The sequence below is a fragment of the Rattus norvegicus genome, chromosome 1 (assembly GCF_021556685.1).
Source record: "Rattus norvegicus strain SHRSP/BbbUtx chromosome 1, alternate assembly SHRSP_T2T, whole genome shotgun sequence".
NCBI classification, from domain to species: domain Eukaryota; kingdom Metazoa; phylum Chordata; class Mammalia; order Rodentia; family Muridae; genus Rattus; species Rattus norvegicus.
Genome location: NC_141534.1, coordinates 114,204,375 through 114,276,463, shown reverse-complemented (window position 1 = coordinate 114,276,463; position 72,089 = coordinate 114,204,375). Strand labels below are relative to the sequence as shown.

Here is a 72,089-nt window from a genome sequence, read left to right as displayed (position 1 = left end):
TTTTATTTACCTTCTCCTCCCTAATCCCCAATTATGCCATTAGTCTTATAAACTCCTGAGAGGGCTTTAGAGACCTTTGAGTAAAGAAAAACATTTGATTTTGAGGTGGAATAACTTTTGTTCTCCTTTTCAAAGCACTAAAGAACCTCTAAATTTCAAGGCTTATGATGAATTCCTCTCGTGGCTGGAACCAAATCAAGAAAAGCTCACAATAGACATTGAATAAATCCCTCACTTCTAAACAATTCAGACTTCAAAGAGAAGAGGGAAACCAAGCACATAAACATAAGCCAATTCTTTTGTTATTGTTGTTCTGAACTGACCCAGTGTCCATTTGACCCACAATCAAATTCTTTGCCTTCTACTGAATGTGAAACACCAGAGCGATTGTCAGTTTTTGTTTTGTTTTTGCTTTTTTTTTTTTTTTTTTTTTTTTTTTTTTTTTTTTTTTTTAGTTTTTCCCACTGTTATTGTGTTGGGACATTCTACTGAGGAGTATCAGGACAATTTTGTGATAAAGATTCCATTTATTATGCTTTATTTCCAGCTTGGTAGCCATAAGAATTCTTTCCTTGGAAGCTGACAGGTAAGGAAGAGGACAGTTAGGTAAAGCTCAGGCTGATCACTAGGGATGATCTTCCTTTCGCAGCATGTAAGTTGCCAACATGCCTGTGATGGAAGCCTAAGGGGTGGCACACTGAAAGAAGGCAATGGATGATATGTAGAGGCTGGAAGCCAGCACACTGTGAGAAAGAAGAGCACATGGGGCAAAGTTATACTCTTGGGCAAGATGAGTGAGAGGAGGTGGCTTAATCTCGGTGGTCATTCTGACAGTCAAGAACATTAGATTAACTGGGGTGTGATTCTAGGCAGAGTCACCAGGATTTACTAATGGGTTGGGAGGGAGACAGAGAAGCAATGCAAGGAAAGAATTATGCTTCACTCTTAGAAATAGGATTTGCCAACTAGGTGAACAAAGATGTTCTTTGTTGACAAACCAAAAACAGACCCAGAGTCAACTTTAAATAACACAGAGGCCACTCTTAGAAATTATGCTGGCAAATTAGAAAGTCACTCAGTTAACTAGTTTCAAATCATATGATGTACTGCCCTGTAGTCTGTGTCTTCTCAGCACCCTATATGAGGATTTTAAATATCTTAGGAATAGCCAAAGGCATCCTTCTCCCCCATCTTCACTGCCTATTTCTGTGATCCTCTATTAACTCTTAATCTTCCCATTCTTTATTTTCTTCACTCATAGGTATATAGAATATACTTCCTTGGGTTACATAAATGATGCAATATATAAATCTCCAGATTCATCCCTGCCAGCATACCCTCGAAATATTATTATCATTTTTAAAAAAAATTCCACACTTGGTTCTCTGTGCATTGTCACAGACTGCATAAGAAACAGTGATGTGGGGCTGGAGAGATGGCTCAATGGATAAGAGTACTAACTGTTCTTCCAGAGTTCTCAAGTTCAATTCTCAGCAACCAGGTGGTGGCTCACAACCATCTGTAATGGAATCCGATGCCCTCTTCTGGGTGTCTGAAGACAGCTACAGTATACTCATACATGAAATAAATTTCTAAAAAAACAACAAGAACAACAACAACTAAAGAAACAATGATGTGATACCTTATTCTACTTTGTTCAGATGATTGCAGCTAAGCTCTCATTCTCCTACAGCAGACTTCCTGTGGCTACCTCCTCTATACAGCATTCTCATTTAATTATAAGCAGAGCTGGTATTGAACAGTATTTTTCCCTGCTCCCCATGTGAGGAATAAATGTTTATAAATTATTACCATCATTAATTTAGCTTTTCTCATTAATCCCACCAAAACTGGTTTTATAATCCCTGTTGTGATACAAAATTATGTCAAATACAAATACAGCCATTAGATAACAAGAGACTGCTTAGAATTCTGAATTAATTGAGTACAAAATTCTTATTTAGCTACTGTGTGTGTTCAGCCACAGTTGCTTTGGAACCTCATGCCTCACAAAGCAGTCTAGCATTACAGCAGTCCTGAGGGAGAGTCAGTTGGATTTGGTTCTTCTATTCTAACAGCAATTCCTCTTTCTGAGATCTCTCTCCACAGTTACTGACTACACAGCTGTTGTTCTCTCAGGTACCTTACTCTTCTCTGACATTTCTGCAATTCCTTTGACAGATTAACTTTCTTTGTCACCTGTCCTTTTCTCCATGAGGGACCAAACAGATGCCTATACTCTGGGTCTTTTCCACACATCACAGCTATGGGATGAGCATATAAGACTTTGGATTTTTTGACTGCAGGTTCTTCAAGCTCTATTAGAGCTAATTAAGCACAAACCACAAAGTCACTAAAATTAGTTTGTTCTATGAGGGGAAACTGAGGTCACAGGAAGCTATTTCCTGCAGTTAGACATGCATCTGGGATGGGTGTCTTCCATTGCTTTGCTCTTTGCTTCATTTTTTGTAACTTTTTAATAGGATATGGCAAGTCAATTTCAATGAAACCACAGGAATCAACTTGCCTAACTGTTTATTTTCTTATAGGAGAAAACTGTGTTCATCAGGGTTTGAATGCTGGCTCTTTAATGTCCTATTTCTCTTTCTCTTCTCTTTCTTCATGTATACACAAGTAATTGATAAAGTGATTTTTCCACCTGCATTCAGAACCCTGAAAAAAATTACAGAAATAAAGTAGCCTCTTTTAAAAGAAGAGTGTTTGAAATCTGTAAAACTTTGAAAGGCACTGTCATATGAAGAGCTGGCATGGAATACAGGGTTGAAAGATGCAGAGCGGACTTCAGAGATGTGAGAATGAAGTGAGTGGCAGGGCAACTGTTTAAAAAGTGAACCCATGAAAAGGATTTCCTAAAAAACAGAGAAAGCCTGAGAAAGAATGATGGTGGGAATTCTGAGCTGCTGGGAAGGTGGGATGTGCAATTTAAAATTATTTCATAACATTAAAATATCATGTTATATGTAGAAAAATTACCTACATCCCCAATTTCACATATGAGACGTCAGAGCACTGGGAAATCGTGGCCACTGACAGATGATTTAAGGGAAAGTTAAGCAATGTTATTTTAGAAAAATCAATGTGCTTGGCTGAGTAAATAGATATGTAAGAAAAAGTTTTGGTTTAAAGTTACCACAGAGAACATTTTTGCTGATCATAGCAGAAAAATGTATAAATTGCTAAGTAGTGCACCTTGGATAAGTTATGAAAGAAATCAAGAATAAAAGAATAAACTTTTCTTATATCTGCACCTATGCTGATGCACTTAGACTGGTAGATGGTGGCTGATTATCTGAAAAACGTCAATTAAATAGGAGAGAAGGCAATCATATCAAATGCACACGCTTTCAATATCTCTGCTAGGTAATAGTTGCATATTAAGGTGATTTCTGCCATTATTAGACAATCTAAAAGCTCAGCTGTCCTTCTGACTTTAAGACTAGAGATGCAAAACACAAATGACCTTAGTGCTTGATATGAAATCACAATTCCAGTACTGTACATTGCCTGTTCTGTAATATAGGTGATGTCAAGGTACCTTTTAGCTATTATTTCCTTACTTGTGTTTTGTGACATGACTGCACACACAGACAAACTGGTTGCAAAGGTCAATGATTAAATGTGTCTACAACACTTGCCCTGTACAGTTATCAACAGAGTTCCCTGTGAGGGACTGCGGACCATCCAGCTGGTATTCCTCCTTCAGTCACACTTTATTTATTCCAGTGTCTTACTTTATTTATTTATTTATTTATTTATTTATTTATTTATTTACTTATTTATTTATTCTAGAGACCACTTGGGGCTTGAAGAGGGACACAACTGCAAGAACAGATACCACCGCAGGAAGATGACCCTCTCCTCCCCTGCCCCCAACTCTGGAGACAAGTGCCCTGTCCTTTCCTGCTGTGCTTTCAGTAAGTGCATTGTGTAGATTTAGACAAGCTGAAGGGGCAATTGAGGCCTCCTGGCCAGAGCTATTCTCTGGTGTTGGCTGAAAGTCCCTCTAGCCCTGTCCTAATCCAGATAGTGTGCAACAAGCATTAGCAAAGACTCTCTAACTTCTTCTTTTTTTGTAGTAAATTATTTTTTATTTATTTTTTATTTTATTTTTTTTATTAACTTGAGTATTTCTTATATACATTTCGAGTGTTATTCCCTTTCCCGGTTTCCGGGCAAACATCACCCTCCCCCCTCCCTTTCTTTATGGATGTTCCCCTCCCCGTCCTCCCCCCATTGCCACCCTCCCCCCAACAATCTAGTTCACTGGGGGTTCAGTCTTAGCAGGACCCAGGGCTTCCCCTTCCACTGGTGCTCTTACTAGGATATTCATTGCTACCTATGAGGTCAGAGTCCAGGGTCAGTCCATGTATAGTCTTTAGGTAGTGGCTTAGTCCCTGGAAGCTCTGGTTGCTTGGCATTGTTGTACATATGGGGCCTCGAGCCCCTTCAAGCTCTTCCAGTTCTTTCTCTGATTCCTTCAACGGGGGTCCTATTCTCAGTTCAGTGCTTTGCTGCTGGCATTCGCCTCTAACTTCTTCTTAAAACAAAAAGAAAACTTGGTAACACAGCAGTCACTTAAAAGCCACAGGGCAGCAGCCAGTTCTGCTGGAAGGTTTAGCATTTTGAACCTCGTGGAATCCTGCAAAGCCTATAGACCAAGGGAACTTTCCCACTGGACAAAACATTTCTCCACTTTTCTGTCATGGCCAACTCATCATCGCATAAAAAATTTACCCAGGGCAGGGAGATATGTTCCCTACTAAAATCCCCCAGAGTAAAAATAGCCAAAAAAACCCAAGTCTCCTTGTTTTGGGAGGAAGTCCTTCAAATAGTGCCATGCATGGCCAGTGACAATATTTACAGCCCGAGTAGCTTCTCTCATCACAAACAAATATACCCAAGAAAGCAAAACACCCTTCCGTGATTTTTTTTCCTGAACTTAGCAGTAATTCAGCAATACATAGAGCCATCTAAAATAGGACAACACAGTTCCTGAGCCCCCTCAGTCAGATGAGCCCAAAGATCAAGGTCCTAAAAGCTACCCTATTTCAGCCCTTACCCAACTAAAGAGGGAAATAAAATCCATCTACCCACCCCTGCCTCAGTATGCTTCAGAGGAGACAATAAATAAACTGTCTGCTCCTCCTGACCCTCCCTCTTCCACCCAAGGGCAGGGCCCCATTAAAATACAAAAGGAGTTTCTACCTGCCTCTTCTCTTACTCCACCTCCCCATATCCAACCAGAGAGAGGCACCTCCTCTTCTCCTTCTCTGAGCCACAAAAGAGAAAGACCTACAAAACTGGTAGACAAAACCTCACCAAACTCCTTAGTCCCTTATCTCCAACCATCTACCACCCAACATCTTTGTAACTTTCAGGATTCCCTTGCAAAAACAAACCCTGCCTCCCATATTACTCAGGAGTCTGATATGGAACTAGAATCCCCAAGTGCTCGAGCATCCCATGTTAATATCAACACCAGTCCAACTAAATCACTCAACTGGTACTCATTGCAAGCCTCAGACTTAAAAGAATGCAGGTTGGAAGTGAAGGAAGATGGCGTCCATGCACCCAGGACAAAATCACTCCTACAAAGTCATATTTCCAACCTAAACAACCCCAAAGATTGGAGAGATATTTGCCTGCTTGCCTGCTAGGCCCAATGTTTTTGGAGTGCAAAGCCTTATTTTGAGATGAACAGAGTCAACAAGTTAACGCAAAATAGGGACCTAGGCAACATCCTCTGGGGTTTTAATGAACTCTTTGGCCAGGAAGACTTTTCTACTGGAGCACAGCAGGCACCTCAGCTGGCAGGGTATTATAAACAGATCTGCCTCTGTGCAACCCACGCTTGGGATAGGCTTACACCACCCTCAGGTTCACAAGACTACCTCCTCCCTGCTGTCTCTCCATCAAAAACCTGGAGAAATCCTATCTGATTTTATTCTAGGAACTAAAATGAGCCTAGAGAGAAAAATTCCCAACCCCACAGCCAGAGACCTCGTTCTTAAAACCATTGTATGGGAAGGCACAACTTTTGAATCCAAACTAGCTTGTCAATGTCAGGTGGATCGTGGCAACCCGAGATATAGGAACCATGTCACAACAGGTTACATCCATGGCTCAGGCATTTGTAGCAGCAGTAAAAACAGAAGGAATCTCCTTCAAATGTGAAGAGACAGGACATTGGAGGAATGAATGCCCACAAAACCCTCTCCCCATAACAGATCCTAATCCCCCTAAGACAATTTGTCCCCGCTGTAGAAAAAGGTTTCCATTGGAAGTGACACTGTACTGCTATACATGCTAAGGATGGTAAGCCACTGCAGCCTTTAAACTTCAGCCCCAACAGTAAGAGGGACAACTACTCCCATAGAACTCTTATGGGTGTTCAGCATCTCAGAAGGTTCCTACCCAAAATTAACTAATAAAATAGATAATAAACCCTTCAAGGGTCTTATTGATACTGGAGCAGACAGGACAATTTTAAGACAGCAAGAGATCCCATGTGACTGGTAACTAATACCTGGGCCCTAGCTCCTAGGCATAGGGGGTGCCTTTCACACATTCATCCCCATACAGGCCTATAGGTGGTTAGATTGGATGGAGCTACTGGTATCATACACCTCCTGGTTGCTCAAGTTGCCACCAATCTTCTTCTTCTTCTTCTTCTTCTTCTTCTTCTTCTTCTTCTTCTTCTTCTTCTTCTTCTTCTTCTTCTTCTTCTTCTTCTTCTTCTTCTTCCTCCTCCTCCTCCTCCTCCTCCTCCTCCTCCTCCTCCTCCTCCTCCTCCTCCTCTCTTCTTCTTCTTCTTCTTCTTCTTCTTCTTCTTCTTCTTCTTCTTCTTCTTCTTCTTCTTCTTCTTCTTCTTCTTCTTCTTTTTCTTCTTCTTCTTCTTCTTCTTCTTCTTCTTCTTCTTCTTCTTCTTCTTCTTCTTCTTCTTCTTCTTCTTCTTCTTCTTCTTCTTCTTCTTCTTCTTCTTCTTCTTCATCTCCTTCTCCTTCTCCTTCTCCTACTTCTCTTTCTCTTTCTCCTTCTCCTCCTCCTCCTCCTTCTTCTTTTATTGGATATTTTTATTTACATTTCAAATGTTAATCCCTTTCCTGGTTTCCAGACTATAAGTCCCCTATCCCATTCCCCTCCCCTTCATCTATAAGGGAGTTCTCCCTCCCCAACCACGCTTCCTTCCCACCTCCCCTCCCTGACATTTCCCTACACTGGGGGATCCAGCTTTGACAGGACCAAGGGTTTCTCCTCCCATTGGTGCCCAACAAAGCCATTGTCTGCTACATATGCAGCCGGAGCCATGGGTCTGTCTATGTGTAGACTTTGGATAGTGGTTTAGTACCTGAGAGTTCTGGTTAGTTGGTATTGTTGTTCTTATGGGGTTGCAAGCCCCTTCCGTTCCTTCAATCCACCACTGCCAACTTTCTAGGTAGAGATGTCTCACAAGCCTTAGAGGTATTTCCTACCACCCAACCAGAAAGAGACTGCATTAAGATACAAGGCTTTACCTATAAAGTAAATAATGCCCAAGGGTTACCCTAAAAACCCTCCCCCAAATCACCGCCAATTCTAGGGTCCATTGTTAGATTTAATATCCCTGCCTTGATTGGCTCTCCAATGAAGCCATTTGGGTTGCACAGTGACTGCTATGAAGAGTGAAGCTTAGAGCCCTCACACAGCTAGTAGAAGAACAACTTCTACTATACAACACATCTGTCCATCCTTCAGTCCATGGAATACCCCTGTATTCGGTATAAGAAAAGCTAAGAAGGATGGAGACTATTACAAGAATTGAGGGCAATTAACAAAACCATGTGAGTCTGGGGCTCTCCACAAAGAGGACTAGCCCACAACTCAGCTATTTGTCACTATAGATACATACTCACATTTCCCATGGGCTACAGCCCAAACAGGTGACAACTCACAAAGGTTAATTCACCAAATGCTCTCCACCTTTGCCATCATGGGCATTCCTCACCAGATAAAAACTGATAATGTCCCTGCTTTCACTAGCTCTCAATTCAAAACATTCTGCACTCATTGGGAGATTGCTCACCACACAGGGATTGCCCACAACCCTCAGGGCCAAGGAATACTAGAAAGAACACATCAAACCCTAAAAGTCCAACTCCTAAAACAAAAGACAACCACCTAGCCCCCTAATGTACAATTAATGATGGCTCTGACTACAATAAACACATTTAACATACAAAACCTCCAAGAAAATGGCCTACCTCTTGCTGGTAGGACAAGGATAGAAGAAGAAGAGGAGGTAGAGGAAAAGCCACACCCAGAGGAACAGCAAGATCTCCTGGAAGGCCATGCATGACCTAGTGATGGCTCCCCAGGCCATGTGCCCTCCACAAGCCCTCCTCTCCTCTGTTCTTATGCCTGTTTTCATCATTCTTCATGGTAACTCTGCCACTGCCCAGCCTCTCCCTAACATTCCCAATATATACCACTAAAGAATCTATACTAGGGACAACTACGATGGACACAACATAGTTATAGGAACCCAGGACTGTCTACTTGAAGGATGTTGGACCAGGACTGAGATCCCCCTACACCCAGATTCCATCTCCACTATCCCCAGCCCTTTCCTCTGCTTTCCTTACTGAAACATACGTGAATGTCTCCAGGAGGTCTCCACATATGGAGGTTGAAGATATTGGAGCTGCACAATGGAATCCACCATACTGGCCAACCTTAAAACTCATTTTCAGCTTTCATCAGTGATCCATTGGATGAAGTTTAGCGAACTGGAGTCATGGGTAAACTTTACCTCAATGGCTATGCCAAATACCCTGTAGCTGACCTGCACATCTCTGGTGAGCTTGTTTCTGCCTCCAAATCAGTCTTTCCTCATGCTATCCAACTGGATATTACCCAACTGGAAAATCAGTCTCACAAGGAACTCCAAGCCACCCTCTCCTGGCTACAGTATATCCAATATGCAGTGACCTCCTTCCCTCAACAGCCTATCCCAACAACTCCTCCCAATTTCTTTTTTTGTGCTTCTCTCTCCTGACCACTATTAGAAGTTGTTCCCATTAACATTTCCCTTCACAACTTCCATGGACCCCCTACCCAGGAGGAAATCATAGAACATTCCTCTCTTTGATCTATAACCCCCCTTTGCCTTTGTCCTCCTTAAAACCCTATCCTACAAGTCTTACTGACATCGCCATCACCAAATAAGTATGTTTTAACCCTCCTGCCCTCCTCTGGTGCAAAGGAACTACAGGTACCTATACTAAACCTTTTTGCAAAGTTCCTGAACCCCTGTGATAATTGTCCCCCAGGTTTATCTCTATGAACCTGAAAAACTTACTTACAGATGGGAAGACGTCAGAAGAAAGAGATCTTCATCCCTCTCCTTATTGGACTAGGCCTTGCCATCTCATTGAGTGTGACAGGAACCACTGGAGCAGTCCTGGTCCAAACACAGCATTTGGCCAGCAACTTCCAAGACAACCTTGACCTAGCAATGGCTTCTACTACAGACAGCCTTCAGTCTCTTCAATTCAAGATAACCTACTCAGGAGGAATTGCTTTCCAAAAACAGAGAGCCATGGATTTACTGACTTCTGAACAGGGAGGGGCTTGCATTTTGCTGGGGGTAGGAATATTGCTTTTATGTCAATGAATCTGGGCTGGTAAAACATCATATACAAATGCTCAAAAAACTCCAGGGAAATCTCTGGGCACTCAATACTCCCAACACCCCTTCCCCTTGATACTCTAACCCCTTAGTAGTTTGGATTCTTCCCAGTCTTAGTCCTATACTAGCCATTGGAGCCTTGTTTCTCTTGGCACCCTCTCTCTTTCAGTTCTAAAACAGCAGATGAGCAGCATTGCAAAGATCACTACCAATCCAGTCTTGGTTCAGTATCAAACTGTTCCCAACATAGAAGACTCTATTGACACTTCTCCCTTATAAAAAGAAAAGGGGGAGTTGGGGGCAGTGGACTGTAAAAGGTTCCTTTTTGAGCTGAGGTTTGAAACTCTAGTGACCCTAAGGGACAGTAGGCATTTCTCTAAACTTCCAGGAAACCAAACCCCTGTCACATAGCTTCAGCCCCACCCCACCCTCTGTAGAGAGGTTTGTGACCATCAGTTACATAGGAGCAGCACTCCAAGCCCTCCCACATATAGAAAAGGTATCCCCAAGCTCTCAGACCAAGCCAATAGGAAGTATCTACTGTCAGAACCTGACCCACCCCAAAACTGTATGTAAGAGTCCCATCCAGAAAGAATAAAGTTGTGCAAGAATTACTCCATTATCTGAGAGCTTCTGTCATAAGAGCTGTAACATGGCTGCTTGGGGAAGAGATTTGCTCTCTGGAAATTGCTGCCAGAAGCTCCCCTGCACCCCTTGCTGGATAGTCAGCCTCCTCATGGCTCAGTCTGGCCCGATGTCTTGGAGCAACTGAAAAGACAGTGAAGGAGACAGAGGTGAAGCATCACCATCAGTGGAGGTGGTGGAGGCGATTCCCCCTCCTGCTGGAGTTCTCTCCCCTTCACTTGAACCCTCATACCTGGCCCAGTCCGAGATCTCCATGGAAAGCCTCCTATACACTGGCTCACATTTTGTTCCTCCATGATCGCTGTTGTACTTTGAGTCCATTCTACTCAAATGCACAGATCTTGAATTATTAATGCACTGGTAACTAATTGTGTAAGAATATTGAAATAACCTAATTTTTTGCCTTTGTTTTTCTGTGTGTGGAGGATCTTTTAAAATAAAAATGGAGTTTGAATTTCTGTTCAATCCCTGCATTATTTCTCTTCTTTCACTCCTTCTCCTTGGATGTTGTTGCTGTAATAGTAACGACTGCTCAATATTTAATATTAGAAAAGATCCGCAGTTTCGCAGACAGCCAATATGTCTTGACAAATATTTGATGTTTGCTTCATGAAGTAATATGGTTTTGAGTAATCAAATACAGTAAAAAATACTTATATCTAATATGGATGAGATCATAACCAAGAAAAAACACAAGAAGAAGTGAACTGGGAATACTTACAAGTCTGGGTTGAACTAAATAATCACAATGTGTTTGACCAGAAGTCTTTCAGACATTTTTAGTGACACAATTTCAGCTGTATTTTGAAAATGTGTCTTTTGTTAAAAATCTGAATTGCAAATACTTTTCTCCCTATAATGTCATTCTTTTTCTTCATATTCAACTTGGATGTGAAGCTTCTAATATTTAGTGAATTCCTTTTCATCAATTTCAGCCATCTTCAAAAGTATGTCATTGCAGGTCTGAGAAGTTCTATTTGACAAGCATAAACTTACATAAATGTTACTCTTTACTTAAAATGCTCAGTCACAGCATTTTTGCATATTTCTATGACTGCTGTTGGTGAGACTGTTCAATGCTCATGCTTACAGCTAATTTTAAAAAACAGTTTTGAAGGACTCTCTTTTCCCTCTTTAGATAACTTTGGAATTTCTGGAAATCCTTAGACTTTCTATGCTACTATGTGTTGTGATATGATAATGGAAAGTTTTATAAGGATATTTATTTAAATCACTGTCCATTCACAGAAAAGGGAAAGTAATGCATAGAAACTCCATCTATCATCCTTTCTCTTTCTCCATTCCGCCTATACGGTAACAATGATACCTATGTTTAGGAAAAATTAAAGAAAGAGTAGAGTTCCATATTAGTACCAAAACCAACAAATACGAAGAGCATTTTCAATATTTATTACATTTAACTATTTGTGAGGGACCTCACTTTCAAGTTGCAAATTACAGGTTGTAATTGGCAAATGTTGTGACCCATGACTTGTTTTATTTACTTAAAACAGCTTCCAAAATAGCTTCCATTTTATCAAGAATAGGACACTGGGTTTAGTTAATTACAGAAGCACACATCATCGTATGCAGTAGGTTTGTCTGATGCTGCTTATATGCTATTGCTAAATACTGATTCTTAAAGATGTGATTTAAGATATGATTCCCCAGAGGAGCAGATCCTCACCTACTCAAAGTGATGCTATGTGAACCTTCTCCCCAATTTTACTGGTGAATAAAAGGCTTGGGTTGCTCCATGTGTACCTTTTGGTTGGTGGTTAAGTCCCTGGGAGCTCTGGAGGACAGGAGGGTGTCTAGTTGCTGATATTTTTCTTCTTCCTATTGGATTGCAAACCCCTTCAGCTCCTTCAGTCTTTTCTCTAAGTCCTCCAGGAGGGACCCAGTTCTCAGTCCAATGGTTGGCTATGAGGATTCGTCTGTGTATTTGTTAGTCTCTGGCAGAGACTCTCAGGAGACAGCTATATCAGCTTCCTGTCAGCATGCACTTCTTGGCATCTGCAATAGCATCTGTGTTTGTTGACTATATATGGGTTGGATTTCTCTGGATAGCCTTTCCTTCAGTGAAGGATTGATGCCCCAGTATACAGGGAATGCCAGGCCAGGGAGGCAGGAAGGAGTGGGTGGGTGGGTAGGGAGCATCCTCATAGAAGCAGAGGGAGAGGGGATGGGATGGGGGTTTCTGGAGGGAAAATGGGAAAGGGATGACATTTGAAATTTAAATAAAAAATAATTAATAAAGGAAAAAAAGGCTAGAGCCTGTTATGTGACAATGGAGGGAGAAAAGTGAAACTGCAGGTTCTACAAAGGGGTTTTAGGAAGAGAGACAGGGAGAAAACAGGAGGATGGAGGAGAAAGGAACCACTATGGACCAGAACTGGCTGGACAGGAGAAACAGCAAGTAACAAGTAAATTTAGTAGAGCCCTAGATCTGCCAAAATCTAGGTTTATATATTCTAAATAAAATACATCGATTGTGTGTCTCTTTTATGGGCTTGTTAGGAAAATAAATTCCTATTACAATAATACATTATCAATTTATAAGTATCTCTTATTGAAAGTCTTATTGTGCTGACATACATAAAAATATATGCCTAAAATTGAAAACTCCCTATGCAACTATTTACTTGAAAATTCATTGTAAGCTTTGTATTTCTTGATAATTTTATTGTTCCACTAGGAAAGCAGGTGATTCTGACATAATCTGTCTATATTTCACTTGTTGTACACATGCAGGGGAAATGAATTCTCCATATTTGTACTCAATACTGTAAACAGACCCCTGTGCCCCATTTATTTTCTAGTGATAACAGAAACATGACAAGAGGTGTCAACTGGAAGCCAGAATCTTAACATTCATTCTTGAACAAAGGTATCTTCGAAAGTTTCTTTGTGATCATTATTATTATTTCCTTTGGACTTTAAACAAACAGGAACATCAAATCCTTATGGTCTGGTTCTTCTACTGGGCACTCAGAACATTACATTCTTCTATGGCCTATAAAGTGCTTTTTAAAATTAATACATTAATTAATTTAGTCACTTTAAATGCCAATATCAGCTGCCATTCTTTCATATCCTCACATAGATCCTCTCTCTCTGCCCATCACCCCTCTCCTTTTCTACTGAGAAGAGGGACACTTTATGAACACATCAACACATTTCAGGACTAGATGCCTCCTCTCCCCTGAGATCATCAGACAAGGTGTCCCAGCTAGAGGAACAGGTTTCACAGACAATTAACAGATTCAGGGGCAGCCCCAGATTCAGTTATTCATGAATCTGCATGAAATGCCAACTTCACTTCTGCTACATATGTGCAGAGGACCTAGGTCCAGCCAATGCTCCCTCTTTTGTTGATCGCTGCATCTCTGAGAACCCCTTGGGTCCAGGTTACTATTCTCTGTTGGTGTTTCTGTCAACACTTTCTCCTCCTCAGATCCTTCAGTTCTTCCTTCAACTCTTCCATAAGACCCTCTGAACTCCATCTAATGTTTGTGTGTGGGTTTTTGTATCTGGTTACATTGGCTGTTGAGTAGAGTCTCTCAGAGGAAAGTTATAATAGGCTTCTGTCTGTAAGCATAACACAGTATCTTTAATAGAGTCAGAGATTGGTTCTTGCTTATGGGTTGGATCTCATCTTGAGCCAGTCATTGTTTGGTCATTTCCTCTGTCTCTGGTCTTTCTTTGTCCCTGCACATCTTGTGGAAAAGATACATTTTGGGTAGCGGATTTTGTGTGTGGGTTGCTGTCCTTATCCCTTCTCTGGAAGTCTTGCCTGGATACAGGAAGTGGCCTTTTCAGAATACATATCCTCACTAATAACTGTCTCAGCTAGAGTCTCCCCGATAGTACTATGGTGCCTCCCCGCACCATCCTATATCTCTGATGCATAAAGTTCTTTTTTTATATATCAAGGATCCTAAATGGATGAAAAACTAAGGGTTTTAAAGGGAGGAACTGGGTGCTGAGTGTGGCCTGCACAGGCCAGGAGCTTCAAATCAGGACAGAAGAAGGCCAAATGAGCAAACTCTGTAGAGTCTAATCCTTGAGAAAGTTTTTCTACTATAGTACTATAGTGTGTTAAAAATGAACTAAATTTGTGGAAATTATTTTTAACACCTGTTTTGCTTATTCATTAAAATATTAATTATACAGAAACTATATTAGCTTCATCCATATCACCATGGGTGTGGTAGGGTAACCTCTCAGTTATTGCTTCAAGTGAAATAGAGTTTCAAGTAACAAGGAGTCTTTATTTGGCTAGAAAAAGAGACGGACTAAGGAAATACGTTAGAGAAGGAAAGAAAGAGGAAGAAAGGGCTATTTGCGAAAAGAAACCTGAGAGAGAGGGAAGAAGGAAGAATGAGAAAGTAAAAGGAAAAAATAAGACTCAAAGAGAATGAGAAAGTAATTTAAGTCACTATATGCAGTAGTGTCTAAGACACAGCCATGTGTTTCCCAACTGTCATTTGTGAACACGTTCTGAAATAGAGCTGTCAAGGAGTGTGGTATGAATCTACTGGGTTCACATTGGTGAATTTTGGGTTAAATCGTGTAGATGTCACAAAACCCGGGGATAAATAGACATTGTGATGTCTGGGCATCTAGAGGTAACTCTAGGTCCAGCAACCACTAGATCTAGAGCTTGTCGCTCACAGCAGCATGGAGAACCAAAAGATATCTGAGCCTCAAAGTTGCAATCATTACTAGAAAGCCCAGAATTAACTAAAATGCATATTTATGAATATATTAATAGCAAGAAAACATAATTTAAGAAACTTACATAAGCAATGTTTTAGGTTTGATTATGCTAGTACCTCAACTCCCCTTATATAATGTTTTTATTTAAAAACAGGATTCTTATTGATCCTTTGAGGACAGCTCAACAAATCCCTACCCACCCACCCAAATTGGCAGGGGTTCTTACTGCATTCATTTTTGTCCATCTTCCTTTGGGCACTTGTTTATCAAGGCTAGCAGTGACAAACACAGGTGACAACAGTGTCTTCATATGTTGTATCATTGTGGTAATGCTTTTACCAATAAAGAGGCATTGAAGCCTCCAAATGTGTCCCTGTGAATGCATTGTGGAGTCACAGTAGAAGTTGTTTCCTCCATCCACACACAGACCTCCATGGAGACAAGGCTAACTGGCACATTCTTCAAAGTTGAGTTCAAAGTGGTCTCCAAGGGATCCAGTTGCATATTCATTGGAGTAAGTCCCAAGAGCATCCTGCCTTCATCCTTCAACTACCATGGAGCCTTAGGCTATGTTTTATCAATCAGCCTGGATTCACAGACAGAAGTCTGACATGACTGTCCGCTGAGAGATTCTTCCCTAACTAAAGCTGACTGGATATATGAAGAGACCCTCAGCCAAACACTAGATCAAGTTCAGGAAATCTTGTGGAATATTTGGGGGAAGGACTGAGGAACTTGGAAGGGATAGGGACTCACCAGTAAGACCAACAGGGTCACCTAACCTGGACACTTGAGGGCTAAACCAAAGAGCATACAAGGGGTGGAACTAGGCCAACTTCAAATATGTAGCAAATGTGTAGCTTGGTCTTCATGCAGGTCCCCCAACTGCTGGAGCAGGGGCTTATCCTGACTTTATTGCTTGCCTATGGGTCCTTTTCCCCTAACTGGGCTGTTTTGTCTAACCTCAGTGGGAAAGTATGTTCCTAGTAATGTGTAGTAACTTGAGGTTTCAGGATGGTTTAGTATGGATTGGGGGTGTATGCTCATCATTCTCAAAGGTAAAGGGGAGGAGTGATAAAGGGGAGCGTGTGATAAATGAATGAATGAATGAATAAATAAATAAATAAATAAATAACGGTCCCCAGCTCCGAAAAAAAGAACCAAAAATAAATAAATAAATAAATAAATAAATAAATAAATAAATGGACAAAAAAAAGCAGTTAGGGAGGCAGGCACACTTCCCAGCTTCTATTTTACTCTCTTATAAGAGGAAACCACAGGAAAAACAAAACACAAATGTTAAGCATTTTGAAAGAGTAAGCAGGGGGCAGTCATCTGCCATTTTAGTTGGTGATATACAAAATGATATCTAGTTTTGTCCATTTTCATTTATACTAAGTTGTCTTCTTCCCTTAATAAACATACATTTTTAAGACCACAGTTGCTCTTTTCTGAAATCTCAGGAGGTAACTCATGCAGGGCAGTAAGAAAATGAGTGTCTGGTAGATGCCACAGGCCCCATAACAGAGATGGTGGAAGCAGATGTACAGGCAGGAAAGTTGCTTACATCAGAAGAATGAAAACATAGTCCCAATTCTGATTCTTAGAATTAGTAGTTTATATTGTAATATTAATTCATTTTTACATCTCTAATTTATAAAACAATAACAATATTTATACCTGAAAGAATTAGGGATGGAATAAAATTATACATGAGAATTCTTGCAAAGAAAGTTCTATAGAATAAATGTTCAATAAATTAGAGAACTATCAGGGGAATATTGAGTTGTAAAATGTTCCTGGATATGGATCAAAGGATCAAGGTGAGATGACACTTGGAAATATTTGTGTGAAGTACTTCCCAGTTTGTCTTTCCAATGTCATTTTTATTTTAACTAGTCACATATGATTATTGCCCAATTCAGTAGTTGAATAAAGCCTAAAATAGTCTCAAAAGAGAAGGCACATGAAGATCAGGCATTCAATCAATTCTCTCTCTCTCTCTCTCTCTCTCTCTCTCTCTCTCTCTCTCTCTCTCTCTCTCTCCTTCTCTCTGTGTATATGTGAATAATAAAATTTCAGGGAATGTAGTGACAGCTACCACTGATTATTCTGAGCAATGCTCACAACTCCTTGGCCTTTGTTCCTTACTACTGATACTTGATATGAAACTTTCCCACTTAGTACCTGTAGAGATGGATGAAGCTAACCACAGCATAATACTGATTGCTATTCACCTAGCAAGTCACAAGACCAGATGGAACTAAAGGATCATCTGTGTATATACCTTAACTCTACTTTCTCACTGGAGGGAAAGCATTCATTCCCCCAGTAACAACATTAGTGGGCCTTTCCATCTAATACTCCACCAAATCCCATATCATAATGCTAGGTTCTCAATGAGAGATGGATCATGAAGAAAAGAGTTCACAAAATACAATGTACTGAAATAATTATTTAACTCAGATTTTGAGGGCATTGAATTCTCAAAGTATAATTACTTAAAAATGGGAATATGATTTCAGAGGCACTAATAAAAGTAGTAAAATATTTACCATAGCTAATTGCTTATATGCAAATTAACAGAGTATTGGGCAGCTCAACTGTTTTACAATCAGAATGTATTACATGTAATTATTGTAGTTAATGTATTACATGTCCTTTAATGTAATACAATGAAGCTTCTCCTAGAGTGTAAAGAAGAAAATAAAAGGGCTCATCATTTGAAAATTATAATGTTTACAACTCAATTCAAATGAGACAAACTGAGTAATCAGTAGGTAAAACAATTTTTTTCCACACTGTTCTTCATCATGCTATGCAGGTCAGGACAGCAGGGGATGGAGGAGGAGGTCACATTATGTTGTCAGCAGTCAAAGGAGAGCAGGGAATGCTTACTTGTCTCCTAAAGCTACATTCTCCATTTTCTGTAGGTCCTGATTTCCTGCTCAGGGAACAGTTCCACTCACATTAGGATGGGTGGATCTACATCAATTAGCAAAATCTAAATAACTAACTTCCCCACAGGTATGCCTGGAACTAAGCCAGTTTAGACACCTTCTGAGATGTGTGCCTGCTAGCCTTACCAAGGCGAGTTTAGATCCCAATACACTGGCAATACCACTTTGCCTTTCAAAGGAGATGAGATGGTTGTACATGGTGGAGCTTATCTCTTAAGTTATAGAATTAAATTTATTATAATAATATGTACATTGTATTATATAAACAAATTTATATTAATAGTCTCAGATAATGCAAAATCCTGTCCTCTCTAATGATCCTCTTAGGTTTTACTGATGACACTTCCCAACTTAACATTGCTAACAAGGTCTATGAGAATATTTAGAGATGAATTACACTAATTATCTGAGACTCAGTTTGTTTCTTGGAGATTTTAAAGAGAAATTATTTGCTCAGCTTTCTGACCAAAAGGTAAACTTTGGTCAAAGAGATCAAAGACTTTGAAAGAGTTGGGAGTGGGTCTTAGCTACAAAAATTCACATCACATTACATGAAAAGTCTGCTCAAGGCACAGACAGGAAAGGGCTCTCCCAAGTGACTGTATCTAGATAAAGAATCATGATACATCCAAGCATGCAGACAGATATGGTGCTAGAGAGATAGCCGAGTGTTTTCCACCTGAATTCGCAGCCAGCAAGAAGTGAATGGGGCACACTGTCTCCCACAAGGCTATACCAAGTCCAACAAGACAATACCTCCAAATACGGCCACTCTCTATAGGCCTAAGGAGGCCATTTTCCCTCAAACTACCATATTCCACTCCATAATTTCCATACGTTTATAGGTATATAATGTTGCAAAATGCATTTAGCTCAATGTCAAATGTCCACATAGTCTTTAACAATCTCAAACTTGTGTAAGAGTCCAAAATTAAAAGTCTCTTCTGTGACTTATTCAATCTCTTAACTACAATCTCCTGTAAAACCAAAATGGAAATGCTGATCACATATTTCCAACTTATAATAGTACAGAACACACATTACAATTCCAAAGGGAAGCATCATGAGGAAATACTAGAGGAAAGCAAGACTGAAAACCAGCTGGGAACATTCCACACTCTGCATCCCTATGTCTAATTTCAAAGTGCTCTTCGGATCTCCTACTCCTTTCTCTCTTATTGATTAGAACACACTTCTGTCATAGTGGCTGGTTCCATTTCCACTTATCAGCTTTCCTTGACAGGTTTCAGATGGCTTTGACATCTGTAACATCTTGGAGTCTTCTAGGCTGTACCTTAATACCTTCATACAAGAGCATCCCTAGAGAAAAACGGCCGGAGCTATGCCTGGCTTCAGTGGCTTTTCTTAGCCAGTGAGGGAAATTCCATAACCCCCTTTCTTCTACCCTTGACTATAAAACTAGAACCAGTTGGTCAAAGCTGCCAACTTCTGTGGCTTGCTGGGACTAGAGCATGATACCCAAATTCAAAGACATCTTCACCCCTTTCTGTTTTCACTGATTTCCTTTACTGCCTAAGCTTGGTTGTCCTGGAATTTACTTTGTAAATATCAAATTTAGAGATCCATCCACTAGCCTTTGCCTCCACAGTGCTGTAAGAAAAGGCTTAGAGCACCACACCTGGAACTAAGCTTTTCTTTAATTCTTTTTCACAAGTTGAAAACTTTGCTGGCTGGGATCGTGCCCTTGGGCCACCATTCCCTTTATTCCATCTAATGTCAGGCTTTCCTTTAATATTTTTATCTCCGTAGACAAAGGATTTAGATCCATTCCACTTCCCGGTGTCCCTTTCTTCTGAACTGTACATACATTTTGTATTATTCCTTGACCATCTGGTTCCTTTATATAAAGATCTTCCTAAGAGTGAAATATAATAACCAGGTGACAGAGTCATATACTAAGCTCTTTAGAAATTTCTCCCGCCAATGCAAGTAATTTGAAATTCTTCAATTTATCCTTTAACAGAATTTCTGGACAAGGGCAAATTAAGCAACTACATTTTTCTCCAAGATATCACAAGAACGATCAATCTCTAGGCCACATATAAATGTTATTCTCTTCTGAAACCTCTTGAGCCAGGCTTTCACAGTTCAAATCACTCTCAGTACCACCCTTTTACCTGCTCTTACTTGTATGAACTATTAAATCCCACTAAAGGCATTCACATGCTTTTCTCATCCAAAATCCTAAAGTCATCATGCTTTCAAACAGAAGCTTAGTCAGGTCTATCACAGCAGAATCCTACTTCTGTTACCAACTTCTATCTTAGCTATGGTTTCTATTGCCATGAAGAAACACTATGATCACAGTGAGTTTTTTTTAAAGGAAAGCATTTAAGTGGGACTAGCTTACAGTTTAGAAGTTAGTTAATATTATCAATGGTCGAAATCACAGTAGCATTCAGCCAGATAATACAGAGGTAGCTGAGAGTTCTACATCTAGATCCACAGGCAGCAGAAAGTGAATGGGACACAGTTTCTCCAACAAAGCTATATCTACTCCAAAAAGCCATACACCTGCTAGTACAACAGTCCTTATGTAGCTATGGGGATTATCTTTAATCTCATTACAACATCTTTCTGTTCCAGTTCAGCCTCCACAGCACAGACTGTCCTAGAACTCAATATATAACCTAGAGTTGCCTCACAATCACAACAATCATTTTGACTCAGCTGTGTACCCAAAAGTGCTGAGATTACTGGTGTGAGTTATCCGGTTCCAGTCTTTGTTTTTTAATTCCTTTTTTCCCTTTCATAATCTCTTTTTCTTTCTCATAATTTGTTGTATATTTAAGTTTTTTAAATCAGTTTATGATAATGGGTACAATGAAAACTATTCTCTTTATTAATTCACAGTACATTCTTTTCAGCCAAATGTTTCTCTTGTGTAGGTAAGTAGATTTTTAAGTGCTCTGTTTGCGGGGGAGACAAAGTAAAAGCAAGCCACACATTTCAAAGAACATCCTTTGGGGAGGGATATCAACAATGCATTTTCATTCTTAGTACATGTTTACTAAATTCAACCTATAATTTAAAGTAGGAACACTGAGATATTTTTCACAAATCCATAGAATTACCTGTAACTACTGCAACTCTCATTTTACCCAAATAAGTAAGTTTAATTTTAACAATAAAGTCTGAGACCTATGATTCACAATGCTTTTACCATTATTAAATGACTCTTTTTCTGAATTATAGAAGTCTGTATTCCTAAATGTCTTACACGATACTTTCAGCTAACAAATACACACACCTCTTCCCACACTTGGGTCTGACTATTCAGAAATCCTGGGATCATACTGCCATGAATGTCTGTTGACAAAAGTCATTCTTAGTGAGCAAGATTGCTTGTCAAACTCACAGCTAGGGATGCCAGATACACACCACCCTCTGTAGCAGGTCATTTGCGAGTTTGTTATTTTCATCAAATCTGTTAGAATGCAATGCTATAAACTTCCTAAGTACTCTGTCCTTTTATTGCCTAATTGCTGAGCAGTCTCAGAGTGAGTGGCAGCCACAGAACATACACATAGACAAGATTTAATTTACCTTTAGGGCTATGATACTATTAAAGTTAAAATATAAACATGTTTTTGAGAAAGCTCTTCTGTGAATTTTCCTGCTCTTCCTGCTTTCAGGAGTGATTAAGGCAGTGCTGTAGATAGTGGTTTAACTCACAGACATAAGCAACAGCAGATACATTTCTGCCCTCTACTTCTTGAGACTCACATAGTACTGCAGTCAATAAGTTACTTCCTGAGTCTCTGATAAAAGCATGAATGCAGAGCCAACATGCTTGCTCACAGGTTTTGACTAAAAGAGAAGGCTACACTCCCATAAACAGAGTAGTTGCCACTGGTCACCAAAGTACCAAGAGTACAGGGAGAGTTTCATTGAAGTTCAGATGTGGAGAAGCTTAAGTAAAAGAAAGAAGAGGGATATTAGCCTGATTGGTAATAAAACAAAACAAAAATGAAAATAGAGGAAAATACAGGAAGGCCCCAGGGTAAGAAACTGAACTGATATGGAGTCACGACAAGTGGAACTGTAGTAGGGGTTTATTGACTTAGCAAAGCTTTCAATTACTATGGCAAAACAATGACCAAAACCAAATTGGAAAGGAATTATCTTCTTCTCCTTCTCTTCTTCTCCTTCTCCTTCTCCTTCCCCTTCCCCTCCTCCTCCTCCTCCTCTTCCTCCTCCTCCTCCTCTCCTTCTTCTCCTTCTCCTTCTCCTCCTCCTCTCCTTCTTCTCCTTCTCCTTCTCCTTCTCCTTCTCCTTCTCCTTCTCCTCCTTCTCCTTCTCCTTCTCCTTCTCCTTCCTTCTCCTTCTCCTTCTCCTTCTCCTTCTTCTTTCTTCTTCTTCTCCTTCTTCTTCTTCTTCTACTTCTTCTTCTTCTTCTTCTTCTTCTTCTTCTTCTTCTTCTTCTTCTTCTTCTTCCTTCTTCTTCTTCTTCTTCTTCTTCTTCTTCTTCTTCTTCTTCTTCTTCTTCTTCTTCTTCTTCTTCTCCTCCATTTTGTTATAGTTGTATTTGCTGTTTTTAATCTTGTATCTTAAAGGCAATCATTGAGAGAGACTGAGACAGAAAGGAATTCAAGGCAGAAGCCACAGAGAAATACTGTGTACTAACTGGATCTTCATGTCTGGTTCAGCCTGTTTTCTTCTAAAACAAAGGACCATACCAGGAGTTGAACCATTCCCCCTATGGGATAGGCTCACTAATATTAATCATTAATCAAGAATATACTCCACAGGGTTGGCTACAGGATAATCTCAATGAGGCATTTTCCAGTTATTCTTCCTCACGGATCCTATATCAAGTTGATATTAAAACTAACCAACACAGAACTGTATAGTGCTCTGAACACACACACACACACACACACACACACACACACACCACAGAGTTTTCCTTAAATATTTGGCTCCTGGTTAGTCAACCATCCTGCAGTAGATAGTCCCATAGCAGGAGTAGCATGAATTGGAGTTGATAACATTATTTTTTTCAAAAGAAGAAGAAACAAAGTTGGGAGGTAGTGAGGTAGGAGTGGATCTGAGGAGAGTCATAGGGAAGACTATGTTAACATGAGGGAAATGTTTGTATGAAATCTCAAAGAATTAATACAAATGTTTAAAAGTGGGAGAGCTAAAAAGAGAAATGAACACAAGCACATCAACACATCACACACACATGCAGAGAGAGAGAGAGAGAGAGAGAGAGAGAGAGAGAGAGAGAGAGAGAACAAAATGACTTGACTTTACTCTCAAATGGAATTTATATGTCTTCATCAGCTTCAAATTTGACTGCATTCTTAAAGGCCTAGACCTTCTTGGCCTTTAAGAGAAAGTTGAATGTTATGGGTCAGTAAACAGCTTTACTGATGAGAAAGATGGGAAAAGATCACTAAAGTAGAGAACAAGGATGATCAGAATAATTGTTGATTTCAGATTAGCAAGGAGATTTCAACCCACCCTTATCTCTTCCTTGTAACTAGAGAATAAAGGCTTTGTGGCATGTGTACTGGGTGTTCTCAACCAACTCTCAACAAATGTGACCAGAGGTCTTGGCTCAGGGAAATTCACAGAGGTTGAGAACGCTGATAACATTGAACCACAGTTAAGAAACAGAGAGAAATTAAAGCCACTGTTCAAGACCCTTTCTCAATCTGAACAGCTCAGGATTCCACTTAAATATCGTCTCCCATAGTAGTCAGGTCTGCCCACGTCAATTAAAGTAATCAATATAATTTCCCACTAGCTCACTCATCATCGAGTGATTCTAAACTCTTTCAAGTTAAAACACTATCACAAGAGCCATTTAATTTGTCTAAGAACATCTCATAGTTTACAAGTTTATTCCTTTGCAAAAACATGTCTCATGGTCTACTTTGGACCAGCCTCATTTTTAAGCAGTATTTCTAGTGTTGAAATAAATATTCCTGCATCTCTATCTCCTCTGGTTTTTCCTGTCTTCCATACCAAGTCATCCATCAATCTGGTATTAATCCCAAATAGACTTCTAAGAGTTCCCTGTCTTTTGTTAATTTTGTATTCTTGAAAATAACATACCCTTGACAGTGTCTTTAACTTCAGTGCCCAGTTAGCTTCCACTGAGAATTCTTACTGAGGATGGAATGGATGTCACACTCAATCACTAGTAAGAAAATATTACGGCATCTAGCAATAGAGTTGTTTTTTCTTTTTCCTTTTTTTTTTTTTTGGAAGTAGATGATGCTTGCTCACTTGTTCTGGGGTAAGGCCTTGCTCTGAAGCCCTATCTGGATGTAAATTCACCGTGTATTACATGTTCACTTCAGGTGTGTAGCTCTCCTGACTCAGCCTCCTGAATGTTGGGATTAAAAGCATGTGCTACTATGTCTGGCTCCACATTATGGAACAGACTGACCTCTTCAGTACTTTCTGCATGTGTCCCACTATCCTCTCTCCAAGCCCACTGCACTCACCTTCACTAATGTATGAACTTATCCACAAGAAAGAGAATAGCAGATGTGTTCACATAAATATGTCAAATGCAATGCTTCATTTATAGCTATTGAATTGACTTTGGTACAATATCAGAATCTCAATGGGTGAAATTTCAAACTACAGAAACAAGCAGTAGGCTTGTTAAGCACAGCGGCACTCATTTTTCATTATTAAATTCATTGCAAATATTGGCTGACTCCTGCATTACTGTGAATGAACTGGATACAAGACTACAGAAAAGAGCAAAGAGTACTGTGGAAGTATTCTGAAGAACAAACGCTTTCACTGTCTTCACCTGGATGTCTCCAAGTAAGGCTGGATTTCCAGGAAGCTATGGAGATGTTAAGAAAGCATATAAATTTTAAAATTTTAATATAAAATATGAAAATAGAGATAAGAAAGATTCTAAATAGGCATGACTTGTTGAGGCTCAAAGTATTTTGCATATAAGAGATTTGTTTAACATTGTTAGTCGCTCAAGGAATGGAAGAGTAATTTAGGGGATCTGTGTCTTCTTCTAACCTCCAAGTGCCCTAGACACAAACATAGTGGAGAGACAAGAAAGCCAGCAAAACACTTCCTCTCATAAAATCAAATAACTAATTCAAAATTATAAATTATGAAAGGATGATCACATTGGATCCTTTAATTTAGTAATTTTAATTAGGGAGAGTTGTGAGGCACTTGTGGCTGCTGGGAATCACTGTCTGTCCTCTGCAAGAGCAGCCATTGTTCTTAACAACTGAGCAATCTTTTCAGTTCTAAGAAAGTTTTATGTGAACTCACAGCTTTAGAGCCCTAAAACAATATCCCATGCTGTGGGCATGACATATCATGGCTGTGAGAGCCTAGAAAGAGAAAACTGCCAGGGATAAGACTTATTTAAACTGTAATTACCTATTTCCTTACTTCCTACAACAAGCCTCACTCCCTAAACTTTCACCACCTTCCTCAGAGCTGAGAACTAAGCATTAATGGGAGCCTTCCAGACACATTGTAGATTAGAACAAAAATAAATATAAAGGTATTTTAGTAATGTGAAGATAAGATACATAAAGGACACAATTATTTTAAAGAGATACACAGGCTGTTACATGTTGTTACACATAATGTGGATTTTAACTCTCCCCCCCCCAAGCTTCTGATCAGCTATATATTAAGTTTTTGGGGTTTTAGTGTCCTTTCCCCCAAAGAAAAGAAGATAAAAAGCCTGGTGTGAAAGCAGGAGACTACTTCCTGTCTTACATTTAACATCACAAAAATGCTGCTTAGCTGTTTGCTCAGCGACTCTTCCTTTACAGGTCAGGCCCAGCTGTGTAAGGATGGCACTGTCCACAGTGGGCTGGGTCTACTTTTATTAATTAGCAATCAAGAAAATGTCACAGGCACATGCCCATGGGCCAAGATCAGGAAGAAAGTTTCTCAGCTGAGATTTCCTCTTCCCGGGTATGTCAAATCGAAAACCAAGGCTACTTTGATAAGTTACAGTGATTAGCTTTGAAAGTTAATTTTTCCACATACACTATCCTACTCACTCTCACAAACTGGCATGTGTTCTTATCTTTTAATATGAAGATGTTAATTCTATGGAATTATAATAGTTAAACCCGTGTTAACTGCCATGTGTCTTACCTAGTGAGACCCAAGATGGGAAAGGTTGGTTGTCTGCCTTCTGAAATTAAAACCTGCATCTTAATTGTTTTGCATCTCTCTTTCTCTCTTCCTCTCCCCCTCCCCTTCCCCCACCCTTTCCCCTCCCCTCCCCCTCCTCCTCCTCTTCCTCCTTCTCTCTCTCTCTCTCTCTCTCTCTCTCTCTCTCTCTCTCTCTCTGACTTCCCAATTTTATTCCATTTTCTAGAACACTTGGGATTATGACTGGCATTGTGACCTGCATAGGTCAAGTAAATCCTGAGGGGTTACTAAGGACAGTGCTGAGGCATTCTCTTGTGTGCATCCCCACATCTGAGTAAGGGATTCTGTTGTTCAGTGATCAAGAAGTAAACTGTTGGAATGCATAGATAGCTCAACATTTAATAATTCACTTCCTGGCAATTCATAGCTTTCTTTTCAGTTCCAGATCCAGGAGAAATAGCACCGCCTTATGGCCCCACAATTACCTGCATATATACATGTACACACACACACACACACACATACACACACACACATACACACACACACACACAATCTTAATTTTTTAAAAATAGAATCAGAAATTTTATGAGTTATAGATATGTGGATCATCCACTTAATCCCAATGCTTTGCAGAATAAACAGCTTAATTACAAATTGTGTATAAAATGTTACTTAACGTTTAACTAATATCAAGCTTGAATTACTTCACAATTTCAAATATTGCCTCATAATAATCTAATTTTTTCTCATTATGCATAATTGTAACACTACACTTCTCAAATCTCAAAAGAAAATAAGTCAAAGTGAATAAATGATTCAAATTGTCTTTGGTTTTAAAATCAATACAAAGTAAGCCAACTGATTATATTTCTGCTGAGATAAAAGACATGGGGACAATTACTCTTTAACACTTTTATTGGATATTTTATGTATTTCCATTTCAAATGTTATCCCTTTTCCCTGCTCTCCCATGCCCCCCTCCCCCGGCTTCTATCTTGAGATGTGATTTAAAACCCAAACCTTGCTTTTTCTGGTGTGTTGGGATATCCAGTACTTGCTGTGGTGGGACATCTTGGTTCTGACAATGCCAAATAGTTTTGATTTCTGTTGTGTAGGTCCTTTTGCTTGCCTCTTGCCATCTGGTTATCTCTAATGTTAGTTAGTCTTGCTGTCTTTGACTGGACCTTGTCTCTCCAGTGGCCCTGTGACCCTGTGATCTTAGAAGTGAGAGCACTCCTAGGAGACCAGCTCTCTATTGGCAGGCTTTGTATTCAGAGAGCTGTGGGATAGCCTTAGCTTTGTACACAGGTGAATACCAGAAGTATCCTGTCTCAGGCTTTTAGTGGTTTCTGTGCCCTGTGTGCTCCTGGAGGGTCCTTCTTTGGCTAGTCAGTGGAGCAAAAGTTGGGTCCCACCTACGGGCTTAGATGTGAGAGCGATCCTGGGAGGCCAGTTCTCTCTGGTCAGGTTTTTGGTCCAGAGGTCTGTCAGACAGCCTTAACTCTGGGTGCAGATGGAGACCAGAAGATAGGAGTGTTCCTCTTTCTCCACATGCTGTCCAGCATCTGCTGCCACCTGAGTTGTGATCTTAGCCATTCTGAGTGGTGTGAGGTGGAATTACTTGCAGGTAAGATTCCTGTGGTGCTTGCTTTACATTAAATTTTTAAATGAATTATTCCTTCATAAAACTTTCTCTCCAGAGACCTTCCTCATGTATAACCACCTGTGAAAAAGAGTGATCCAGATAACTTACTTCAAATTAAAGAGGTGATAATGCTTATTAAACTATGCAAAATTCAGTAATTTTCCTGAGATATTAATTAAGCTTTAGGATTGGTGTGGAATTGATTTCCAGTCTCCAGAGGCTCATGGGAGCAGAGGTCAGTCACCATGACACAAACTCCATCACCATTGCATCCTCATGCCACACTTTGGTTCCACTGTGCATGGCTTTCAGGCAGTTACTCATATTCCTCAGTTATGTGACGACAGCCTCCTGCATCAGTTCTTTGCTAATCACGAATGACCTTGAGGGGCCCTCTGAGACCTCTCATAGCTTTTGCATGTGTGCCTTCTACTTAATCACAATGCTTGGCAGAATGGCTATTTTACCTGAAAAAGTGTATAAAATGTTACTTATGTTTAATTAATGAACCAGCAAGCTGGGGAGGACATAAAGAACAAAAGATCCCTGTGACCCCCTCAACACTAAACAGCCAGCTTTAGTGCTTGTTGGCATTAACTCAGTCATTGAAATTATGAGTGACTCCCCAAATCTCATATTTTGTTCTGTAATACCATTTTGTGATTAAACTTAACTCATTACATGGAACAATAACTCTAACAATTATTTTAGGGAGAGTTTCAGAATAAAATGGGATATAAGCTTTGGACACACTGTTAAGTCTAACTTCTTAGTTTATTTTTGAAAACCCTTCCCTATCCTGTTTTATGTGTATGGGTATGTGGCCTTCATGTGTGTTTGTGCATCAAATACCTGCTTGGTGTCCACCAAAGTCAGAAGAGGGCATCAGATCCCCTGAAACTGAAATTAAGGATGGGTAAATCACCCCATGGGTGCTCAGAATAGAACTTGAATCCTATAGAAGAGTAGTCGAAGCTCTTAGCTACTTGGCAATCATTCTAGCTTCTGATAAACCTGTTTTTATAGATGCCTGGCCTTTCTTGTTTAGAGTCCTTATTATTAACTTGCCCCAGATCATAAGCTCCCATTTGTTCAATAAATTGAAGTGGAAGTTCAGGCCTCTGTCTTCTTTGAAGGAACACAGTCCTGTGGCTAGAAATCTTTAAAGATTCTCTTCTTTCTCTCTGCCTTCAAATGTGATGAAGCCATGATGTCTCAACTCCTGGAGGATCCATGGAGACTTCTTTAAAACTTACCTTGTACTGGCACCTGTCATCCCATTAAGCATTCTTCTTCTCTTCAGATCCCAAAAGCTTCCTTTTTCTTTCTCCCCACATTTCATATGTTTAATACTATTATGTTCTTTGTCCTATTTAAGAGTTTTGTAGAGGAAACATAAGAAAAACTGCAATGTAATGTGCCAACTTTATTCTGATTCTGACCAATAAGAACTTCCTTTCATATGACAAACTTTTTCATCATTGAAAAATCTAGTTCCTTATCCTAAACTCTAGCTATGTATACAGTTATGAAATGAGCAGTTTATTTGACCTGAATATAACACTGTGAGTATCAATATACCTTTGATAAAAGAGGTTTGTGTGTGTTTGCATGTGTGTGTTTGTGTGTGTGTGTGTGGGTGCGCACGCGCGCGCGCGTGTGTGTGTGTGCGTGTGTGTGTATGTGTGTGTGTATTTGCATGCGTGTGCATGTGCACTAGCTAGGCTATGACAATTTAATTGATATGGAGAAAAGCTAAAATAAATCTAACTTTTATAGAGTTAATATTAATTGCATTCAAACAGAGATCAGAAGCACATGTAATCTCGCTGTGTTGTTTATGTCAGTGAATCAGAAAATAAGAGGTAGTCATGCATCACATTTTTTTTCTGCAGTTTAATGAGTTCAGGAGAGGTCAGGAGATCAGAAAATTTGTTTTACCATACATTTTCAGGTTAAGAATTTGTTTGCATGCTAATACAGTATTAAGCTATGAACATATAAACATAAGTAATAGTTGAGCCAATATTTTTATAATGTAGAAACAAATTGTTCATTTAATAAAAGTATCAGGTAAGACAAGTACTGTGGCCATTCAGAGCCAAGAATACATTAGTGTCTTCATTTTTATATTTGGTTTTCTCCTAATTTTGTATTATACTGCATAGGGCGGTACTCCTTCAAAGAACAGTAAATAGTAGTGACTACCCAGGAATCCTCCATGCCATCAACATTTAGACCTTGACTGGTGACTTGCTTAATCAGCTGTCCCATCTTGGATACAGTAGTTCAACCCAGTTTGGGATCAGAGTGAGATTTTACCCCAAACCAAAATACAATCCTTATTAATAAAAACGTCAGCATCAAAGCATGTTATCCATTCTAAGACTTTAGACCTCACACCCCTCCCTGTACCTCTCACACACCAAAGCGATACACCCTCCGTTCCAGAAGCCCCCAGGACCAGGTTCCAGGCAACTGCAGACTCTCTATGAGGCTTTCAGGTGAGTTCTACACTGTTCACTCTGCTGAGACTTGTCTTCTGCAGAAACCCTACTACATTCCCTGATTGCAAAGTTTTCTGTATTACATATTCCACAACAACATTTTGCCGTGACATCCTCGCATTCTCAGGAAGCATCCGAGAATATCAGGTTTTCTCAGAGAAGATGGGGCTTTCCAGGCCCAGAGTTGCTTGAACTATCATCCAGGGTCAAGTAATCAGAAGCAGCAGGAGTTATAGTAAGTCTCTACCACCTCCCCCGACTGCCGGAAATCTATGTTTCTTCTAAGGACTTGGGCTTGTATGTTACAGAAACTTAACTTTACAAACTATGCTCTTTTATTTCTCTAGTCACCAAAGTCAAATCCACAACTTTCCTTCAGGATAGGAGTGTGTAAACTTTTTCTGTGAACAATAAGATAAGAAGTATCTTGGCTTCTCATATTTACAACCTCTCTTTCAATTACTCAGTTCCACTCTAGAGAAAAGATGGCTGTAGACAACATAGAAATCATCAAGCTGCCTTCCTGAAAAACAATCCACACAACATATGTGCGGCTGGCTAACTTTGTTCATCAGTGTGAAGTATGATGCCAGATTTTTACAGAAATTTAAGTTCTACTTTTTGACAATCTACTCCCATGTACTTATGTATAATACTCACATGTTTATACAAGTGACTAAGTCCTCTCATTCCCTTCATTATAATGATTATTGACCAACAGTTTGCAATTTTACTTGCATAGCTGCTTATCTTATTCTTTTCTTATACGTCCAAATATTTTGTTTCTATACATAAAATTATATACCTTTGATAAGCCATAAAACACATTTAAATGCTATAGGAGCAGACATTCTTTAGATTTGACACAATAGAAAAGATGTTATGTTAACATTTATTTAAAACAGAAGTTAACATTTTAAAACTTCTAATAAACAAATAACCAAGATTTTACATAGGCAATACACTCTAGGGATTTGGCAACATTGATGAGATTTTTTTCTGAAGCATTTTGGATACTGAAAGATCATATTTTTATATGTAACAATGGAAATCTATAATGCACACTTTTGTGTCTAAAGTGCTATAAGAAAGTATAGATAGAAATGGTCCTCAAGAGGCACCAAAAAGCTAATTCTACTCCAGCTCCACCATACAATGCAGCATGTGCTCAGAGGGAAGCAGGTTTGCATGCTTTAGTCATCACAAAATTCTTGAGCATATCCTGAAATAGTGGGACTCCTAGATCACATGCTGATGGACTAAACATGGGACCAAATATCTTTATTACCACATGGAAATATTTCAGCCATGGTAGTTCTTAACTCAAACAAAAAAGGGTATTCAATGATAAACATAATGAGATATATCTGAATCATATCTATAGAGTCTATTCACTTTGTGGGTGTTGTGGGTTTGGGAATATATCCATAGATGACCATTCATGCCTATGTGGAGGTCTGAGAAAATATCTGATGTCTGGCTTTACCATTCTCCTCCTCAGTGGTTTTGAGACATAGTCTCTGACTGAACCTGGAGCTTACATTTCAGCTACAATTTATCAAAAAGGCTCCAGATTTTCTTTCTCTCCCTGAAAATACAGACTGTCCCAGTGACTGAAGCTTAGTGAATGGGCTTGAAGGTCACTATGCATAGTTTTGAAATGTTAAAAACCATCAGTTTCTAACATCTAACACCTTGTTAATATTAAAATAGTATGTTACCTCTTCTCTATATGTAAAATATTTCTTATGATTTATAAAGTTGGCCAGCAGATTAAAGGGTTAATAAAACAAACTAATTATATAGATATGTTTTCTTTGGGAAAAAGTGATAGCGTCACATTTTGGTTCCTCAGTCAACAGTTCAGGTGATAGTGCTGGTGGATACACTGTTCCTGATTGCTCCTCAGCTAAAAGAAGGTGCAAAACAGGAGACAAAATTTGTTCTCATTTTTCACACTATCTCACAAGTTCTGAGGAAAAGAGTCCCGGGCCTCCTTCTCTGTCCTCCAACCTTCACACTTACAATCATCTACTCTTCTGAGGAACTCTAGTTTTTTTTTTCATATACATTGACATCAGGAAATCAATCTTTAAGGTTAAAGTTACTGGTTACTATAGGAGTGGCCATTTTCTGGATACTTTAGTTTTAGATTAAGAGATACTAGTTCCTTACATATCTGTTTCATTTTTAGGATGTAATCTTAATTTGCTTTCTTCTGCTATGATAAAACATTCTGGTCAAAAGCAACTTGAGAAAGAAAATCATTTATTTTAAGAGTACAGATCACAGTCCTTAACTTGGGGAAGCCATAGCAAGAATATAAGTCAGGAGACTGGAGGCAGGAACTGAGGCTTACATTGTGAAGGGGTGGTATTTACTGACTTGCTCTTTGTAGTTTGTTCAAGTAGTTTTTTTTTACATCATATCAAATCAAATCAAATTAAATTTATATAGCATATGTGCAAGTTGGCCATCATGTGGATCCTAAACGACTGTAGTAGGGTGCTATTTCCAGAGCTGTTGCTTGTTCACGATCTTCCTTACTGTAGTCTATCACAGTGAATTCTGAGCCCAGCGATGACCAGGGAAGGCTGTTGTGAAAGGAATGTGTTATGTTCTTGATAACAGAAATATAGACTGAACTTCAAGCATTCTTCACAATCAACCATGACCTTCTGAAAACCACTTGGGTACCTGTGTCTTTCCCTCCTACACTCCAGATACTCACTGCACTTCTGCAGAGTTCAGGGCTCTTTGACTAGAGGATCTAAAGATAAATTGTTACAAGCTATGTGTTGTGAACTCAGTCACTCAGCCTCAAGGATGCTCAAAGCCTCCTGCAACCAACTCCTCTAATTATCCATCTGGTGTTTGCATGGAAAGGGAGAGGGGGGGGGGATTAGACACAAAACAACTCATTGAGTGGTTTTTTTTCAGATCAGAACATAAAACAATTCATAGCTTTAAAGGATAGGAAAAATAATTAGATAAGATGGGGTCATTGATTCCTTAAGTTGATGGGTCTCAGATAAGGGCAAGCATACTGGAGATCTAAGGGACTGGAAGGAAATTTTCTGAGATGATTCCTCCTTACAGAACACTTCTGTATGTCCACATTCCTTACTTATAGGACTGATCCTCCAAATCCCATCAGCTCCCAGTATCCATCTCCTCTGCACATAAAATGATATCTAAGCTGGAATTTGTGGCTCCATCAGCAACGAGTTCATGTATGTCCTTTATACATAAAACAGTGACCCTGCCCACTAATTGTTTTGTTTACTTAGTTTTTGTTTGTTTGGGAGTTTCAAAGTTTATATAACAAATTTTTGTTTCTATCACCATTGCCCTCTCTATTACCTCTTGCTTTCTCTTGCTGAAACCACTGTCCACTCCTACCTTCATGTCTTCTGAAGCGTGTGAATTGCTGAGTTAGGATTTCTTCCCAAGTGACATTTGATTAAAATGGACATATTTATTCTAGAAGCAAGTTTTAGAACAAATGTGCAACATTTGGCTTTAATAGAAAGCATCGCTGTGTCAATACATATCATGTGACACTTAATACCTGCTGATCTGAGATGCCTAATATAACTATGGACAGTGTTTTTTGATTTGGAAAGAAAATGTTGATTAAAATTTAATTTAGTCCTAATCATGAATCAGTTGATAGCCACTGATTGACCACATCATAATCTATGTGTGGAAAAAGATGAGGAGAATGTAATTGCAATTAGAACCTATGTTTGAGCCTTAACTTGCAAAATATTCAATGTTCTCAGTGTATTTGCAACTTACATTCGTACTGGGTGATACCAGATCAGTTTTATAAAATGTATCTTTTATTCTATAAAATTATTGCTTCTTTGTAATAAGTTAAAATGATTTACACAGAGCCTACAAGAATTGTACTAGCATATAGTTTCTGGGGAATGAATTCTGTATTTGTAAGTGGACACAAGCTACCCAAACACAACTCCCTTCTAGCCAAGTGTAATAAAAACCAGTATTTACTAGTGTTAATATTTTGAATGACTGAAGATAGACGATGTAACAAGGAATGAAGTATTTATGTCTCAGGGTAAGGAAATATTAAACATTCCCATAAGTATTTCCATTTCCATTTCCAGAAGTGGTCATCTTTTTAGTCATACATACATACTTCGAGCTATTCTCTTGTGTGGCAGCTTTCTGGACAGACTCTCTAAACTCAGGGAGCTCAGTCTCCCGTGCAGGGAGGATCAGTTAGAAACCAACTCATCTCTATGCTTACCGATCACTTGTTGCCATACAATATTCTAACTGGCTTGCAACACTTACTTATTCAGCTGTACCTAGACCTTTGGTGCTCTGTTTTAATTATACAAAACAGTCGAGAGAATTTTCATTACACCCTTGCCTATGTATTTGCATTGGAGATCACAGACGAAGAAATGGAAATTTGGGGGTCTAATGTCTGAACGTCAACTTGAGTAAAAAATGATAAATTCTGCAGTGTGCTTAGCGCAGTCACACTCCCCTGCCCCTAGCCACATTTCAGCCTCTATCTCTCCAGCAAGATTCAGATTCAAAGAGACCTGTCCCAGAAAACATTGTAGAACACTCAGTGTAGCCCTCTGGCCTCCATACACTTGTGCATACACTTATACATGTTCACATCGCATAAACATACAGAAACCATGTGCACCCATTGTTTTTCAGTGTGACTAGTAAAAACCTTAAACTTACTCTACAATCTTCCATTATATTTCTCTTGTATACCATTGCTCTGGAAACAGTAGAATTGAGCCTGGAAGGTGCACGCACGCACGCACAGGCCGGTGCCCTTGTAATGCTTCAGTGATTGTAGGGCCAGGACTGCAGCCTCCAAAGAGCAAGCTGTAGGTGCTTGGCTTGTTTCAACAATAACCATGGCAACAGCAACCCCTTAGGTGAAACCAGCCACCTGCGTTCTGAATTCTAGAGCCAGTGAGTGTACTGACACTTTTTCTATCTTCTCAAGCAATTTGCCTTTTCAGGGGGAAGTTAATGTTTGAGCAAAGGGACCTGGCAGTTCAGACTAGTTTAATAGTCTCAGCAACACCATAGAGTTTCCGGCCTTCCCTTTTCTATCTCATGAACACTGGAGAGAAATGGCTCCACTTTCCAGGAAATGAACTCGGTGACTGAGGAGTCCCTTACAATGCCCGAAAAGAACCTGTATCACTTCTTCCCATCATTACCACAAATCTCTTTCTAGGTCTCTCTACCTCTCCCATAATTCCTTCTAAATTAATGACAGAAAGCACCAGCTCTGGTTCATGACAATCTTCATATAAACTCCCTAGGAAAACAGAGTAGGCCCGAAGAACTGGCTCCAGCATCTAACTGTGGCTTTGGGGATAGGAGGGTCAGGGTTTGGGTTGTTCCGTGGGACTTACACAGGCATATTTGAGGACAGCGGCATACTGAGGAGAAAGTAAGGTTTGTTTTCCTTCCTCTGAGATCTGGAGTAAGTATGTACAATTGTAATTTTCAAGCAAAGTCCTCAAGTTTCAGATATCCTACTAAGCACAACTAAGGGCACCACTATCCAACCTCCTCTTTGATAAACTACTTGATCTTGCTTCATAAAAGCCAGACCATAAAGCACAGGAGCCCTGTGTTGTGTAGAAGTGGCCAGAGCCACCTGGCTGAGCTACTCAGCTGATCATATCTTTCTTCCTTTATGGTGACCCACTTCCTGGTTGCTGAGATGGCTTCGGAGCTAGCACGGTGCCCAGAGGCCTGAAACAAGGGACAGGTGACAGACACTATTTCCTTAGAATTCCCTTTCTGTCATTACCTCACTTGTACCCTAACCGTCATGTCCATAAAGCCAGAACAAGAGACCTATCATTACCAGATTCTTACCTGTGGTCACATTTAACACGTCCAACTGTGTTCTCAGCCCTTTGCTCACAGAATTTAGTGACTTTGGTATTGAGTGCAATGTTGGGCCATGGAACATCGCGATGAAGTTGACATCCTCAGTCCCCAAAGAGCAGGTACACCCTCAGACTGTTTGACTTCCCATACCTCCAGCTTTCATCAAGAGGGCTGTCCCCATCACCCCCAACCAACCAGACTTCCCCACTCTCTGGAGCCTCAGGTCTCTTGAAGGTTAGGCACATCTTCTCTGGCTGAGTCCAGAACCAGCAGTACTCTGCTATAGGTGTTGGGTCCTCATATTAACTGGTGTATACTGCCTGGTTGGTGGCTTAGTATCTGAGAGATCACAGGGGACTCTCTTTCTCTCTCTCTCTCTCTCTCTCTCTCTCTCTCTCTCTCTCTCTCTCTCTCTCTCTTCCTTTGTTCCTTTGTTCCTTTGTTCCTTCCTTTCTTACACTTTCCATTTGTTTTAGTTACTACAGGTGGAAAGACCAACCATGTTTCTGTGTCCTTTTAAAAACACATTTAAATACAGGTTCCGCATGTGAGAAAAAGCATATTTGACATGTTTTGCTTAACATAAGGGCCTCCAGTTGCATTTATTTTCCTACAAATATTATTATTCCATTTTATTTTCACTGTATAATATGTCATTGCATATGCGTACCACATTCTCAGTATGTATTTATGAATTGATCGACTCCTGCTTTTCTTCATATTCCAACTATTATAAATATCAATAAACAAAGATGTTCAAAAGTGTTTTACCCCCGTAGGACATCGAGTCTTTTAGGCATATACTCAAGATTATTATAGCTGTTTTTATTCAGTTTCTTGAATAACCTACATAGTGATTTTCATAATAGCAGTACTAGTTTATATACTCGCCCACTAGCAGTGTTTCTTTTCTTCATGACAGGTTTGGTATATTCAAATATAAATACATTCCAATGAATATTCCTATCTCTCCTGTTTCAGCCCATCACACTCCTTGAGAAACTGCCTCCCTATGTTATCTAAGTAACTTGTGAGCCCAAGAAATTCTCCTAATACAGTCTTCCGGGGAACCGAGTCTACAGTTATGCATTATGGTACCTGGCTACATACATCACAATCTACTAATCTGAGTTACAGCACTAATTCAGATACTATATTTCTTTAAATCATTGTCTGATCCTGGTTCATGGCAAATTCTTTGTCCAATATTAAGATATTAATGTGTCTAGAAAAAGAAGAGTGATTGTCATTGAATTTATATGTTGTACTCTTTCCACTTTACATTGACTACTCAAGTATTTGATGTTTTTCATCTCTACTTTTACAATTCCCCCTTCCACATCCATAGAGGGATAAACACATAAGTAATGTTACTGTAGAATGTTTTTCTTCATTCTTTTAAAATATTAGACACAAAACTCCAAACTTTGGAAAACAGCTTATACAAAAGTATTTTGTAAACATTTTATTATACTTGTATCTACTTTCAGCATGACAACACTCATTTGTGTTGAATGAAAATATTCTATGATAATTTAAAGATACTTTATTTCTAGGAGAGATAACGTTAAAATACCTTTGTATGGGTAATGAGAATCTAGTTGTAATTATTAATTAGATTTCATATGAATTTTACACAAACATATTCACTTTTGAAAGGACAAATGAGCATTCTATGATAATTTTTTCTAAACAGCTGAAAGATCATAAAATAATATAAAAGTTCAATATAATTTCTACTTCAGTTCCAGAGATCTGTCCTCAAGTGGAATGTGTCTGACAACTTGACAAATGTTCTTGTCATTTGAAAGAATGCATCACATTGTCCATTTTCAGTTCCCGGATTAACTCTAGGGAAAGTCTTCGCATAGACTTCTAAAATTCCATCAGTCTGACATACAGACACCATTATAGACACCAAATACAAGTAGATCTCCTGTGTATGTTTCGTTACTGTCTCACACATACAGTACAAGGAATATGTGAGAACTGTCATAAACAAGAGCTGCAGCTAAACCTGAGAATTAGTAGAAAACTAGATGAATGGACTGATGTCTACCGAAGGATCACAGTCTTTTTTGACTTATTTCAAAACTGGAAAGTTTCTCTTCGAGGTGTGTGTATTTAAATTTGTTTTTTAAACTGGATATTTTCTTTATTTACATTTGAAATGTTATCCCCTTTCCTGGTTTCCCTCTGGAAACCCCATATTCTGTCCAACCTCCCCCTGCTTCTCTGAGGGCAATGACCCAACCACCCATCCATTTCCTCCCACTTCCCCACCCTGGCATTCCCCTATGCTGGGGTACTGATTTGGTTTTAACTGAACATAGCAAATTCTCATATATAAAAACTGGTCCTGGTGACTCACATCTGTAATACTAGTTAATGCTTAGAAGGCAGAAGCCACATATATATGTATATATGTATATATATATATATATATATGTATATATATATCAAAATAGGAAATAAAGAAATCATACAATCATACCTGTCTATTGCACATCCTGTGATAACTCAAAATAATGTTACTCAAGTCTATATCAATTTTTTTGTTTTTTAATATTTTAAGATTTATATACTTTACATTATTTATGTGGGTGCTTTGCTCTCCCATATGTTATGTATGTAAACCATGCATGTGGCTGTTGTCTGTGAAGTTCAAAGAGGAATCAATTCCTCAGACTCTCTAAAACTGGACTTCAAGTCATGATCTACCATTCATGTGGGTGTCAGGTCCTTTGCGAAAGCAGCAAATGTCTTATCCATGAATCCATCTTTCCACTTCAGATTTTCTTTTAGTCCATTGAGATACTGTTTGACATAAGGAAGAACTTAGAGAAGCAACATCCCAAGATCAAAGCCTTTATCTTTCATTAATGACTGTGCTCTAGTGCAAGTTACTACTGTCTGTTCCTCTTGGGTCCATGGCTATTAAGGGCAGGCTGATAGAGTTGGCTGACACATAAATGTCTGTTATCTATCTGTTTCTGAGTTTTAACAGGCTCACATGTTACATGCTGCAACATGAAGATGGCATTGTAAATGGTACTTTCATTTAATGTTTAATTCCCGCCATATGTCACGTGTCCATTAGACAGAGCATTCCAATATGAATTGACATTCTGATCTAGAAAACATTTTACTACAGCTTTATTTACTAAACTCTGATTTACTTATTTGTTCAACAGTGATAACCATCCCCATTTTTCATCTTTTAACAAAGTGTACATTAATTTCTCTAGTTTTAGCCATCATAAATTTTAATATAAGTTTGCATCTATATGCTTTTGCGTTTTATTCTGTATATGAGTTTTTGTATCCCCAAAATTTTATTAGCAATTGTTACAAAGTACCTTGATATTAAATTCCTTCACAAAGCATTCATGGGTCTCTCTAATAGATAAATACAATGGTGGGAGTTTGATAATCACTCCTTCAAGACAATAAATTAAAGAATGTTCATAGCTTTTAATTTTTATTATTTGTACTGTCAGCCCATTCAGTCACAGAAATCTTTCTGAGTCTCCACACACTAAGTGTTAATTAGGAATAATGAAATAATTTTGAGGATGTAGCAGTCATTGCAGTATTTGTTTACTGTAGGAAAAGACGGAGTTTCTATCATCAATGAATCACAATCCTTGTGTTGTTATAAACAATTAGAATATTAGCCCTTGGAAACTGGAGGTGGTTGGGATAAATGAAACCATGTCTGTGCTAAAAAGTGTTAAATTTCACTGGGTTTTATGGAATAATATGGACGTTTTGTCTCCATGCAAACAGCACCATATGTAGTCAAATGTCTTGAGAGTGACCTGAGTGGGTGGAGGCATCTGTATTAAGAAATAAGTCAGAGGAGATGCACCTAACCCTCAAGAGACTGGAGGCCCCAGGGAGGCCTGGTGGGGTTGGGGATGGGTGAGTGATTAATGGGTGGGAGGGTAGGTGGGTGTGTGGTGTATTGGTGGGTGTGTAGGAACATCCTTGTGGAGCCAGGTGGAGGGGAATACAGGCTGTGGAATAGTCAGAGGGTGGACTAGGAGGGGGATAAAGCATAAAGAAAAGATTAAATAAAATTTTTAAAAAAGAAATAAGTATTTCAGTTTTATCATTTTACTCTTTTTCCTAGTTAGTTTTAATTGTCAATGCAATCCAGCATTGACTGATCTGAGAAGGAAGTACTTAATAAAGAATTACCATGATCAGACTAGCCTATTTGCATATCTGTGGGGGGATTGACATAGGAGGTCTAGCCCACTATAGGTGGCACCATTCTCTACACAGATGGTTCTTGGCTCTAAAAGCTGATCATATGCCTGTGAGCGAGCAACCAGGCACCATTTGTCAATGACTTCTGCTTTAAATTCTTATTTGGATTCTTGTCTTTACTTCCTGTAGTGATGGCCTGTGACATATCAGCTGAAATAAATTAATTCCTTCTCTAAATTGTTTATTGTCATGGTGTTTTGTTGTAGAAAAAGACATCAAATCTGAGCACTGGCATTGTGTTTTGCTTTGCTTTTTCTAAATTTATTTATTTTTGTATTTCTTATGACTGTGCTATCATCCCCTGAATGTTGTCCTAACTGTAATCTTCCCCAGACACACTTCTCATTAATTTTGCCAATAAAAATTGTCTTTCAAATTTTACATGTTCAGTATCTACTGGCCAGGCAACACATGAGTAATATTTCACTTATCTTTTATCTTGTTGTTTGTGGTAAAGATTATACTTGGCCAGAGCATAGTTCATCTTATTATATGAAACTGTATAAAATGGAAACAGCATTCAATAGAAACCATATTTTCTTCCTTCCCCTTTTCTTCTTTCTTCCTTCTTTTCTTCTGCCTTTCTATCTTTCTTCCTCCTTCTTTCCTTCCTTTATTCTTCCTTCCTTCTTTCAGAGATAGTTGTGATCTTTAATCTTCAGATAGTTTGTCCCCTGAATGTAATAGCTAGTGCAAAATTACATGAAATACAAAGCAGAATTTTCTGAAACTCCTTCTGTAAACAACTTGCTGGAAAAGGGTTTTGTAAGGAAGTTTAGCTAATTTTTCACTTCCACATTATAAAAAAAATTACTGCTAGGTACATATGCAAATGCATTCAATCCCACTTTACTCAAGAAGACAAGATAAACACATCAGAATTTTGAGGCCAAAATGGGCTTCTTGGTGATACTATGTATCAATAATAATGAACAAAAAATTCTTCCTACACACAACAGAGTCACCAGTGTTTCAAACATTTTGCCACTGAGTTTGAATACTTGACTAGTAAATGCATAGTCTTACATGTACTGTGCAAGTATTTATACTAAGATAGATACTCTCCTTTACATTTCATTTTAGAAAAAATAAATTGAATTATACAGGATGCAATGCACTAAGGAGACCACAATGAATATGCTATTTACATGAAATGATAGGAATGAGATTCCAAAAAAAAAAACATACTAGTTTCCTGCTCTCAAATTATGCTGCAAAGCTGAAATATCAGGAGAGAAAATACCAACTTATAAACCATATAATGCAAAGCTTCAGAAGTTAGAGTTCTAAAAGTATCTCTATTTATAGAGAGCTAAAGATTATTAGCATATTTCCATTTATATAGAGTTCAGGAGCTTTGAATTAACCTAGAAATCCATCTTCATAATTATATGGAAAATACTATTGAATTTGTGTGAAAATAAAATATTGAAAGTAGCTTCGGATGGTTTTATAAATGCAAGAAAAAAATAATACGCACAATGTAAGCTAGCTTAATATGCACTTGAGGCATATAAAGATGACCTAAGTAAGAATCATTTCAGAGTTATCTATTTTATGGGTATGTACTGATTTGTGCACGTAAACTGCAGGTTCCTTTAGTAAGTCACTTTCAGTGTGGCAACTATCATATAAATCTTAAAATTTAAATGAACATCACAAATATAAAATATAGGTAATTCTCTAATAAGATAAATGAAATGCTTATGATTTTAAAAATTTGTTTTTATTCTTATTAATATTGTGTACTTGGCGGTAAATATTTTTTAAATGCCTGAACCTTTTATGCCACACTAGTGTTGGCACCTTGGCATGCTGCTTTTGCTCACAGTTCTCTTGGCAGGTTGGTACTATACCAGGCTCACACATCCCAATTTCATGGCAGGCTTGGTGTATCTTGCCACCGTACCTTCTCTTGAACTCAATTAAGTTGCCACATGAAAGAACACAATAACCTCTGATTCAGTTGATAAAATTTAATTTACCCATCTCAGACAGCACAAAATTCTGTACATACCCATCCCTTAAAAATATTCATAACAATCTGTATCTATGCGCAGTGAAGAATCTTAACATGTGCCACCATGTTCTCCCAGCTCCTTCTGCTTGCTCTGGCTCCTTCTCTTTCTAAAACTTTGTTCCTGTCCATCCTTCCTTCTCATCCAATGACAGGCCCCATTCAATCCTGTACCTGCATTCCTGCATAAACACATAATCTTCACTTTACCCTTTCTGTCCTATTTAAAAAAGAACCTTTCTCTTCAGCTTAAGAATAGCTAAAATTCTATGTTATGCCTTGGCTAATTTGTATACCACTTGAAAGCCATCTAAATAAATATGTTCCCTCAAAGTTATATAGCCTGTGTAGGGTATGGGACAATAATTAGTTGTCAACACCATCAGAAATCTGAGAATGAGCAATATATATGTAAATATAGGAAGCCTAACATGGCTTTCAGGACTGAGAAAGGTTGTAAAGACAAGTTTCTACTTGCACCGTCCCGTTAGTAACCTGTAAGAGTAATTCTTCAGCCTTCTGCTCCAGGATCACTTGACAGACTTTTGGCACGCAGAATCTGAAAGGCTGATTATTCTGCTTGGCAGAGATTTTCAGTCGACCATTCTGTATAATGTGTCCTTTTCTGAACAGTAAGTATTTATCTGTAGATGACATATGCAGTTTCTGCCCAGTGTCTAACTAGCCACAAAGTATTACCACACTTGGAGGTATAGATGTTCAATTTCTTCTTTGAATCCACCAAAGGGGAACTGATAGGAGCATATGTATTGCAACCAAAGATAAATAACATTAAATGTCATATTTTGTGAATTTGTGATTTTTTTGAAAAACATCCATGTTTATAAAGTAATCTCGACTCTTTCCCATTAACTACTCACAGTGATTTCTGATGAGAATACTTTGAAATCACCCTGACAGTAAACTATGATCCATCAATTTGTTATTTGATCCTTAACCTAAATGTTTAATAATCTCAGATAACTTTGCAATGGCATTAATAGAAGGACTGGGTCCAAATGTACTTTTAAAATTTTGTAACAATAGAGAAAATTTATGTCAATAAAAATATTAACTTGTATCAAATAAATTCTTTACAAAGATAAAGATTATAACTTTAATGTAGTAACAAATATAAGGATTTTTACCAAATAAGATTATGGCTGTAAAATCAATTCTAGCTAATTTATGACCATTTCTAAATTCTCTAGGAATACTACCCTAGAATAACCACTTTCAGCCTCCCAAAGTTTAAGGAACCAGGGTGATGATGCTTCAATAAGTTCTTCAACCTGTATGTGGTTATTGAGATATCCTTGGGTGGTATGGGGGTATGGGATAGTTGTAGGAGCCTGATGTCTGTCTTGATTGGACCCGGCTGAAGGTTCCTGAGATCAGGAACCCAAGCAGGCCAATTCAGCATTCTGATGATGAGCTTCACCATAGCTCTATATTATGCAATATATAAATCTCAAAACAAAATTTTAGTATCAACATATCTTTTGTTAGATTCTCTTGAATCTAGTTTCTCAAGATGTCTACCTATATCAAATCTACTCAATATAACTCTGGAAGGTGTCCAAAGCCTAACCATGCTTTTTCAAAACACAAAGACAAAACCTTTCTCCCAAAGTAGTGTATTCTTTAATCTGTAACCAGAAAAGCTTGTATCTTGCACTCTCTTCCAGAAAAATAATATAACCTCAAGACTCAAAAATCATACCCATTATGAAAATTATAACAATTTAAGAAGCTGAAATAAAATAAACAAATGTGTGTGAGCCTTTTAAATCTTTCATGTCAGGAAATCAACTCAAAATTCCCATGGAGCCCTCTTTAAGAGAATATGAGCCTCCTGCTTTGGTAATTTCAAAATTAACCACAAACCATCACCAGCTGGCATCGACTAGCCATACGTCCTTAGTGGGGCAATTCGTAAAAGAATTTTGTTGTCAATTTAATTACTTTTTTATTAATACCAATATGAATACAAAATAAGCAATTTGTCACACTAAGATTTTAGCCCAAAATATTATCATCCATCTGTTAAACTCTCTACCTGGAACGTCAGATTTTTATTTCTTAATAACTTCTATAACATATGTCTGTATTCATTCTACCTGATGTACAGACTTCCATTCGTTAATAACTTTTTAAATTGGCAAATATCACCACTCTCTATTTGGAGTCAGTGACTAGCAGTCAGCTTGTCTAACCAGAATTTTAGCCCAATATTCTGGTGAAGCCAATGTTAAGAGAATATGGGTATCATAAAAGACTTAATAAAACATTGTATCTTTATACCATCTTTAAAACACTTAAAACAAACCTAAATTAAACTATTTTCCAAACAACCTTTGCTAAAGATGCAGGCAGCTTCTAATCTCTAATTATCTGTGTTCAGGGTAGTCTGCACTTCTTACAACAGGGGACCTAGAGCCTGTGAGCAAACTGCCACTGTGTTTCTTTTGTTTAAGATTCCCAAACTTGTGACAACACTAGATTCAATATGGTGCTGGCCCCTTCTTACTTAGAAAATAAAACTTTCTCATGCTGAAAATCTTCAATTTTTAGTGGATTATGGCCTAACACGATGGTTCGCCACCTGTTACAGTAAATATTATAAAAAATGCCTGAACCTTTTATCCTGTGGTAGTAGGGGCATGGAGGTGGCACCATTAGGTACATCTCGGAGGCTCCAGACTGCCCCCAAGTACTCTCTGACCCAGGCAGTCCATGGGCCGTTCCAGTGTGGCACCTTGGTGGGTTGTTACCACACCAGGCATACACATCCCAATTCCATGGCAGGCTTAGTGCATCCAGGCACTGCACCTTCTCTTGAGTTTAATTAAGTAGCCACATGAAAAAACACACCACACAATAGTCTTTAATCCAGTTGATGAGATATAATTTGCACAACATTCTGTACACACCCATCTCTTAAAAATATTCATAACAACCTGTATCTTTGCACAGGAAAGAATCTTAACATATGCTGCCATGTTCTCCCAGATCCTTCCTCTTTTTCTGTCTCCTTCTCTTTCTAAAACTTTGTTCCTGCCTATCCTTCCTTTTCATCCAACAACAAGCCTCCTTTTATCCTGTACCTGCCTTCTGGCATAAGAATGTAAGATTTTCTAGTGCTGGAGTTATGCATGGTTGTGAGCTGCCATGAGGGTGCTGGGAACTGAACAAAGGTCCTCTACAAAAAAAAGTACTTTTAGCTACTAAACCTTCTCCCCAGTAAATTCTTAATTATTTTTCAACTTTTACATCATTCTCTCTCTCTCTCTCTCTCTCTCTCTCTCTCTCTCTCTCTCTCTCTCTCTCTCTCTTCCTCTCTCTGTCTGTCTGTGTCTCTCATGTTGCTATTGAATATATTTTAAATTATTTATTTATTCATTTTATGTACATGAGTACAATGTCATTGTCTTCAGACATCCCAGAATAGAGCTTCAGATCCCATTACAGATGGTTGTAAGCCATCATGTGATTGCTGGGAATTTAACTTAAGACTTTTGAAAGAGCAGTCTGTGCTCTTTATCACAAAGCCACCTGAAAGTGGCCTGAAAGTGAATATTTTTGAAGAAAGAGTAATAAGGACAAATAACTTCTTTATCATATATAGCTAGAGTTTTGACTGTGTATAAAAGAGGAATATTAAAGTGAAGAAAGTTCCTTGGCTTTTGAGCTTAGTTAAGAGTATTAAAGCATATTTTCAGACTTTCGCACCAATTGGTAACCTCAGTTTCCTTATTTGTAAAATTGAAAACTACAATTCATGTTTTATTATAGTAAGCAAACATTTAAAGTCTAAGGTGAAAGCACAGAGTCATTTTCAATATCTAGTTATTAACAACTTTTAGAATATGGGTTAAAACTATTACTTATGTAACCTAAGTTTGGAAAAGTAACTAATAAAAGTCTTCCATGAAATCATGTCAAACCAAGAGCATTAAAGGCTGTAGAAGTGAAAACAGCATAGATGTAACTGGTCCATATGCAGGCTGAAGTCACTCACATCTCCCCAATCTGTTCATGATTTCCCTTAAGTAATTCTAACATTCTTGTCTTCACAGCAGTCCATAACTGTGCAACAGTAAATCCATAAAACAAATATATATGAAGTATTGGCCTTATTAAAGAATGAATATAAATGAATATATAATATTATACAGAAGTACATAATATATATATGTATATTATCTACAGTTCTAACTCAGAAAACTTTAATGGATTTCTTAGAAACATCAGGCTAATAGATTGCAGGATAGTTAATCCCACTGTGATCCCCAAGATTGTGTTGTTTACTGGAAAAACCTCTTTCTATTTGTAGTGTGGCTCAGCCCTAGCACATTACTTTAATCCAAAACAAAGAAGTTGAAGTCAGTTTGTTGAAGTAGCTTCATGATTGAAGGTGATTTATTATTGAGTGGCGGTCGAGGGTGCTAACAAGAGAAAGATTTGACAAAATATGACATACCCAACTCTCACAAGAAGAGAGAGGAAAGGGCAAGAGAGAGAGAGAGAGAGAGAGAGAGAGAGAGAGAGAGAGAGAGAGAGAGAGAGATTAATTTATTGGATTATTTTATTCATTTACATTTCAAATGTTATCCCCTTTACAACCCCCCAACCCCTCCCCTCTCTCTGCTTCTATGTGGATGCCCCACCACCCACCTAGCCACCCACTTCCACCTCACAGATCTGGCATTCCCCTACCCTGCGGCATCAAGCCTTCGCAGGACTAAGGGCCTCTCCTCCCATTGATGCCAGATAAGGCCATCCTCTGCTACATAGGCAGTTGGAGCACAGGTCCTTCCATGTATACTCTTTGGTTGATGGTTTAGTCCCTGGGATCTCTTGGGGTAGGTGTTCTGATTGGTTGATGTTGTTTTTCCTATGGGGTTGCAAACTTCTTTAGCTCCTTCATTTCTTTCTCTAACTGAGATCCCTATGAGGCAGATATAACTAGCAGAATTTTACACAGATAAGTTTAAGAAAGAACACAGTAGATACAGATGAAGACAAACGGCCAGAGAATGAAGAATTAGAAGATTAGAACGGATCGCCAGAGTTACTTTGAGACCAAGAAAAACAAAGGGTCGGAGGTTGAGAAGGAAGACAGACTGAATCTGTCAGATTAGAGAGCCAGAACAGCCGAATGGACCAGCCGGGCAGAGTTCAGAAGGAGCTAGGAAGGGCGAGCTTATTCTGCAGTAAATCTCAGACGCTGAGAATAGTCTAGTCTTGGATCAGATCTTATGGAGACAAGAAGCTTCCAGAACTAGGTCTAGGTTAGCAGACTGAAGCAGGAAGCACCAGAGATGATAATTCCTCAAGCAATAAAAGACACTTTTACAGATGGACATTCTCAAGCATCCTGTCCTTCTTTGCTTCCTGAAACGGTGCTAGAATGAATCTCAGTTTCTCTAAAACAAAAGATAAAACTTTTCTTCCCATAGACACCTTGCAATAGTAAAGTTCAAAACATGTTCTCTGTGTCAGTTCCACATTCACCATGACACAATTTCATTTCATACAGGTAAATAAAAAAGCAATGGATTAGAAATTTTATGTCATTTGTTAGCAGCAAAAGCTGAATTGATTTGGCTCTTTGTGAACACTCCTAAGGAAGCTGGGCTCACTCTTAAGTTCTTTTTAATTCTGTAGATAAAGAACATTGGCAAGAGAAAAATTTCTGATTTACAGTCCACGTGCCCATGCTCACATCTCTGTTTGTGCCAGGAACCACCATGTGCATTGATTTATGTGTATCACATTTACACCAGACTCAGAACTCTCTCCTTGTGACAGAACAAGAATTTTTCTATCACTTTTACCCACTTGTAAATTTATTCTGTGTTTCCCCAATTTGTGAGACGTGGAAAGTGAACTAGTGTTGAATATGAGATAACTCATCCAGAACACTGTGAGACAGGGTTACTGTGGGCATCAAATACAATAAATGTCCTAGATTAGCCACTTAACACAAGCTTATTTCCTTCTGTGAACACTCATCACCCTGCAATTAAATGTTTTCTGTGTTTAGCTGAGTCTTTCATCATTCTGCATTAAAGCAGGCAATAAAATATTTAATGCTTAGTTTCACTGACTGCATCTAAAGTATGTAATACAGTTTCTGGCATGGAGGAAGAACTCATTGCTTGAGTTATGAGTATTTTCATATTTCCATAAATGCACGCATTAGGTAAAATTTGCTCCCAGAAACGATAGAGAGCAATAGTGAAAAGAGTTGTTATCTTAAGATATAGTACACTGCATGGTTTCTTCGTCCTTTTGGCTTTGCAGATTGAAATGTTTCACTTCGTTTTCTTTATTCTGGATTTATCTTTTACAGATAAAGATAAAGGAGCTTTACATTTTCCAGAATTACCTTCTCCACAGAGAAAGCAATAAATCTGCAAGCAATGCCATTTAGCACATGATCCTGACTGCACTTATCATGAGCTGATTGACAGAGTAGGTGGACAATTGACCCCTTCAACCAGATAGTCTGCTTTCTTAGATAATTATTTAGTCTGTGCAAATAAATGGATGAATCTGTCAAATCATAGTGCCAATATTTTTGACTCTTTCAGAGAAAGCCTGTTCTTAAAGCAATGAACACGGATGAGAATTTAGAGAGGAATTGAGTCTTACAACAGACTAGCGGGCTGTTGCTAATAGACTCCCACTTTGTATTTCCAATATCCTTGTATGAGAAAAAATTTTACTCTTATGCTCCATGACATTCTTTCATACTTTAAAAACTATGAGAGATCTCTATTTCAACTAGTCTAGGTTAAGACGCTGTTTCTAATCAAAAGTAAAACTTATTTATTCTCATTGATTCTTTTTTCAGAACAATATATTCCATCTGTAAGGCTGTCACAACCTCTCAACTCTCAGAAGTCTAGCTTTGGAAAAACTCCACAGGACCATTTACTGTGATGCATCTGCTGTTGCCTGAGTTTTTGATCTTGCCCATTCTGACTGGTGTGAGGTGGAATCTCAGGGTTGTTTTGATTTGCATTTCCCTGATGACTATGGATGGTGAACATTTCTTTAGGTGCTTCTTAGCCATTCGATATTCCTCAGCTGTGAATTTTTTCTTTAGCTCTGAAACTCATTTTTAATAGGGTTATTTGGCTCTCTGGAGTCTAACTTTGTGAGTTCTTTGTACATTTTGGATACTAGCCCTCTATCAGTTGTAGGATTGGTAAAGATCTTTTCCCAATCTGTTGGTTGCCTTTTTGCACATAGTATGCATTCATTGACAAGTGGATATTAGCCCAAATGCTCGATTTACTCATGATGCATAGACCACATGAAACTCTAGAAGGATGACCAAAATGTGGATGCTTCACTCGTTCTCTAAAAGGGAAACAAAAATATCCATAGGAGGGGATAGGGAGGCAAAGTTTGGAGCAGAGACTAAAGGAATGGCCACTCAGAGCCTGCCCCACATGTGGCCCATATATATATATACACAGCCACCAAAATTAGATAAGGAGGATGAAGCTAAGAAGTGCATGCTGACAGGAACCCAATATCGATCTCTCCTGGGGGACACAACCAGAACATGTCAAATACAGAGGTGATTGCCAGCAGCAAACCACTGAACTGAGAATGGGACCCCTGTTGAAGGAATTAGAGAAAGGACTGAAGGAGCTGATGGGGCTTGCAACCCCATGAGAACAACAATGCCAAAAACCCATAGCTTCCAGAGACTAAACCACTACCCTAAGTCTATTATACATGGACTGACCTTGGGCTCCAACTTCATATTAGCAGTGAATAGTCTTGTTGGGGCTCCAGTGGAAGGGGAAGCCCTTGGTCTTGCCAAGGTTGGACTACCAGTGTAGGGGATTGTTGGGGGGGGTGGTAATGGGTGCTGGATGGGGAGGGGAACACCCATATAGAAGGGGAGTGGGAAGGTTTAGGGGGCAGATGGAAAGGAAACCGAGAAAGGGAATAACATTTGAAATGTAAATAAGAAATACACAATTTAATAAAAATCGAAGAAAAAAAGAAAGAAAAAAGAAATCAAAGTCACTGAGAAAGAAAGGGAGAAAGAAAGAAAGGAAGGAAGAAAGAAAGAAAGAAAGGTTGATTTCCTGCCATGATCTGCCTTAATTGAGCAACAGTAAACCACCTTTAAATGGGTACTTAGTAGGTCGGGAAACCAGTAGTGAAAAAAATAAGAGGTATGTCTGCATTTATCAACTTTAATTAATAAATAACTAGTCTCTTAAAACAGCAAAGATCATTTTCAGCTCTGTGATTCTATCTTGAAATATTATTCATAAATATCATTGACATTATTAAAACCAATCAAGGTAAATTTTTGACTGTAATAGGAAAATTTTAATTAATGCTAATGATATTAATGCTTTTATTTATAGAAACTGACATGGGAAAGTATAGGAAGCCTTTCACTTATCTTATTCTAAGTAGACAGATATAGGCACATAGAGTGATACAGACATTTCATCAACTTCACATGCTTTCCGCAACATTATGATTATTCTTTTTTTTATTTATTGTGGGAATGTTTTAGATATTAATCATTGTTATAGAATATAATAGCTCCTAAATTTATGTATTTAATTTATTATGATCAATAATTTTCACAGAGGCATCTAAAATTCAAGAATACATGAAAGACTTTGGAAGTAGATGTTGCATTTGACATAAACAAATGTATTAAATTTCTTATTAGTCAATTGTATTATTACACTTATATTATTATGTTTTGCTGTTAAATTGTATTATTAAATTTCTTATTATTAAAATTTTCAATTAGAACCAACTCAGGAGATCAGAAAGACGACAGATAATATAGAGCATGATATTTTACTGAAGATTCAAATGGTAATTATATTAAATGGATTATTAAACATCTCAAGGAAGAAAGGTTACAGGGTATATGCCAAGGACCAGCCTTGGCTTGGAGAGGGGTTCTGAGGAAAGGGTGTCTGGGATAGCTAAAGGAAATGACTCTAAGTCAAATTGTGTATCCAGGTTGGTGGCCTAGGTCTTGATGAGATGGATTTCCAGACTGGACTCTTGACCTCTGTTTTGTTCTGCTCTGCTCTGGACAGCCTTTTTTTCTCTTTCTATTTAAAAACTCTTGATTTCAGACAGCTCTTTCTGCCAGTAAAAATTCTATAAGCTATCTGGATAGCTCCTTTGTTTTCAGACGAAAGTCAGAGGAGCTGCTATAAAAGAATTCTTGGAAGGAACCTCTGACCAAGTCAGAAACCCTGTTAGAAAAAAAAGTCTTAAAGAGCTAGCTATTTTTGCTCTCCAAAGATTTCTGGACAGCAAGTACACATTTTCTTTTAACATTGCAAACTAATACAGAGATCTGCCTGCCTCTGTTAAGCACAGATGCTAAGCTATCTGGGTGGAACTCCATCCTGAAATTACCATTTCTAACACAGCCTGGCCTGGTTTCACTGTGTCCTAAGCTAACCTTGAACTCAGTAGTCTCCCTGCCTGTGTTTTGTTTTTGTTTTTTTTTTTTTCAAGAATCACAATATTTATTGATACATACAAGTATATAAAATCAGGGCATGAACATGACTTGATAAATTAAATAGACTTAAATTCAATACTATAATAAGAGGGACCAATTCAAATTCTCATCATTTGTTTCACACCCACAAAAAACATTTCAAAGGCATTAATGATTTCTCAATCTGATCAGTTTTGTGCAAGTAAACCATGTTTCTTTTAAAAAGACTTGTGTACTTGCCCAGGCTCAAAGATATTAAAATCTAGCACATAAAGCCCAATACTAGAGGTAGAAATACAGGCAATATACTATTACGGCAACAACCATCAATTACAGTTAAGATTTTTTTCTGTAAGAACCAAATGGATAATCAAATATTGAAACAACTCAAGTATTACTGAGCAAAGTGTATTTCTAAAATATTCTTAATGTTAAGGAATTGCCAGCCAGGATTCTTTTCCTACTGCAGGGTACTGTAGAGTTGTGAGAGTATCATTGTGTTCTTTGCAAGGCTTTTCTTGACAATGGACCAAAGATGATCAATCAAATCAGTCAAGATGTAGTAAAAGATCTAGGAGTGTTTATTCCTGCTCCTACTACTCAAGGGAGGAATGACTTCTTCCTAGAGGGACCATTCATGCTGCCAAGGATGAAAATGGATAGGGACCCACTTGGGGGAATCGCTGATATGTTTGGACAAATAACAGGTAGTGAAATTGGTACTGGTCCAGGAGTTATCCAAGATAGATTTTCACCCACAATGGGACATCATCATTCAAATCAGCTTTTCAATGGTCATGGGGGACACATCCTGCCTCCCAGGCAATCGCAGTTTGGAGAGATGGGGGGCACGTTTATGAAAAGCCAGAGGCTAAGCCAGCTCTACCATAACCAGAGTCAGGGGCTCTTATCTCAGCTGCTGCTGCAAGGACAGTGGAAGGATATGCCACCTCGATTTTCTAAGAAAGGACAGTTTAATGCACATGAGATTAGTTTGAGGTATGCTCAGTCCTCAGTCCTTTCTAATGAATAAAAATCAGGTGCCAAAGCTTCAACCTCAGATAACTATGATTCCTCCCAGTGCACAGTCACCATGCACTCAAACACCACTTCTGGGTGAGACACCTCAACTTGTTCTCAAAACTAACCCACCACTTATCCAGGAAAAGCCTGCCAAGACTAGCAAAAAGCCACCACCATCAAAGGAAGAACTACTTACACTGATCGAAGCTGTTGTAACTGAATATCTGAACAGTGGAAATGCCAACAATACTGTCAGTGGTGTGAGAGAAATGAGAGCTGCCTTTGTATCTGCCCACCTTTGTATCTTTCTGATAAGATGGCTCATTAATGCAGTTGCCTTTGTTCCTTTAGATTCACAAAGCTCCTTATACAATCCATATTGCATCCTTATATTTTTGCATAGTTGAATAATTACATATTTTTGAACTTGTGTTTTAGGAGTTTCTTTCTACAGCCTTAAAGGCTGTTCTGATGATCCCATATTGAACATTTTGCTAAGATTTTAGTCACACTTCATTCTCCTGGACTCTTATTGTCTCTATTATCATGGGGTTGTTAACATTAACTGGCAGGACATTCCTTGGGGAGTTTAAAATATGTATATTATTGTACAAAGAAGCCTTATGCCCATGGCAGCCATTAGCATCTGCTGACCCTGTTGAAAGGCAGGAAACTTGTCATTTTGTCCCCACCAAGTCCATGCTGCAATTGGCAGGTATAGTTGGAAGAAAGTTTATGAGAAATGAGTTAGGGAGCTATGATAACCTGTTTGAGCATTGATGTGTGGAGGAATGATTTGAGGAAGCATTCAGCAATATAAATGCCTTTGACGTTGTGAAAAAGTACATTCCCAGAGATCATGCACACTTTGATATTCACCCATCTTTAAAATGGTGCAGTTTCATTACTTGAGGGACTGTCCTTTTTCTTACTTTCAACAACTACATGTTCACTGAAGCAACATGAAACTAGACCAAGGGGATTTGTGAATCTCTTATTCACAATTAGAACAATAATATATTACAATTAAACACTGACATTTTTGCAGTGTGCTTCAACCTACTCATTTGTTAGTGCTACATAATGTTAATTTCTTGTGGTTTATATAGTTTCTTTTTTCCTAATTTAGGAGTTCAGAATAATTTGAATAAAATAGCTATACAATGAGCATGCTTGTTAAAGTTGCACTTATATAATTAGACTAAGTTACTTTAGAGAACAATATACCCCATGAGCTAATCAATTTATTCTGAGCTATTATAAACATTTACACATAAAAATCATATAAAGTCCTAATCCTAGTGCCATAAATTTCTGATAGAAAACAGAATTAGGTATTTACACAAGATAGTATTGTCTGATATTATCAGGATCTTTAATTTCCCAGAAAGCAAAAAAAAATACTTGAATAATTTAACTACTAAACGAGGATCTAAGAGATGGTTCAGCAGAAAAAAGTCTTTGACCCACAAACGTGAAGACCTAAGGAATCACATATCCCATAGTGGAAGAAAAAAAAATCAATTATGAATTGTTATTCTCCAAATATGTAACTCCACAGGGTATATGCATATCTGCACACACTGACACACACACAAACATCCACACATATACACACATATATGCACATGTGTACACACATATGTACACGTACACACACAGACCCATCATGCACATACATATATATGTAAATAACAAATACAGAACAATTATAAAACAACCAAGAATTCTTAAAGTATCTGATATAGTTAACATAAATGTTCTAGAATCTACAATTTAATAAATTGGAACTTAGAGGACAAGTATTTTGCAAACAATAATTTTAAAATTATTTATTTTTTCAAACTACATCCCAATATCAGATCCCTATCTCTTTCCAGAACCTCCTCACATAGATCCTTCGCCATTCCTCCCTCCTCACCGCCTACATACACTATACCTCACTACATGCAATATTTCTTGTGACATTAATATACATTCCCAAGATCATATACCCCTAAGGTTTAATTTAAAGAGATAAAGTTCAGTAACAAATATTGTGCTAATGGTCACCATGACCCTTGAAGATCATGATTGTAGTATTTTATATTTTTGAACAATCTTTCATTTGTTTGTTAAATGCTTCATAACAATTAATTCTGATGTCTGAATGAATAGAAAAGTTTGTGCTCCACTAACACACACACACAAACACACACACACACAAACACACACACACAAACACACACACAAACACACACACACAAACACACAAACACACACACAAACACACACACACAAAAACACACACATCCTCACACACATACACACATGTAGTCATTCTTTTTAGTGTGTGGTGTTGGGCCCAGATCAATATTATTTAATTGAACTGTTTTTCATTATTATTCAAGTAAATATCTAAATTTTGCCATTATATGAGAATATTGACCCTGAACTGATATGAACTGCAGATTTTATTTATCTTTCCCAGGCTCTCATATATGATCTATATTTGGAAAGTGCAACTGTAAAGCTACCACACTCTGGAAAATATTACAAACACCATTACCTTTCTCTTCAAGCAAAGCATTTTTCATTAGTACCATTTCCTTGCATTTGTATTGCACACACAAATATCAAATAATTTATTACACAGAGATATGTGTCGATTTATTCCCTATTAGTACAACTAAAAACACATTGTGGGAATGGAAATATATGAATGAAAATACACCTTTTTTCTTTCTTTCTCCCTTTTTTTCTTGTTCTCTTTCTTCTATCCTTTCTTTTTTTCCCTTTTTATTTTCCCCTGGGGAAAATGGTCTTTAGCATCACAAAATAATTTTTACCACTTCCAAATTACCCTCAATAGAAGGTTTTTTAATCACTGAAATGTTCTTCAGCTACATTTAAGGTATGTAAATATAATCTCAATATGAAGATTCGGTGTAAGATTCTGTGAAAAAACCTCATATATGTCATATGAAGACCAACATATGTTACATGTATAATATGGATTTTTAAGTTAAAATGATAATGAGAAACTGGAAGAAATACTATAGGAAACTAGATATAAAAATTACCCTTGAAATGACCTCAATTTGTCTTATAGTATCTACTATATGTAGCTTACATAACCAGTGCATATGACATAGTGCCATTGATGGACTTGATTAGAAATGCAAATTTCAAATTTCATGCAGTCTAACCCTAAGTAATAAAAATGAATGTAAAGTTTGTATATGTATTTTGAGAGACTCAAACCTGAACCCTTTATCTGTGTTACATTCAGTTCCATAACAAATCAACTCAATGCTCATTAGAGATAGAAACATTATCGTCAATGCTCTTTACACAGTAGAATCTTGAGAAAGGGGACTAGGAATATTGCAAGAGTTAAAATGAGAACCTCACTCAATGTATTCCAAAGCCCACACCACAACAGGATGTACTTTCTTCTGGAAAGTCTGCCAATATATAGATTCAAAACAGAAATCTATTGACACTCCTTCAGTAATGGGATAATTGTCCAGTAGAACCAAACACTCTGAAGACCAAATTCCATTCATAATACTTGCACACATTCTCTAAGCCTCCTTCTTTTCACAAAATTTTCTTTTGACATTCTCTAGTATTTAGCACAAACATTTTTCAAAATAGTACATATTTATTAGCAAAGTAAGTAGGTTTTATTCACATCCCCATAGAACTTCAAAAAAGGAAGTAAATGAAATGAGGTATTGAGATCACAGTTGGGAACTGTTAGTTTGGTTGTCACAAGTAACCCTAAAGGCTCATATGTTGACATAAGCATGACAGTAACAAGATAAACATGTAAAAATAAGGAATGGACTTTCTTATACCCACAAGGAGCACAAAAACAGATATCTGATATACTTCAGGAACATGTAAAATATCTGCTTGTCTGGAGCAAAGTGACAAGTCGGAGACTTTAAAATCAGTCAAGATGAAAACAAGAAGTTTGACCTTAAAGATTCAGATGGAAATCATCCCTTCATTCTATGTGGTTCTTTTCAGTGTTAGAGATCGAAGAGAGTACTGCTATAGTGGTATAATGCCACTAAGCTGCAGCTCCCCCTCTTTTCTTTTGTTTTTTGAGGTAGCTCCCATGAAGTTGCCCAGGCTAGCCTTGAACTCACTCTGTATTTTAGAGATTCTTTGAATTTGCAATCCTCCGGCCTCAGCATCCATATTCATAGTAGCTCTGAATCCACAGGCCTGGCTCTACATACGTATTTTTCTAAATGCTATAGCAGAAACATAGAACAGAAACTATATAACAGAAATAGAGAGAGCAGTTATAGCCACTGAGAATGATGGCTTTACCCAGTGTGTTAACAGTGGAGGTAGAAAAATTAAAAAGGTATCATAATCTATCTATTATCTACATATTATGTGCTATGTACTAGAGATAAGAAGTAGGCATGGATAGCAGCCAAGGCATATAGGGATGTAACTTAATCAAACATCAATGCATTTCACTGAGATGTAGGTAAATCTGAGGGATAATGTATGTTGGACAGAATATTTTGATAAGTAAGTTGGAAATGCCAGTTATATTTAACAAATGGAGTGTATCTATGCATTTTCCAGCTGGTTGTACTTTACTCTGTACGTGTTCAAATATATTCCAGTTCAGATAATGTCACATTCTTCTCTTTCCATCAGAAGCCCTCCTAAAGACCTCTAAATGTATCAAATTCGATTATCAGAGAGTCCAAAATGTAAAATAGAACCCAATAAGGCACAGAAACAAGTGAAAAATGTTTGAAAGAATTTTTTAAGCGTTCACAAATGTGTCTTCTAACTAAATAGTATAGTGATAAGCATACCACACTGTGAAATTACCTTGTCTGAGGAATTGTAGTAATGACTCCAATACCTTGTGTACATGAAGAGTATGGGTGTTTTACCTTTTCCTAACCAGAAACATTGTAAGGTCAGTGGGGAGCTCAGGTCAGCAATGAGGCAGAGAGGGTGCCAGTTTTTAAAGGATGTAAAGGACAGGGTCAGAATCTAAGACCTAGACACACAGTGACAGGGACAAGAATGGTGCAGTGTTCAGGGCTAGGAAAAGGGAGAACGGAATATCCTGCCTAAAAAGGGGGAGAGGTTATAATACCTCAGGAAAGAAACCTAGATTTCCTCAGTATTATATAAAGTGGACCAAAATGTGGGCTTGCTCTGAAATAGCCAAAAGAGGATTGTAAACTAGAGTTCCTACACGGAATTCCAGTCTCCTTTTGAGATGCAATGTACTTTAATTTTTATTGTTTTTTATTGAATATATTTTTATTTACATTTCAAATGTTGTTTCCATCCCTGGTTTCTTCTCCATGAGTCCCCTATCCATTCCCCCTCCACCATAAGCATATTCTCCCCATTTATATCCCCACCCCCATTACCGCTGCCATGAAATTACCGTGCACTGGGGGTCTAACCTTGTCAGTACCAAGGGCTTCCCCTTCCACTGGTGCCCCAACAAGGCTGTTCTCTGCTACATAAGCAGTTGGAGCCCTGGCTCAGTCTATATATAGTCTTTGGGTACTGGTTTAGTCCCTGGAAAATCTGGTTGTTTGGCATTGTTGTTATTATGGGGTTGAAAGCCCCTTCACCTCTGTCAATCCTTCCTCTAATTTCCACAAAGGGGATTCTGTTCTCAGTTCAATGGTTTGCTGCTAGCATTCACCTCTGTATTTGACATACTCTGGGTGTCTCTCAGGAGAGATCTATATCCAGTCCCTTTCAACAGGCACTTTTTAGCTTCATCAATCTTATCTAGTTTTGGTGGCTGTATAGGGGCAACATTTGGGGCAGGCTCTGAATGATTTTGGGCTAATGTACACTTATCAAAGAAAGCATACCATATGTGTTTTTCTGTGATTGTGTTACCTCACTCCGGATGATATTTTCTAGTTAATTCCACTTGGCTATGAATTTCATGAAGTCATTGTTTTTGATTGCAGAGTAGTAATCCATTGCGTAGATGTACCACATTTTTTAAATCCATTTCTCTTTTGAAGGCCAGGTGGGTTCTTTGCAGCTTCTGGATATTATAAATAAGGCTTCTATGAACATAACAGAACATGTGACTTTGTTGTATGTTGGAGAATTTTTGGGTATATGTCCAGGAGAAGTGTAGCTGGGTCCTCAGATTGTGGAATGTCCAATTTTCTGAGGAGCCTCCTGACTGATTTCCAGAGTGGATGTACCAGTTTGCAGTCCCACCAAAAATGGAGAAGTGTTCCTCTCTCTCTATCCTCACCAGATTCTGCTGTCACCTAAATTTTTTATCTTAGCCATTCTGACTTGTGTGAGGTGAAATCTCAGGGTTGTATTGATTTGAATTTCCCTGATGACTATGACTAAGAATGTTTAAATTTCATTAGGTGCTTCCTTTTCATTCAATATTCCTCAGCTGAGAATTCATTGTTTAGTTCTGTACCCCATTGGGGTTATTTGGCTCTCTGGAGTCTATCTTCTTGAGTTCTTTGTATATTTCGGATATTAGCCCTCTATCAGATGTAGGATTGGTAAAGATCTTTTCCCAATCTGTTGATTGCCATTTTGTCCTAATGACAGTGTACTTTGCCTTACAGAATCTTTGCAGTTTTATGAAGTCCCATTTGTTGATTCTTGATCTTAGGACATAAGTCATCGGTGATCTCATCAGGAAATTTTCCCCAGTGGCCATGTTTTCAAGATTCTTCCCCACATTTATTTTCTATTAGGTTGAGTATATCTGATTTGATGTGGAAGTTCTTGATCCATTTGGACTTAAGCTTTGTACAGGGTGATAAGAATGGATCAATTTGCTTTCTTCTATATGCTGACCTCAAGTTGAAACAGGACCATTGTTGAAAATGCTATCATTTTTTCTATTGGATGGTTTTAGCTCCTTTGTCAAAGATCAAGTGACCATAGGTATGTGGGTTCATTTCTGGGTCTTCAATTCTATTCCACTGATCTACAGCCTGTCTCTGTACCAATACCATACAGTTTTTAATCACTATTCTGTGCAATACTGCTTGAGGTCAGGGATGGTGAATCCCCAGAAGTTCTTTCATTGTTCAGTATAGTTTTTGCTATCCTGGGTTTTTTGGTATTCCAAATGAATTTGCAAATTGTTCTTTCTACCTCTATAAGGAATTGAGTTGGAATCTTTTAATGATGGGATTGCATTGAATCTTTAGATTATTTATGGCAAAATGGCCATTTTTTACTATATTAATCCTGCCAATCTGTGAGCATTACAGTTCTATCCATCTTCTGATATCTTCTTCAATTTCTTTCTTCAGAGACTTGAAGTTCTTGTCATACAAATCTTTCATTGCTTGGTTAAAGTCATACCACATTATTTTATATTGTTTGAGACTATTGTGAAGGATATTATTACTTAATTTCTTTCTCAGCCTGTTTATCCTTTGAGTAGAGGACAGCTACTAATTTGTTTAAGTTAATTTTATACCCTGACACTTTGTTGAAGTTGTTTATCAGGTTTAGTAGTTCTCTGGTAGACTTTTGGGGTCACTTAAGTATACTATCATATCCTCTACAAATAATGATATTTTGACTTCTTCCCTTACAATTTGTATTGCTTTGACCTTCTTTCATTGTCTGATTTCTATGGCAAAGACTTTGAGTACTATATTGAATAAGTAGGGAGAGAGTGGAAGCCTTGTCTAGCCCCTGATTTTAGTGGGATTGCTTCAAGTTGTTCTTCATTTAGTTTGATGATAGCTACTTGTATGCTGTATATGGCTTTTACAGTATTTAGGTATGGCCCTTGAATTCATGATCTTTTGTTATGAATGGGTGTTGAAATTTGTCAAATGCTTTCTCAGTATCTAATGAAATGATCATGTGGTTTTCCTTTGAATTTGTTTACATAGTGGATTATATTGACGGATTTCCTTATATTAAACCATCGTTGCATTCCTGAAATGAAGCCATGATGGATGATCATTTTGATGTGTTCTTGGTTTCAGTTTGCAAGATTTTTTATTGAGTATTTTTGTGTTGATATTTATAAGAGAAATTGGTCTGAAGTTCTCTTTCTTTGTTGGGTTTTTGTGGGTTTTACGTTCAAACATAATTGTGGGTTCATAGAAGGAATTTGGTAGTGCTCTGTCTGTTTCTATTTTGTGGAATACTTTGGACAGTATTGGTAGGAGGTTTTCTGTGAAGGATTGATAGAATTCTGCACTAAACCCATCTGGTTCTGGGCTCTTTCTGGTTGGGAGGCTTTTAATATGTGCTTCTATTTCTATAAGAGTTATGGGGTTGTTTTGATGGTTTATTTGTTCCTGATTTAACTTTGGTACCTGGAACCTATCTAAAAAATTTTCTGTTTCCTCCAGATTTTCCAGTTTTGTTGTATACAGGCTTTTCTAGTAGTACCTGATGATTTTTTAGATTTCCTCAGATTCTATTATTATGTCTCCCTTTTCATTTCCGATTCTGTTATTTTGGATACACTGTGAGTGACCTCTGGTTAGTTTGGCTAAGGGTTTATCTATCTTGTTGATTTTCTCAAAGAACCAACTCCTTGTTTTGTTGATTGTATAGTCCTTTTTGTTTCTACTTTGTTTTTTCTGCCCTGAGTTTGATTATTTCCTTCTTTCTCCTCCTCTTGGGCATATCATTTTTTTTGTTGTTGTTGTTGTTGTTCTAGACCTTTTAGGTGTGCTGTCAAGCTGCTGGTGTATGCCCTCTCCTGATTCTTTTTGCATCCACTTAGAGGTCATTGTGCCCTATAAGTTTGGCTATGTTATGTCTTCATTTTCTTTAAATTCTATGAAGTCTTTAATTTCATTTCTTATTTCTTCCTAGACCAAGTTGTCATTGAGTAGAGCATTATTCAACTTCCATATGTATGTGGGTTTTCTGTCATTGTTGCTGTTATTGAAGACCAGCATTAGTCTGTGGTAGTCTGATAGGATGTGTGGGATTATTTCTATCCTCCAATATCTGTTGAGGCCTGTTTTGTGACCCATTATATGGTCAGTTTTGGAGAAGGTTCCATGAGGTGATGAGAAAAAGTAATATCCTTTTGTTTTAGGATGGAATGTTCTATAAGTAACTCTTAAATCCTTTTGGTTCATAACTACTGGTTGTTTCTGTATGTCTTTGTTTAATTTCTGTTTCTGTGATCCTTCCATTGATGAGAGTGGGGTGTTGAAATTTCCTACTATTGTGTGAGTTGCAATGTGTGATTTGACCTTTAGTAAGGTTTCTTTTATGAATGTTTGTGCCTGTGCATTTGGAGCATTGATATTTAGGTTTAAGAGTTCATCTTGGTTGATTTTTTCCCTTGATAAGTATGAAGTGTCCTTCTTTATCTTTTTTGTTGACTTTTGGTTGAAAGTCAATTTTATTTGATATTAGAATGACAACTCCAGCTTCCTTCTTTGAACCATTTGCTTGGCTAGCTGTTTTCCTGTCTTTACTCTGAGGCTAGTGTCTGTCTTTGACTCTGAGGTGTGTTTCCTGTATGCAGCAAATGCTGGGTCCTCTTTACATATCCTGTCTGTCAGTCTATGTCTTTTTGGGGGTGAATTTAGTGCGTTGACATTGAGAGTTATTAAGAAATAGTGATTGTCACTTCCTGTTATTTTCATTGTTAGAGGCGGAATTATGTTCGTGTGTCTTTCTTTTGGTTTCATTGCAAAGAGATAACATTTTATTTAAAAATTTAGTGCTCACTTCGGCAGCACATATACTAAAATTGGAACGATACAGAGAAGATTAGCATGGCCCCTGTGCAGGGATGACTCACAAATTCGTGAAGCGTTCCATACTTAAAATAAAAAAAATTAAATATTCTCTTGTTTAGTTTTCTTTGCATTATTTGATGTTTTTTGAAGGAGACACTTCTATGTTGTCCAGGATGATATATTTAAATATTGTGATCCTCCTTCCTCCACATTTTGAGCAAGTAGACTGATAAGTGCATGTCTCTGTATAAAAAAATTAACATTATAAAAAAGTCATACAGTTTTCAGAAATAATAGAAACAGTGACCCTGACAGTTAGTTCTGTTTTGTTTTAAACTTATATTATTCTTAATTCTCCTTAGGACCTTTCTGAACTTGGAGGTAGAGTTGGAATATTAGTCTGACAGAATCTGTCTATAAGTGTTAACGAATACATGGAAGCAAAACAAATTGAAAGTGACCGAGAAAAGAAATTAGAAGCAATTAGTCTGTTTGATGCTTTTTCATTATAATGGCTCTTTGTGTTTGATATAACATCAATTTCTATTAAATGAGAACAGATCACCTTAAAACAATTGATTTATATGGAAGATTAGCCCTACAATTTATCTGAAAAACTTACCTAAAATAGATTACTTTGGCTTCCAGTCAGCACTGATAAATGTTATGTGGATATCCTAAATCTTGCTTGACCTCAATATATACCACAGAATGTAGAGATAGCTATAATCATTACCTAGTGTTATTCTGTTTGTCTCCAGGATATTGTATTAAAAATGTTACTGTCAATTTTTATATGTATGTGATATATTTTATTTTCCTCATGATGCATTTAATACAAATGTGTTCTGTTTTAAAAGTTGAAGTGATATAAAAATAAATTTTAGAAAATTTCTAAAATTAAATACATGTTGGGAATAAGCAAAAGAAACTTTTCCTAAGTATTGCTGTTTTGTTCCAAAACATGTCTTGCTAACCACATTTCCTGTTATACAATCTTTGCTTCCCAAACACATGATGACTGTTCCATTTCCATAGGTCCCATTATTCAGTTGTGCCCATTTTGTGAACCCCAAAAGACCATCCAGGAGCAGACTCTGATATAATCGCACTAGAGTCTCTTCAACTCAAATTTGAGTTTGGTCTTACTCTGCCACAGCAGGACAGGATGATGAAGTAGCCCTAAGTCCTCATCCAGACAAGGTTTTATAGGAAATGGCAAGGGTTTTTCAGCCTGGTAATTATCTAATTCTATGACTATTGTAAGCTGATAGGTGGGTACTCTGAAGCAAAACCTTGAAAAAAATCACAAACAGTCGGAAAGTACATCTGAAACAATCAAACTAATCTTTGATTGAATGTTTCTGGGAAGTAGCTAGGGAGTAACTCTGGGGTATGGGCCAAGAACAAGTCATGAGCTCCTTCCTGGTATTTTGCTGCAGCTTGGGTTCAACTACAGACCAAGTTTTCAGACTCTTTTTCTTTCAATATGGAGTATAGTCCCAAGATAGAATAGGTTAGGCCTTTCAATTCATCCCTTGCTCCCCAAAACACAATTACCATGTCCATCTACAAAAGAACAAATTGATTTGATTGGTTGGATTGTAAAAACTACATTTTGTATTGGTTAACCTAAATCAACAACATAAGTAAAGCTCTTGTCCCCAAATCCTGATTGGTGGGAAAATGTAACAACTTGGCACAGGTGTTTGTGATTTGCAAGCTTAAATATTCTGTGATATTCTGACTCAGGATGACAGATAGACTCCCAACTCTATTCTGGTGCCCTGATTGATCAGTGGTGGCTAGATTACAATACATTCTTGTCATCTGCCTTGACTTGGTGTTTGAGTTGTGTTAGATCTAAACAGATTCCATAAAAATGCATTTTTAGAAAGTAAAAGATGCTCAATAACTATTTAATTCATTCTACCCATGACAAAGTTGGGGGAATGTTTAACAGGAAATTATTCATCTTAAACTTGAAAAGATACCCAGTAGTTATTTCTTTTAGGGCATCTAAGCTTTAATTATTCAATTATTTTCTCAGAACACAAAATCAAATGTCTCATAGGTGCCACAACTCATCTTACTTTTGTCCTTATGTTGCATGTAAATCAAAGTCTAAATATCTCTGAATTTCTTGCTTTTCTTTTAGTCTTTTTTGTGATTATTATAAGAAGCTTGCCCTTCAAAAAATCTAAGTATATTAGGCTGGGAGCTCAGAAATGGTGCTGTTGAAAAGTGGTGATCAAACCATGCTGGCATTAATTCATCAGTGGGTTAATTAGTCCATTGAAGATATCATAATGTTTTTTGTTAAGATTTGGGTTATTATTTAAAATAAGGGATGAGAACTTTCATTGAAAGGATTTATCTTGTCCCTGGTCCTTTCACATCTCTTTGTTTCTTGGCCACCACAAAATGAATAGCTTGAATGTCACATGCCCCCCACCCATGGTCTTTTGCTCACCATGAAAAAGTAAAAGCAAACCCATGAGACCACCAGCTGACACTCTGAAACAGTGAGCCAAAAAATTCAGCTCTCATTCTTGGACTCCTCCATAGGCAACATTTTGTCAGATTAATGCATACCACAATGACCATTACTGTCCAAAACTACGTTACAGTATTGCCATGCTTCCACAGGCCTGAGCTCCTTCACAGCTTTCTACACTTTATCCTCTTTTTAATGACTCTCGTACCTCAGAAGAAGACAATAATTTTGCTAAACACTCTTTAAATTAGAATTGTCTTGTCTGGAATGCTAGGGGCCCTGTGATCCAGAATACTGTTGCTCCTGTGTTTGTAAATAACAAAGTACTGCCAATCCTCAGCAATCCCTTACCTAGCTTCTCTCCTCAAGGATTTTTGAGGTTTACAGTAACCCAGCGTTACTGTCAATTTAAAGAGCAGCATGTGCTTCACTCAAGGTTTTAAAAAGAGAGGGGCAGGTGATGTACTTTACTTGGTAAAATGCTTGCCTAGCAAACAAGGCATCTTTGTTGTTCCCCCCGACCCCTGAACCGGCAAAAAATGTAATCGTGTGGTTGAATAGAGTTTAGAGACACCCTGAGATACAACATTGTCTTGTCTCCCAGGCTGCTTGTTTGGTTTAGTTTTGGAAACATTGTGTCCTTGTGTTGCTTGGCTATGCTCCCCTGGACTGGATTAGGATTAAAGGAAAGTGCCACCCATGACAGACACCTTGCTCAGAATTGACTGAGAGAAAAGGCCTGGCTTCACACTTAACAAACAAGAGAGGGTTTTATGTATTCAAAGATAAGGTGAGCAAGACAGGAGAAATAAAGTAAGAAAACGAGTTAAGCCTTCCCATTGTGTGGAACAATTACCTGACTAGCTATCTCTTTACAGACCCTGAATTCCTTTAAACAAAGTGAATAATTTACTCCAGCCTCCTTAGGAAACTCACATAGTCCATTGCAGAATCATCAGTAGAGAGCAGACTCAAAAAATGGTGCTAAAAAGTTCTTTGCATAGTGTGATATATCTGCGGGGAAGCTTCCTCAACCCTAACAAATCATCAACTCTCCCTCTTCCCCCTGAGGGCTTCTTCAGCTTTTCTTGGATCTACCTTGCTTCCACTGATCTTGGGTTAGGTCCTTAAAAGCATACATTTTGCATTTCTTTTGGCAGTTGGTTAGTTTTTTTTCCCCCCTTTAACTTGGCAGAAACCAGGGTCGTTGGGAAAGAAGGAACTTCAGTTGAGAAAGGGCTCCCATCAGATTGGATTGTAGGCAAGTCTGTGAGGACATTTTCTTGATTAATGATTGATGTGGGAAGGCCTAGCCAACTGGGCAGATTGTCCTGAGCGATATAAGAAAGCAGGCTGAGCCAGACATGGGGAACAAGCCAGTAAGCAGCATTCTTTGGTGGTCTGGCCTCCAGTTCTTGTCTCCAGGTTCCTGCTTTGAGTTCCCTCTGTGACAGACTATGATTAGGATGTGTAAGTTGAAATAAATCCTTTCCTTCCCAAAAAAAAAAAAGAATTGTCTGACTAGTTAAAAGCTATAGTTACACCAGGGATATGTGTTTGGCAAGAGGACAATTAAGAGTGCTACAAATTATGACAACTGTTACAGAACACATTATAATTACATATATCACCATGATATTAACCATATCCATTAAACTTAAGTGTTTTCCCCCAGTTTTTCACACATTACAATGTTTTTGACATAATTATTGATGTATATAATTTGTAATGTACACATTGGTTTATGATAAAAAAGACCGTGTGTGATATATGGCCATTTTCGTGTGCATGTGTGTATGTGGTTTGCATTGTGTGTGTGTGTGTGTGTGTGTGTGTGTGTGTGTGTACATGTGTATGTGTATACGTGTGTATGTGTGTGTGTACATGTGTATGTGTATACGTGTGTATGTGTGTGTATACGTGTGTATGTGTGTGTGTATACGTGTGTGTCTGTGTGTGTGTGTGTGTGTGTGTGTGTGTGTGTGTGCATGTTGTCCTATAGAGGTTAGAAAATGTTGAGGGCCTTCCTCTATAGATCTCTATCTTATTTTTTGAGATGATCTTTCTCACTAAAACTAGAATTTACTAATTCAAATGAGACTGCCTTGCTATTAAACACATGGGGTCCTCCTGTCCCCACTGACTTTCCCTGAAAAGTAATAGCAGGTGCATACTACTGTGCCTCACTCAGACAGCAAGTACTACAAACAGAGCCATCTTTTACCCCTGGACCTTTTACTTTTTAATATTGTCCTGTAATCATTTTGTTGTGTTATTGAATGGAAATAAGTATGAATATGAATTACATAGCTTATATCACCTTTCCCCTAGTAACAGGGCATCAAAGGTAAAAAGTTACTAAGCGTTCTCATAAAATTGCAAAACAATATGTGATATACCCCCCAAATATACTCTGTATTTAGAGTGAGTTAATATCAGAATTTAGGCTTGTTTTCTTTTCATGTAATATTCATATTTTTGAAATTACACAACACAATATTTAAGGAAAAATGCACACTGAACACATTCCCTTTAATTAGATAGTGTAAAAGCATTTTTAAGTGATAATTTTTTCTTTCCCCAGTTAGCTTTGAAATAAATGACACTGAGACTATAAATAAGACTTACTTAATTGGTTTTATAGAGTAGTTAGTCATTCATTGATCTATTCTAATCCTTTAAACTAATCTTGCTATGCCCCAGCCAAAAAGCTGAAGGTATTTGCATTTTAGTGTTGGTTTGACCCTCTGATTCAAATGAGTTCTCCCATAATATCTCTCTGGATTCATCCTTTGTAGCAAATTTCCTCTTCCTCCCTCTGTCTCTCCTCTCTCTCTCTCTCTCTCTCTCTCTCTCTCTCTCTCTCTCTCTCTCTCTCTCTTTCTCTCTCTTCATCTCCCTCCCTCCCTTCCTCCCTGTCTCTCTCTCTCCCTCCCTCTCTCACCTCCACTGGCTGGGAGAAGTTCTGTCCTATTCTCTCACTTGCCCAGGATTAGCTTCTCACCTTTGATTGACAAATTGGAGAATAAATGGAGAGCAATGTTGAGATGGAAGATTCTTAGAATAAACATTACAATGCCATATCTAGATTGCAATAATATATGGGGTTCATGAAATCATTGTTTGAATAATACAAGTATAATCCTTATATGATGCACAAAACATTATGCCTATGAGACAGCATTACTACACCTATGACTTTGCATTAGAAATATAAGCTGAGTTGCTGTTAGTGTGTCACACAGAGCATCCTTCCATTCCAGTCATAGAAATATTAAAGAACAGCATTTCTTTTTTTTTATTTATTTATTTTATTAACTTGAGTATTTCTTATATACATTTCGAGTGTTATTCCCTTTCCCGGTTTCCGGGCAAACATCCCCCTCCCCCTCCCCTTCCTTATGGGTGTTCCCCTCCCAACCCTCCCCCCATTGCCGCCCTCCCCCCATAGACTAGTTCACTGGGGGTTCAGTCTTAGCAGGACCCAGGGCTTCCCCTTCCACTGGTGCTCTTACTAGGATATTCATTGCTACCTATGGGGTCAGAGTCCAGGGTCAGTCCATGTATAGTCTTTAGGTAGTGGCTTAGTCCCTGGAAGCTCTGGTTGCTTGGCATTGTTGTACTTTTGGGGTCTCGAGCCCCTTCAAGCTCTTCCACTTCTTTCTCTGATTCCTTCAATAGGGGACCTATTCTCAGTTCAGTGGTTTGCTGCTGGCATTCGCCTCTATATTTGCTGTATTCTGGCTGTGTCTCTCAGGAGCGATCTACATCCGGCTCCTGTCGGTCTGCACTTCTTTGCTTCATCCATCTTGTCTAATTGGGTGGCTGTATATGTATGGGCCACATGTGGGGCAGGCTCTGAATGGGTGTTCCTTCAGTCTCTGTTTTAATCTTTGCCTCTCCCTTCCCTGCCAAGGGTATTCTTTTTCCTCATTTAAAGAAGGAGTGAAGCATTCACATTTTGATCATCCGTCTTGAGTTTCGTTTGTTCTAGGGATCTAGGGTAATTCAAGCATTTGGGCTAATAGCCACTTATCAATGAGTGCATACCATGTATGTCTTTCTGTGATTGGGTTAGCTCACTCAGGATGATATTTTCCAGTTCCAACCATTTGCCTACGAATTTCATAAACTCGTTGTTTTTGATAGCTGAGTAATATTCCATTGTGTAGATGTACCACATTTTCTGTATCCATTCCTCTGTTGAAGGGCATCTGGGTTCTTTCCATTTTCTGGCTATTATAAATAAGGCTGCGATGAACATAGTGGAGCACGTGTCTCTTTTATATGTTGAGGCATCTTTTGGGTATATGCCCAAGAGAGGTATAGCTGGATCCTCAGGCAGTTCAATGTCCAATTTTCTGAGGAACCTCCAGACTGATTTCCAGAATGGTTTTACCAGTCTGCAATCCCACCAACAATGGAGGAGTGTTCCTCTTTCTCCACATCCTTGCCAGCATCTGCTGTCACCTGAGTTTTTGATCTTAGCCAATCGCACTGGTGTGAGGTGAAATCTCAGGGTTGTTTTGATTTGCATTTCCCTTATGACTAAAGATGTTGAACATTTCTTTAGGTGTTTCTCAGCCATTCGGCATTCCTCAGCTGTGAATTCTTTGTTTAGCTCTGAACCCCATTTTTTAATAGGGTTATTTGTTTCCCTGCGGTCTAACTTCTTGAGTTCTTTGTATATTTTGGATATAAGGCCTCTATCTGTTGTAGGATTGGTAAAGATCTTTTCCCAATCTGTTGGTTGCCGTTTTGTCCTAACCACAGTGTCCTTTGCCTTACAGAAGCTTTGCAGTTTTATGAGATCCCATTTGTCGATTCTTGATCTTAGAGCATAAGCCATTGGTGTTTTGTTCAGGAAATTTTTTCCAGTGCCCATGTGTTCCAGATGCTTCCCTAGTTTTTCTTCTATTAGTTTGAGTGTGTCTGGTTTGATGTGGAGGTCCTTGATCCACTTGGACTTAAGCTTTGTACAGGGTGATAAGCATGGATCGATCTGCATTCTTCTACATGTTGACCTCCAGTTGAACCAGCACCATTTGCTGAAAATGCTATCTTTTTTCCATTGGATGGTTTTGGCTCCTTTGTGAAAAATCAAGTGACCATAGGTGTGTGGGTTCATTTCTGGGTCTTCAATTCTATTCCATTGGTCTATCTGTCTGTCTCTGTACCAATACCATGCAGTTTTTATCACTATTGCTCTGTAATACTGCTTGAGTTCAGGGATAGTGATTCCCTCTGAAGTCCTTTTATTGTTGAGGATAGCTTTACTTGGTGGTATCTTCAGTTTGCAAGACTCATTCTGTGAGTATTTTATTTTCTGAGTGAAGATAATATACAGAGGTTTTATTCAGTCTTCTCTTTAGTCTCCAAGTTGTAGGAATGGTAATGGAAAGGAAATAGGTTAAAAATATACTTCTAAAACTAGAGACGCAAATAGGGAAGATTTAACTAAACCAAGAGAATTCAAGGATCTCAGTAGAATACTTGTTGAGAGAAGAATTGAATCAATACATTGACAGAAGACAACACAATGAGATGTATTACAACACAACAGAAGAGACATGATGCACTATCTCAGAATTTACTATTGATAAAAAAATATTTAATCTGTGGAAAACCAATATTAGCCAAAAATCAATGAAAACAAGTTTAATTTTAGCAATGTAAAATGTAGTCTAAAGGAGCAAGGTGTCCCTGAAAAACGACATACTTTGTGAATGAGAATGCACTTCAAATTGGTTACTCGGCTTTAACTTTGTGCATTCAATATTTTGTGCACAATCAGGCCTCCAGATCCTTGATGCTTTGTGATTAGAGGATTTTCATAAGAAACGGAGATCAATGTGCTCTATCTTGGGTGAAGACTATTCCTGTTCTGTTTATGAAAATGTCATCTTATTAAAAGTGTGTGGGACTAAACTGCAAATTTTAAGAGCTCTGTAGTGAATCACATCCAACTAAAAGCTTGAAAGAAGAGATAGAGTACTGATATTATTTGGTCTCAAGATTTATTCACTACAATGACAAGCATCAGTCTATAGCACACACATGTGGTACCTGATTCAGAAGCACGTTCCAGAGAGGACCTCAGGCAAGGCCCATGATCTGGTCATCACTTAATATTTCTCTGTGGTGGCTTCCTCCACTGTGAGATGCAATTCAAGAGCACCATGGTAACAGCTCTCTGTCACGGGTCTCAAGATTAGATTTTTGGAGTTTGGGCATGCCTCAACCTCAGTCTTGCTTCGGACTCGTTCACCAAGGCACATAGCTTTGTAGCCCCACACCCAAATGCCATTTTTAATTGGTTAAAATGCAATTACTAGATGGTAAATCTAATGGAGCATATGTGTGGCTGTATGTTCACAACTTCCAGACAGTAACGAGAAATCAAGCTTAATATGCAGAAGAGCTCATTATTTCATAGTGTGAAAGACAACACTGTTGTACTTTTGTTTCTTCTTGAGTCTATACAAGCTAAATTCATAAAGGTACAGAACAAGATGTGTTTATGTAGAATTATACAGGCTATAGAATTTTTTGTATTTTTATATAGAATTTTTATCAAAAGAGAAGACAGAGAAAACTAGCATGTATGACATGAAGAATAAAATGTGAAGAATCAATTAACTCATATTTTTCTCATTGTATATGAATGATAATAAAATATAGTACTAGTACTAACACACAGAGAAACAGACAAGGAAATGGAGTGAAATACACAAATCAGACATAAACTTCTACAAATGAATAAACCTGACTTCATGCTGAAATGAAGTTCAGAATGAATTCAATAAATTTTGTTCTAGCAAACAA

General features: G+C 38.1%; 1 long non-coding RNA gene and 1 other non-coding gene across 2 annotated transcripts; one reads left to right on the top strand and one right to left on the bottom strand.

Annotated features, from left to right (window-relative positions):
- Positions 1-32,563: 32,563 nt before the first annotated feature.
- On the bottom strand, positions 32,564-35,760 carry LOC120099818 (uncharacterized). The gene is made up of 2 exons (XR_015654934.1): positions 35,038-35,760; positions 32,564-32,900 (listed from the first exon to the last, which is right to left on the bottom strand). It is a non-coding gene; the product is annotated as an uncharacterized LOC120099818 (long non-coding RNA).
- Positions 35,761-62,748: 26,988 nt separating this feature from the next.
- LOC120100151 (U6 spliceosomal RNA) lies at positions 62,749-62,855 on the top strand. The gene has a single exon (XR_015656532.1). It is a non-coding gene; the product is annotated as a U6 spliceosomal RNA (small nuclear RNA).
- Positions 62,856-72,089: the final 9,234 nt, after the last annotated feature.